Source organism: Adiantum capillus-veneris, chromosome 6, assembly GCF_014529385.1.
Source record: "Adiantum capillus-veneris isolate H3 chromosome 6, ASM1452938v2, whole genome shotgun sequence".
NCBI classification, from domain to species: Eukaryota; Viridiplantae; Streptophyta; class Polypodiopsida; order Polypodiales; family Pteridaceae; genus Adiantum; species Adiantum capillus-veneris.
In genome coordinates, this window is record NC_140936.1 from 61776247 (window position 1) to 61848335 (window position 72089).

General features: G+C 41.7%; 1 protein-coding gene across 1 annotated transcript; it reads right to left on the reverse strand.

Moving 5' to 3' along the window:
• Positions 1-30701: 30701 nt before the first annotated feature.
• LOC147455599 (plastocyanin-like) lies at positions 30702-31491 on the reverse strand. Its single transcript, XM_086514342.1, has one exon. It carries the CDS (start codon positions 31336-31338, stop codon positions 30811-30813), a length of 528 nt encoding a protein of 175 aa, XP_086370468.1. The 5' UTR covers positions 31339-31491; the 3' UTR covers positions 30702-30810.
• Positions 31492-72089: the final 40598 nt, after the last annotated feature.

Genomic DNA, 72089 nt, shown 5'->3' on the forward strand with positions numbered 1-72089 from the left:
CTAGATGAGATGATTCGCCCACTTCATATAGGCCACAAAGTTGAACACAAGGCTTGATTTCAGCGGGACTTGGATCGTTAGTAGCAGTAAGAGTTATATTCTCAACTGGGTTTGGAGGATTGTTTCTTGTAGTGGGAGGGGAGTATCAGTGGACAAAAGCTCAATATGAAGAGGTCTAGTCTCGTTCAGCACATGAGGTGGAATAGGCATTTCAATATATGCTACCTTTTTTACAACATTAATGGGCTCCTTCATGGCTTCCTTGGCTACATAATGCAAAAGATACCAATATAATAAAACACCTCTACAAAATCATCAAATGGATCTCAGACAAGTAACGTGCAGAGTCCACCAAATTGTTCAAATGAAACAATGCGCATACAACCCCCTTGTGAGGCGTATGAAGTTGTTGCTTTGATCTTTTCCGAGGAGGAAATGACGTGCATGCAATTGGGGACCCGCTAATATAGATGTCAAAAAATGATAGGTACTCAAATGTGGGATCGTCAAACTTCCTTACAAGGTGTTTCATTGTCCACCACAATCACATTGGCCTGTGGACAGCTAGGTTTTCTCCCTCCTTGCAAGCAAAGCAGAGTAGGGAGGTTCAAAGGCTTGTGTTGTGTGACAGAGATGGGTTCTCTCTTTCGACAACTCCATGTGGTGGGGGCATGTAGAGGCCCTTGGTGGTTCGAGCTACGGGGATGTCCCCTAGCAGGGGACCCCTAGTTGTGTCTCTCTCTATTACACCCTAGCCCCTCCTATCGCTCCTCGATTTTTGGAAGTGGGAGAGGACTTTCTCCCCGCTCTTTTCCAAGAGGGTTTTGAGATGAGTGTTCCTCTTTATTTTTAGTATAAAGAAATATATCTTAAATTTAGATAGAGAGAGAGGGAAAAAGGGAAAGATGGTGCTATTTTTATTAGTCTCTCTTTAGATATATTAAAATTTGCTAATTAGATAAATAGAGATATGTAGGGGGGAGAGATTCAGGTGGTATGTGGCCTCGATTCTGTAAATAGAGAGGGGAAAGAGAGATCTAGATAAATGTAGAGAGATACATTAATAAAAGTTGAACACTTCAATATTTAATCAAACATCTCAATGCTTTTGTTAGTGCATAGTTTCAATACATCCAAGATTATGTATAGCTCTAAAGCCTTAAATATCTTACTAGAATCCTATTATGTGGTCCGTGTACTTTGGGTCGGCAAGAATTGAAATTCAAGTCAATGAAGAAGCTATCGAAATTGTCTTATACTAATTGTATATGTAAAATAGTGGAGTCATGTTTTTATAACAAAATTTGTATCAAAGGGTTTAGGTTATCACTTCAAAGGGTTTAAGTTATTACTTCAATCATTGTAGATGAGAGGTGAATTGTATTGTACAAATTGTATATAGAGGTTTTTTATTAAATAGTTACATGCAGTGGCATCCCTTCATAACTATTAGTGAAATCCTCAGGTGCAATATGAGTATGATTCTATTGTGAAGAAGGAAACATAGTCTCTGTGATACTTGCCTCTTGGAAAAGAGGTTATTGGTACCAAGAGGGTATACTCAAGAGGGGGACATTGATTTTGATGAGAATTTTGTTGTACTTATTGTCTGCCTACCATTCTTAGCACTTATGCACTAGTAGCTTATAATGGTTGGAATGTACATCAATTGAACTAAAAACGGTGTTTTTGAATGGTGATTTGTATGAAAAAGTGTATGTATTGTAGCCTCAATGTTTTGTTTTAAAAGGGTAGAACAACAAGTTGTGCAAGCTTAAAGAGAAATTGTATAATTTGAATCAAGCTCCATGTGCTTGATATGAAAAAATTCATGTTACTTTGCTTTTAAAATACGCAATGTCTTCCTCTAAATTAAAAAATGAGTGATCTCTATTCACGCAAACATAAAAGAGAGAATCATGATAAGAAATTTTGCAATCTGATACAAAGATTGGTGCTCTTTTGAATTTTGAGCCATATATAACGTTTGTGTTTTCACAATTGATGCAAAATCCTTCAACCCTTTTTTAATCATGCATGCTCTCCCTCCTTGCTTTCTTTGTTACTTGAGTTTGTAACCACATCAATGAATTTATATTAGTATTTCTCTAGCTCATTAATTCTTTATGCGTCATGCTCTTAAGTTTCACTAAGAAATACAACATTGGTTTTGCTAGTTAGTTCATCTAGCCAACTTCCGTTTTCCATGTATTTCCATTGTAATTCCAAAAGTACACTTTTAATTGTAACTCAGCCTCATAGGTAACGCGTTCTTTATTTTCTTGATGGACTTGTCTTCTCCTTGAACATGTTTTTTACATGAGAGATTCCCTTGTTTTTCTTATTCATATCCCCAAAAAGCTTGCAATGTGCGCATAATAGTGCAATCTTCACATACAAAACATATTGTACTTTTGCAACAATTCTCAAAGATAATATTTTGCTTTGTCTCATCCGGCATAGTGCATATGATTGGCCTTTCTTTCGAGTTGTAGCTCTTATCACTCTATGTGTCTCATAAATTGTAACTATTCACAAGTCTCAAACAAGAGAAAGAGGTTTTGAATTGTCAATTCCATTTTCTCAACTCCTCCATACTTATAGTCTTAACATTCTTTGTTTGGGCCATAACTTGCACGAGAGAGGAATCCAAAACCACATTGCTACTACATACATCAACTCACAACTTGGTTGTATATACATTTTTAATTTCATTTACATCACAACTCATGGTGTCAAACTTTTCCTCTTTCAATGCATAGTCATGCTCCGCTTTGCTCATGTGTTCCTTCAAAGCATTCAAGTCCACAAGAGAGTGTCTATATTTTTTGACTTCCTCTTTGAGTTACATCAGATGTGTTGTTTGCGTATCAAGTGTTCTTTCAAAATTTTCACTCTCAAAACAACAAGAATTTTAGCATGTCATTCTTTATTGTAAGCACCTGTAAGTCTTCACCTTGCTTGTTTATGGTCTCTTGCAACAATACCAAGTATGTTATCATCATGTTTTTGATATCATTAATGGAAATATTGTGTTGCTATCCCCATCCTTAGGAGATCTGGGATTGTTTTTAACAATGCTTGTGGATCTTGTTGAAGAAGAAGAATCCTTACTAGTTGTAGAAGAGATTGTGTGCAAAACAAGACATGAGAATCAATAGTTCACTTGAGGAATGCTACCCCAGTAAAGATTTCTCCAAAATTTTATGTCTTTACATCAGTGCGTAGATGTTTTCATGCTCTTTGATTGAAGCCAGAGATTACCCAAATCAAAGTTTGGACAAAGAAGTTATGATCAAAGTATAGAGAGAGAGGGGGAGGGGGGGGGGGGGGGGGTGGAAGATAGAGAGATTTCATTATGACCCTTGAAGGACAAACATGACCTATGGGATCGAAAGAGACATATCATGTGGGGTGTGTGCATTTGAAAAGTGACTCTTGATGCTCAAGAATTGTGGAAATGAAAATGTGGAGAAAGAAAGCTCTAATGTAATAAAAATATGAGCATTCAAGTAGGTTCTGATGCTCAAACTCGTGCACTATACAAGGGCTTAAAGTATAGAGTTGATGATACTCTTCATTGGTGCCCCAATGCTCTATCTCTCATTGTAGAGGATGAGAATTGAGTTGGATGGAGCCTATGGTGCGGGTCACACTCAAGAGGAGTGGGTTGAGCATATAAGGGTGAGGGACAATATATGTGGTGCAATAATGGTATGAAGTGTGACCTCCCAAATGTCTCCCAAACATTAATACATTGGCATTGTAGAAAAGCATCATTCAAATTGGAGTCCATGAAGGCATCAGGAAGCAAGTGTAGTGCATCCCATATTTTAAGCCACTTATGGATGTCTTGCATCCATCTCAAACTTAAGATTTTCCTTTTGTGCATATTTTGGACTTTTTTAATTCGTCCCATGCAATTCTTCTTGGGCAAACTCAAATGCGAGGGAGCGCCATGCGAGGTGGTGACAATCACGAGTCTGGAGCGGGAGAAGATGGACCTAATCCCGCCATTTTTATCCTCTTTGTTGCACCTCCATCTTCCTCACTGTGTACCTCTTCAATGTGCAAGCCCCTCAAAGGAACACTCTTTCTATTGATGACAGCATCCCCGCAGGCATCAAGCATCTTCTTTCCCTTAAAAATAGCCTTTTGTTGTATGATCTATGCTCTCTGGGTATTCGACTCCTGCCATCAAAGCATGAGCTGTATAGGACATGAAATAGGGGGCTCTGAGTGGTTGGAACCCATACCTGATGCCAACGACACATAGAGCAAACTATTTCTCTATCAAAATTAGCCTTTCTGCATTCAGTGGCACGGGATACCCACCACACAATCTTGTAATAACTTTCATTGTTGCAAACAATGGGAACTTTGCATTGTCATCGGAGTATTCCTTGTGGTATATTATGATCTACAAAACAATATTACAACATTCATGCCCATTCATGGGTCATAAGTGGCTCTGTGTACAATAGAGTCAAGTACTTGAATTGTTTCTACAAACCTTTTTGTGGTTGACACACCCGATCTTGTGAGACAACGTTGCATCCTTGCCTTGTACTCCACTGACAATCCCTTGCCTTAATCCTCCTGCTCTTCTAAGGAAATTATTATCATACATAAGCACCTGTCAACCTTCAAATTTATCTCAATATTCCATCATTGGGCCATGTCTAAAACCATATGAATGCCTAAAGAAAATTACCATCAGATTCTCATCTATTTCCAACATGGACCTTCTCCACAAGTGAATAGAGTTACTATTCGCTACCAGGGCTATAGGTGCCACAAGGATACCCATGTTTTCCAAGCCAAGTTGTCTTGTGGTCGATTGGAAGTGCTCCTCTATTAGAAATTTGGCTTCTCCGGACTTTGCCTCATTGAATGTATCTTTGATAAGTTGTCCCCCTAAAGTGAACTGTGTTGTGGACATTTGTGTCAGCAAGGAGATGTTAGTCCATACCATCATGCCTCACAAAAATTTGCAATTGCAACTAGGAAGTAGTCCTCCCGTATATTCAACTCATGCATAATATCCTAGAGGAGAATGTAGTGAATGTTGTCCACCATAACAAAGCTAGGAGCACAATTCAAAGGCAAAGACCCACCCTCATTTGGGTTTTCTTGCTTGCTTCCTAATGTTGCATTCACAAGAGAAGTAAGAGTTAACCTTGCATCAAATGTTTCCTTTAATACCTCTACCCGCTCTTCTTCTAGGTCAAATTGTACCTCAACATCCTCTACCTCTTTCTTCGTTGCCAATGGGCAACTACCAAAATTTGATGATTGGGAAGCCTCTTACTCACCATCCGTCAGCACGTACAAGTAACAGACAAACCATGGTTGAATTCACTAAGAAAAAAATTTTAGAGTGCCTAAGAATCTAACTTGCACAAGCACTGCATTGGAGGGACACTTTTCTAGACAGCGATTCAATCTCCTTGCCGCACGCTTCTCAAGGTCAAGACCAATTGGACGGACGCTTTTCTAGACAGTGATTCATATCCTTGCGGCATGCTTTGCAAGGTCAAGATCGGTTGGAGGGAAACTTTTCTAGATAGCAATTCAATCTCCTTGCCGTTCGCTTCTAAGGGTCGAGATCGGTTGGGTGTACATATGCATGCCATCAATTGTCAGAGAATTGTCACAAATGACTGCTTCATACTCTTGCAAATGCATTTGTAGGTGCTCAATTGAGCAATCAATGTTCCACTAGATAGAAGACTACATATATCTAAGCTCACTCACTCACTATGCCCAAACATAGCATTAAATGAACAAGGAGTCTTTATTCCATCTATGCCTTGAACCGCACAACTATGCATGGAGAATCTCAACCAATTGTTACGATTTGTAACTAATATATTCAGATTTTGGCGTCACGTGACCACAACATTACTACTCCCATTGTGCCCTAAACATGTGACGCAATGGCTTCGGTGCGCATAGAGATGAAACACAAGCAGAGGAGAGCTAGCTGGAGAGGGAGAGAGAGAGAGAGAGAGAGAGAGAGAGAGAGAGAGAGAGAGAGAGAGAGAGAGAGAGAGAGTCTGCAACATCCAATGGCACCGAGGTGGATGGTGATGCGCCAGGTAACAGACTCAAAGCTTTGGAGGTTGCTGAGAGCAAGATCTTGAAAAGGAAAAGAAAAGGGCGATAGCGACGCGGTAGTAATAGACTCAACGCTTTGGAGGTCGTTGAGAGCAAGATCGCAAAAAGGCAAAGGCAAGGGCAACTTGTTTCTCCTATTTGGAGATGGAGATGGAGATGGCGACTGCAACAGTGATCGATTTTTGACACCGAACGATAACTTAAAAAGGGCATGTGGTTTGTCCTTCACAAGGATAACCTTTGTAAATGCAATGAGCAAACTCATATTCTCATGTAGTACGATCGACCAATCACCATCAAATTAGAAATGATGCTCATTAAAGAGAGGTATGCTCCAAAGTTTAGAGGTAGTTTTAACCCCACCTCGCATTTTAACTCTACCCCCACCATTCCCCCGCCCCAGCTGAGCATTGACACAGTGAGAAAATAGTGAGAGGACAAGGACTCCCGCCTACAACGCTTGTGCTCCTGACCCTCTTTCTGCATCCTCTTCTGCCTCTCCACTACTCTGAATGATCTTTCCACATCCTCTTCTACCTCTGTAGTGCTCCCATCCCTCTTTTTGTGTCCTCTTCTGCCTGCTCGGGGGGTTCACTATGTGTAAAACTACCATATCACGTGCGTTCAAGACATGTTTGTAAAACCCCTTATCTGTGAATTTTGTTAAGAATGTACCCTTCTCTTTTAAAATCTGTAAGTTTTTTTCAAATTTGAAAAAATAATACCCTTCTGTATATATATTTCTGTAAGTTTCAAGAACTTTAAATACCCTTTTGTTGAACTCACGTGATAGGTTACATTTTTATAAGGTGACCTCCCCGGGTCTACCTCGCTTTGTTGACGTAGATCTCTACACACAGTGCACAAGTATGCTATTATACTTTTGTGCAATTCTAATTTGTGAGGTGAGTACCAAGCGAATAGGGGTAGGACAACTGTGTTCAGTGCTCGTATTTGCTTTGTACTGACCATCATCTTGTAGTTGTGTTTGTTGCTTGGAGCCCCTTCCGTGAAAGGGGCATTCGCTCACAAAACGTGGTGTGGTTTTTCTTATGTTGTTTGTAGAGATGGCTCGTGGAAAGGCTAGCCCTAGAAGGGCAGCAGGTGAGTCCTTGCATGCTCAAGCAACAAGATGCCGATATCAGGGGCATAGATGTGTCCTACAGGAGCTCTGAAGGATCGAAAGACACATGCAGCCGACTATCCCACGGCTTCCATTTCAACAAGTAGTGCAAGAGATATGCAAGCATTGGAAGGTGGGCATGTGATGGGCCAGCATTGCTCTTCTCTGTATGCAGGAGATTGCAAAGGACTAACTCGTTGAATTCTTTAGTGATGGATATATCTAGGCGGCCCACGCCCATCACATCATAATTATGCCCAAGGATTTTGACACCCTCTGAAGGTTGTCTTTCTGTTATGATGGGTTGCTTCAACCAATACTCTATCCAAGATAGTATAACAATGGTTATCCTTAACATTCCCCCTCTCCATCCTTGTGCGCGAGAGACAGAGCATTCAAGGGTTCAAACCAACAAAACCACCCGATCACGGCTTGAGAAGGAGGAACCTGAGCCCATCAAGGAGGAGCCTAAGCCACTTAGGGAGGAACCTGAGCCCATCAAGGAGGAGTTTGATCATGTCCATAGACCAACATCTAGCCAACACAGAGCAAGCACTTGTGCCAAAAGACTAGCATCTTGTAGAGCAAATCAACAAAGAAAATGAAGAGGAAATGCAAGTGCTGTCAAATTCAGTGCCACTACGTGCATTCATTCATATGCTCGGAAGGTCAACGGAGGACTCCGTTTTTAATCTTGGTCAACAATGAAGGGTTTGAAGCTTATGGTGGGTGCCACCTTGAGCAGGCCATGGCAAGAGAGGAGAGAGAGAGAGATTTGATACTCAGCAAAAGAAGACAAAAATAACATGCTTTATTTGATTAATAGAAACCATTACATATATAGAGTAAAAGACTGCCCATGCAAACTCAACTACAAACTGGGCTTTCCTTTGCATGCTTCAAGGAGATGTTCCCATGGGCTGACACACACGAAATTCACGCTTGAATACCCAAACCCCCCCACCCCAAGTCCAAACCACTGACTATGGACTTGATACAGACCATGGCAGAGTCCAATCACCTTGAAACCATGACTAGAAGGCCCCCCCTTGACAATAACGTAGGTGTGAGTGCACTTCCTTCAAACAACCATCAGTGTGAGACAAACCAGTACTCCACCAAACAACAAAGGGTGGTCTTACCACTTTTTTTTGTGGCAGTGTTTATAACCTTGTACAAAATGTTGATTGCATGGCAATAACTGACAAAAAATAAGGTAAAAGGAGGCTTTGACTGGAAAGTATATGACAAAACAAAACTATGACACTAAACTGGTAAAATAATTTGTGAAAACTTGTACTACAGTCTCGAAGCACATCTTCATGTGTTGCATCTGCTGATATGCCGAGTGCTTGAAGGAAATATTTGAAAGAATCTTCACTAGCTTTATTGCTAGCTTCAATTGGTCAAAAATACCTCAATTGATGTGCATATGTGTATTTCTTCTTGTGACTACTTCGTCTATGCTGTTGCCAAGTATTGTCGATGTCGACCGTTGACAAGTTTGTACACTTCTTTGTAGTGTGACTTTTGAGAAGCTTGGAAAATCCTCTACTCTACACAGCTTTTTGAAATGCATGCAAAATTCCCAAGTGGCTTCTACAAACAGCATGATGATATGCTGTAAAAACTGCCTCACTAGCAGCCTTTTGAGATGCTAGCAAAAACTGCTTCACTAGCAGCTTTTCGAGATGCTATCAAAGACACTGCCTCAGCCCTCTGCAAGAGCAGCATTTCGATATGCTTGAACTATTGTCTACTAGCAATTTTTTTTGTGCAACGTTTTGATATGCTGCTGCGACTCCCAATTTTCATTGCGCTATAGATAGTGTTTTGAGATGCAGTTCGCCTTGCCACCGCCTTGCTTGTGAGGACATCCACCTTGCCTAGGGCAGACACTGAGCATCTTGAGATGCTTCCGGTGCTCCCTGCCTGTCTGCGCCAAGAGCTCTTCTAGCCCCTGCCTAGGACTTGCCTGGGAGCTTTGATACCACCTGAAGGGTTTGAAGCTTATGGTGGGTGCCACCTTGAGAAAGCCATGGCGAGAGAGGAGGTCTCCAGAGAACGAGAGCGAGAGAGGAGAGAGAGAGAGAGAGAGATTCGATACTCAACAAAAGAAGACAAAAATAACACCCTATATTTGATTATTAGAAACCATTACATATATAGAGTAAAAGACTGCCCATGCAAACTCAACTGCAAACTGGGCTTTCCTCTACATGCTTTTAGGAGATGTTCCCATGGGCTAACACACACAAATTCGGGCTTGAATACCCAACAAACAAGACCTTCTATGTATGCGCGATTTTTCCAACACCAACGCAATGGATGCAGTCGTCAACATTGCCCTCTAGTACGTTTTAAGTTCATTATGTCAAAGCTTTGGGATCAGGACCAAGCGAATAGAGATCCTTGGAACTTCAAAGACCCCTATTTGCTTCGTTCTGACTCATGTAATTGCACTGTTGGGGTTCAGAACCAAGCGAATAGGAACCCTTGGTATCTTTTGAAGGCCCTTATTATCTTTGTTCTGACCTATATATATCCACTAACCAATCTAATTGCTAGCATTTATTTGTGTTAGGCACGCCATCTCGCTTCTGCTTGTGGACGTGCAGGACAAAATATATGTGATAGATCGCTTATCTTGCCTATGCTACAGAACAACGAAGTTTCCTTTCTAGTGCTGCTGAGTTGGTTCAGTAGAGCAAATTGGGATTTAGCGCGCTTTTTGGTCACTGCATACAATCAAAGGTGATTTACATGTTGATATGCAAAACAATGTTGGATTTAGGATCTTATTATTCCTCATACTTGATGGGTTTAGTGTTTTGAGCAAGGCAGGGGATTCCATGGGCGTGTAAAGACGTAAGGAGAATCTTTATGTGTTCACTTGTAGTATATGTTTGTAATGCCTTATTGAAGCAAGTGCTTATGTATGTAGAGCCGCCATAAAATTTGTATGCTCTGTAGAGCACATTTTGTTAGAACATGATCTAGGTTCTGCCACTCAACACCAACGGGTCAGTGTGCCCATGCAGATTGATGAATACAATTGTGGTTGATGGACGTGTATAAATGCTATGCTCCTTTTGCCAAATTTTGGATGTACCAAACGTAAGTACGCGTGTTGTTTGAATGCTTGAATCATTGCAATGTTTGTGCTAAAAGAAGTAACTTCTTTATGTACTTTCTTATTATCACGCATCTACATGACCTTGAATTACATAATTATAGCCCCTATGATATACTCAAATTTTTTGTAATATCCATTCAGCATATTAAAATTTTGGTGCACAGGCGGTCAAGAGAGGAAAGCGCCCGAGCTGAGGAGTTCGAACAAGCCCGCATTGATGAAATGACGCAGTGGTATCAGCAGACTCAAAACAAGATTCGAAACATGCAAGACGCAATCAATCAACATTATGCAAACGTCGCAAAAGTAGACGATTGGGGTACACATTAGCGGCAAGAGTGAGAATAGAGGGAAGCTTCATGGGTGCAAGATGCATGGGAAGCCATGGAGGAGGCCCATGCATTCAAGTGACGTGACAAGGAACTCGAGACCAGCGTCCCCCGAGGGAGAAGGGGCAGTAATCGTGGGAGAGGGTAGGGGAGCAGTGGTAGCAACCGGGGGAGATGGCAGGGGAGTAGTGGAAGCACCCGAGGGATAGGATAGGAGAGCAGTAGCAGGCAAAAGGAGCAGTAATTATCACCCTTTTATACACATTTTTAAAGAAAAAATTTAATGTGTAAAGTTTTGAAATAATACAAAGTGCACAAATTTGAAACAATTTTTGAGTGGCACAAAATGTATTTGTATTCGTCTTTTTGGAGTGTACATCTTGGATAAAATGGCATTAAAACTCAATGCGTGCACAATGTATGTGACCTAGCTTCCGGTGAAAGCAATCAAGTGAAGTGTATTTGAGAGGGACTCCTTGCACAATGTTGTTTTCTCCTTGCGTCTTGGAATCTGAGAATAAGAAATAGTTAGTATCTATATCTTAATGCGTTAAAGACAAATAAAATTTATCCATTTAGTACCTTTCCATTGTTGAGACTAAATGCATACACTTCTGGAAGAAGTGGAAGGTATTCATATGTAAGATCTACCATGAGTTATGCAAGAGTTGTACTTGACATTGTTTCCATCAGAGTAAGTAGGCTCTCTCAAAAGTAGATCTACATTGCTAAAGGTTTTTTCTCAGAGTTAGACTCTATATCTTGGTTGAGTGGAATAAGTTTCTCACTAAGAAGATGATATCTACAATAGAAAAATGACTTTATAAAATTTTGAGAGCTTATAATGTACTATGCAAATTATGAACTTCTTTTGCAAAATACAAATCTTTCCCTCCGATTGTTTCCTATCCCAATTATCACCTAAAATGTCCAAACAGCTCTTAGGCTTGCAAATGAACATTATTGTGGTAGTTCTTATTTTTTCATGGAAGAATAAATCTACATACACTTCAACAAGAGTGATCCTAACAATCTTTGTAGCAATAGAATACTTGAGGGACATCTGTGTATCCTAAAACAACCTAGTCATGAAGCTTTCACTAGTTTGGGAAGCTGGAAAGACCAATCCTTGTTGTCAAAGGATGGAAGTGGAAAAGGAGTTACACAACCCTAGCCAGAGGATCTTCTGGGTTCCAAATATGACATCATAAAAAGATATTCCACTATCTGCAAGCTCCTTGTGTGGTCTTCCTCGGTACAATTGCTCACCAATAAATGCATGGAAAGCATCAAAAATCCCAACTATACTCGCAAATGGTTGCCAATCCATCCTGTTCGATGGATAAATATCTGCAACATACCAAACATGATATCAATCCTAAACCTTTAAAAATAATCATGCACTAAAGGAGATATATGCGAAAGTAACCTACATTTGGGTCGATGTCGTGGAAAACTAGGAGAAGATGTTTGCAACCTTAAGTCTACATGTTGGAAAGCATGTTGTATGAGAGCCACACTTTAAACTCTTTAACTTGTCCCTTGAAAGCCTCCACAAAATCATTGTGTTGCCTCCTCTTCCTCCTTTGCGTCTGCAATAGTACCCAATTTTTAATAGTTATTCTAGATGGTATTGTAGACATGTAGTAGTGTTAGTGTGTATACGCGCTTCACCAGGGGCACTTTTCTCCCACTGGGTTTTTCCCCGTGGACATCTGGTGTGAAAGGACACCTTATCTCTTAGGGTTTCATATAAGCTTTGTAGCTCTGAGTTTGTATACTCTATTATTCTAATACAGAGAGACAGACTACAGAGATCTCATACACAAGCTCTGTGTCTTCTCCCTCTCCATCTTCTTCCTACTCTGAGTTGCTGTCTTCCTTCTGTTTCCTATTTCATCATCTTCAACAATTGGTATCAGAGCAAGGTGATTTCCAGAGCCACTACTTGCGTTTTCGCATCCGCGCGCGCAATCACAGTTTTCAGGCAGTTTTTGGAAAATTTGCTCGTGGGAGCATCCTCGACGTTCCGGGAGTATTCTGACCAGGTGACTGACAGATTTTCTTCAGGTAAACAGTTCTTTTGGGAAGCAGCTTATCTTAGCTTTGTGCTGAGATTTTGTGTAGAGTTTTGCTTGGATTGGAGAGGAGATTTGTGAATCTCTTGGAGGTTCTTTTGCTCTCTTGTGTGCATCCACAATATGGCTCAATCTACGGAGAAAGAGATTTTTGGTGCGTTTACATCCGAAGACAAATTGGATGGTACCAACTATTCTCTTTGGTCTTTTATGGCCAAAAATGTTTTGGTTGGTAAAGGATTGTGGGATTATGTATCTGGAGATGAAGTTCGTCCAGTTAGCATTGCACCTGCCACGCCTGGTCGTGGTGCAGCTGTTGGTGGAGGACCCTCACAAGTCACTCCAGAGCAAAAGAGATGGGATACTAAAGATGCACAAGCTATGGCTGTGATTGCCTTAACCATAAAGAGGAAAATCACACCACATATCAGATCTTGCAGAACTTCTAAGGATGCTTGGAACACTCTGCAAGCTATGTTTGGAGGAAGAAACGCTGCCAGAATAGAGTTTTTGAAGAAACAACTTGACAAAATACAGATGGACGAAGGTGATGATATCGTCGAGCATCTTACAAAAATCACAGATCTTAAAGAGCAATTGCTTAGCATTGATGAAGTGATTCCAGAGAAGGACTTGGTTTCCAAAACACTCAATTCACTACCACCATCTTATTTGACTTTTCAGACTTCTTTGACTCTGTCTTTGCGAGCTAATCCTCAGCCTATTCATTTTGAAGAGTTAGTGGCTTTGCTATTGCAGGAGGATCAATCACGTAAGAACAAGTCTTTACAGGTGGATGGTATGGATCATGCTCTTGTTGTACAGAACAAAAACAAGGGTAAAGAGAGTGCTCATTACTCCAAGTCTGGTGCAGGACAATCGTCAGAGAAGTCTAAAGGTGATTCCGACAAGTCCAAGAAGAAAGGTAAATGTCACTACTGCAAGAAACCTGGTCACTACATTAGTGAGTGTAAAAAGCGAATTGCTAAAGAAAAGAAGAAAGAGTCAAGTTTGGTTGTTTCACCTTCTAGTGATTCTTCTACAGCTAAAGAAGAGTCTGCAAACTTTGTGCAGGATTCTTATGCTTTTGTAGTATGTTCAAATTTTTCTGCTTACAGTGTTGACAAGACACAAATGATTTGGTACTTTGATAGTGGTGCATCCAGGCATATTACTTCAAGGAAGGATTTGTTTTGTTCATTGGATGCAGCTCCAACAGGAAAGAAGGTGACATGTGCAAATAATGCTTCTTATCCAATCAAAGGCGTTGGTAAGATTTTGATTACCATTTCAGATGGTTCAGATTTATGCTTGCCAGATGTCTTATATGTTCCAGGGATCAAGAAGAATTTGTTGGCTGTATCCTCTCTTGCAAAAAATGGTCTTCGGGTCATTTTTGAGGATGACAGATGTGTTGTACGAGATCGAGAGAATGGTTATTCTCTTATCACTACAGGTACGCTGAAAAATGGACTATTTGTGCTAGATCGTTATGAAAAGCAGATTCAGGTATGTATTGCAGAAACAAAGACTCAGGCCATGCAGGATGCTGAGTTGTGGCATGCTAGATTTGGGCATGTTAGTTATGGCAGTTTGATGACTTTACAACGTCATAATATGGTGCATGATTTGTCTTTATTGGAGATGCCACCAAGACATGTATGTGAAGGTTGCGTTCTTGGAAAGATGCACATATTTGCATTTTCGCAGGATGGTTCAGTTAGAGGGACACGAAAGTTGCAGCTTGTACACAGTGATGTATGTGGTCCTATGAGGACGCCATCTATAGGAAACAGCCTTTATTTTGTGACCTTCATTGATGACTTTTCTAGGTTTTGTTGGGTGTATCCACTCAAAGCAAAGTCAGATGTGTTTTCAATTTTTCAACATTATGTCGCCATGGTTGAAAATGAAATAGGTTGCAAAGTACAGACTCTTCGTACCGATCGAGGAGGTGAATACATGTCAGGTGCATTTAAGGATTTTTTGGGAAAGAAAGGCATTAAAGACCAATGCACTATGCCATACACACCACAACAGAATGGTGTTGCAGAAAGGAAGAACAGGTCTTTAATGGAGACGGCTAGATGTATGCTCAAGGCTAAGAGTTTGCCTCATAAGCTATGGATGGAGGCAGTTGCTTGTGCAGCACATGTTTTGAACAGGTGTCCTACTCGTGCCTTGAAGACCATTACTCCATATGAAGCTTGGTATGACAGAAAACCTTCAGTCAGTTATCTTCGTGTTTTTGGTTGTCTTGCTTATGCTCACATCCCTCAGCAGTTACGTGGGAAGCTTGATGATAAGGCAATCAAATGTATATTTGTGGGGTACAGTAGTGGAAGTAAAGGTTGTAGACTTTACAATCCTGCTACAAACAAGATTTTTGAAAGTTTTGATGTAATTTTTGCAGAAACTACTGCTCAACCTATGGTTGCTTTTGATGTACCTCATATGCAGACACATGATGTATTTGAAGGTTTGCTTCCTTCTTTTGTGGAGAAAAAACATCAAGTTTGGGTTCTGCCCAACAAAGCTTTCTTGGCACCCATTTTGAGTGAAAATTGGGTCTACCTTGCCAACCTCCCTGCCTCTACTATAGAAGACTGCAGACTTAAGATTCTAAAAGGAGGACAATTTCTGGACAAAGGGGAGCTTATCAAATCACCCTTCAATCTTAATCTCATTGACCACTCCAAGTGCCCCTCCAATACTGGCCTCTACATCTGTACCAAAGGAAACATGGAATTTGCCAAGAGTAATCCATACTTTTATACTGAATCTATCTAGAATTTCTTTTGACCTTATGTTAAATGTGCCTGCAGATTTCTTGATCCTAAAGCCTCCTGTGAATCCAGCATCATGTGGTTCGATCACACCATTTGGTTTCTTCTCAACCATCTGGACTTACTCTTCTTAGAAAAACCTGTGGATTTACACCTCTCCCTCATTTGCTCTTGGTTAGGTGGCCAAGCTAAGAAAATTGTTATTGCACAGATTGCCTTTAATATCTTCCGAGGATTAATGCTAGACATCTTGAAGGAGTTAAACTCTTATGAACCCGGAATTTACTTGACTACTTATGCTAACTTTAAAGGTGTTAAGATCATCACTAGCTTACTTAAACCTTGTACTGATGAGGATGACTCCCCTGCTCTCAAAAGATCCAGCTCTTTGATTACCCCCAACTCCTTCACTTCCTTTCTAACACCTAGCTCATCCTCTAACCGGGGAAGAGTTCATAGCTTTACAAGAGGAAGAGGCAGGTCTCCCCCCATCAGAAACTTCCCTGAATTTTAAACCTTTGTAATACTGCAGGTTACTACAAGCCCTTGCGGTAGAAGAACTCTCAACAAAGTGGAACCAGCCAAGGAATTCATCTACATACACTATCTCTTTCACAATGTACTCCTCGATTGAATTCAACCAAAAAATATTTTTTGTGAGTGCTTTGATCTATTTTTTGGCAATCACCAATTACTTGACAATATTCTCATAGGATGGAAATATCAGCATCCCATTAAGAAGTTAATTTACAGTAACGACTTTCTTCAACAAGAATCTGTTTCCCATTGTACATGCTTTTAGTGTACCACCTTTTGCAGGAATTTTGAGACTTATGGCAACCATGTATGCACCTGTGATCTTAGCATTATTGAAAATACTAAAGTACGTAGAATTTTGGCCAAAGGGCTCAATCATATACCTAACTTTCCCTATTAAACCCCTACCTTGCTCTATCAGCTATACTAAGTTGCCTCACTAACCTTGTCAGTGCTCTCCAACTGGAGATGGCATTCCTATCAGACTTAAAGGAAGTTGTGAAGGAATGCTTCCTTCAAAAAGTATCACAACTACCTTAAAGATGGATTTCTTTTGATGACTCCAGGCTTACATCTCAGCTTACTTTTGACTTTCAAAAAATCTCTGATATATGGTTTGTTGTCAGGCTTGACAAAAGCTCTAACTATCCCACTATTATATGCAAAAACCTTGCTTGGATTGCTGCTCGTAATCGTGTATCTGGTAAGAAATTCTGTAATATTAATTCTCCACTACAAACTGTCACCAATAAAATTGCTAAACACTTAGGGAATCTAGGCTACTCTGTTCTGAACACTAAGTTACCGGTCCTATTTCCCACTTGTAAATTTCATAAGCATAAGTCCAGATGGATATCAGATGCCTCCAATAGTATTTTCACTGATATCACCAAGGATATTACTTTATGCCTAGACATTGTGTTATCCGAATTTGAGCTTATTTGTGCCACTAAAAAACAAATCTGCCAAGAGTTCCTACATATCCAATACGATCCCTTTTGGCTTACAAAAAAATCTACAGAAGTCTCTCTTAATCTTCCTCAACAAATCTTCCACATTTTTACTGCTGACATTACACAATGTGAAGAAAAACTTCCCCTGGAGGGGGATCTTGGCCTTAAGACTATTCTTGCCAAAGTGATTAAAAGACTTTCTCCAATGCTAGAAATAAGAAACTTTTTTACATCTCTCTATCCAATAAACCCAGGTGGATTAAATTATCTCACTCCGTACACTCCTTACACTTTAGTGAAGCTAAGCTTTGCTGTTACATCTCCTGGCTGCTGAATAATTGCACTATTGTTTCATGCGGTTTATGCTTTAACCAATGCTTAGGCATCCCCACGGGATTCTCATGCTCTCCACTTATGTGTAATATTTACCTTGCCTTTCTTGAATACAAGTGGTGTCTCAAAACAATGGAGTCTTACAAAAATAAGCTTTCACAGTCAGACATACCTATAGATATATGGATGACTTACTTAGTGTCAACAATAGAGATTTCCTCAAAGAAATTTATCTAATTTATCCTCACTGCCTTAAAATTGAACCTACCTCTCTCCATGAGATCATCACACCCATTGGAGCTGTTTGTACAGCTGTCCAATTCTTTAACCTTTCGGTTTCCCTTCATACCCCAGCTGTCGGTGGATATGACCTAAGTTTTGTTTGGAAAAGGGACCTCTTGAAACTACCACTTGTAGAATTCATAAAAAGAATAGCAACAGGCCTCAAAAGGTTGTTATTAGCTCTTGCATCAGCCTGCTACACTTAATCTGCTATTATTCCTGCAACTCTTCTCTAGCCTGGGAGGAGGTCTATCAACTAATCAATAAGTATTGCCTTAACGGGTTTAATAGAAACTAGATCTGTAACACTATTACACAAGCTCTCACCCAGCATAGATGGCCTGGGTTACACTTTAATCAAGAGAATCTCATTTCTCTAATTAGGTAGTAGGCCCATACACAATGGGCCTACTACCAACCCATTGTGTATGGCGCCTGGGTTAGGGCGGGTACACACACACACACACACACACACACACACACACACACACACACACACACACACACACACACATTGTGCTACTTTATTACTCTTAGTTTTTTTTTTTAAAAGGGAGGGGGACCACACATAAACCTAGCCCTTGGATCGAGACCTGTTGAGATTGATCTCTTTGATAAATACACACATACACACACTGGGCAGCTTTACTAATTCTTGATATTTTTTTCTCTTATCAAAAGAGAGCTTCAGAATATTCTTTAAGTCTCCTCTATGGGAATTCTTTCAAAAAATAAAAAACCCCCCTTGTTTTTAAAGGAGCCTGAGAAGGCAATGGCTAGAAAGGAATACACCTACTACACCTACTTGAGGGAGTACCTGAGCTCACTTACCTCCTAGGTTTTGCTAACCACCTCCTATGGGTACTACTACCGGGTTTTAGCCCGTCACAACACTTGAGTACTTTCTATCTTGGGTACCTCCTCATGGCACTGTGCAGGTGGCTTCATTTGCTCTACTGGAGATTCTCCCAAACGCCTGGGTTTCTGCACAATCCGGAGTTATGGAAACCTCCCTCCCTGATCTATTTAAAGATGAGGGCACATCTCTACCCCTCACTTAGTTTTGGTTGTGGTTGTTGGCTTGAAACTTGCTACTGCGTTTCTGTTACAAAGTATAGAGCTCTCTACTCAAGTTACTCAGGGCGGTCCCTGCTATTTTTTGCTTTACTTATTGCATACTTAAGTGTCCTTCCACTTGAAAGGAGGATGTTGAATTTGATATTATTGGTGGTCTCCTTCTGCAAATTTTTATAAAAAACCAGGCATAGGGTTTTTTTAGTGTTGTTTGCTTACCAAATGTTGCATTAAAATTACTGTGTATGGTTTTTTCCACCCTATGACCGGTGGCCATTGCATATGGATGATTAAGTGTGCCTTTTTTGCCCTGGTAACTAGAACAATTTGGGTTTTTTCTGCTTACTAATCTCTACTGCAGGATGGCGGGGTTTGGTGCGCTGATTGAGTAACTATGACTCTATGCCGGGTCTGTATATATTTTTTGACTGAGAAAAAGAAGGGGTGTGGGGTGCTCTACCCTCTGCACAATAGCCTTTTTTCTGGTTCTGCCGATCTAATTACTGTCACAGTGTTGGTACTGCTGATGCTTCATTACAATGGTTATGGCTCGATAACTGGTTGCTCATTAATGGTAAGAATGGAGAATTAGAAAAAGGGGGGTCTGCTTTACGTTTACATTGGCTCTTGAAAGAGGTATTTTTCTCTGCCGCTTTACTGAGCCTGGCAATTACTCAATTGGCTGAGGCTGAAAGTGCCTTGAGGGATCACTGAGCATTTAAAATGCTGCATACTTTTTACAGTTTTTTTCATACTTTTTTAGAGTACCATCAAAATGTTGCCTTGTCTGGCCTTGACTATTGGGTTGCCACGGATACTTACATGGTTGGAAGTCTTTTACTACGCACTCATTATGATTGGGTTGTTACACATATGGATGGTGATATTTCTTGTTTTGGGCAACGCACTGTTTTAGTGTGTTTGTTTAAAAAAATACACATGGGACACTAAGGAGTGTGTGTCCGGCTATACATGTTGGATACTCTTGATCTCTACATTGGTAAGATGAGGTTTTACATTACAACTTTTTTGCATTTACTCGGGAAGATGTTGCTCCCATTATAGCCATGGATACTGGCACTTTAAAACTTGGTATATCCTGTCTTGGTTAAAAGAAAAGCCTGGCCTTTTTGCATAGATCCTTGTTTCTTGGATTACTTAGAGAATTACATGATATATGATATAGCAAATTGAGGGATGAATTGTAGTCCATTCACAAAGATAGATAGCTAATCTTAAAAACAAGCCTTATAGCTTGTTACTTTAAAAACCATAAATGTTATTTCTTTTCTAAGAAAAATGATACTTTCAAGGTTGAAAGGAAAGGGTGTTTCAGACACTTGGATTAGAAAGGGTGATGACCTTGTAATCCATTTGATTTTTTAATAAAAAAACATTGGAATAAAGAAATAAATTTCTTCAAAAAATATTATAGGCTTAGCTTGTAAAGGCAAAAAAAATTTTGTAAGGTGGACATGGATAACAACTGGTATGGTCCATTGATATCTGTAATACACATCCAAGGCTAACTGAATTGTTGTCTTGTTTGAATGGATGCAGGTAAGGACTCTATCTTATCTTGGAAAGTTTTTTTGGACTTTGGCAAGCTATCCTACACTGGATGAGACACTCACCTATGATTTGGGAAGTTCTTTTACTATCTTCATACTGAAAGAGGATCTTTTTCCTACAAACATTGTACTTAAATAATTCCAAAACTGAATTGTTTTTGTACTTATCTATTTTTTGTTCCATTGCCAGTTGTCTTTTGAATGTAAAAGTTCAATTATGTCATACTATCTAAGATTTAACAGCTACACACACACACACACAGACATCCATACGTGCATATGTACAAATACAAACGATTAAAGACACACACCTCATTTACCATAGTGATAGACAATCATGTTGATGTAGTGGTCCAAAAGAGATAGACATTGACATGATATTTATGGAGACACATCCTCCTAATCAAGATTTATTTCTAGTGCTCCATAATATAATGCAAACAAACTTAAGTTATGAATCATTTAGGCTTACCATGTCAAAATGCCTATTTGAAAACTATCTAACAAAATTGTCACATAGTCTTCATTGTTCTTTGCATTACGCTTGGATTCGAAATCACTCATAGTATAATGCTTTATACAAAACTTGCAAGACATATATGAGTCTCACAATGGAGTTCAATAATATTTTTGCTTACAAATTTGAAAAAATCCTTGTCATATTATGCTTTTATGAGTTTGCAATCTTCTCGTAAGCATGTCCGTTGGATATCCAAAGAATGTGATGCATTATCCTACTTGTGGAGAGAGAACATGAATAAACCAACTACTCAATTTGTGGATCTACTCATTGAAAAGTAACCGCTTTGTGTCCATACACACTCTACAATCACAACAAAATTAAAACGACTAAGAAATACAAAATCGACAGAAATTGCATCATTGAAGCAACATCCTCCTATTCATCTACATTAGAGATCCAAGGTTGTAGGAGCAAGTAGCAGTAGTGCAAGGAGAAAATTGATGCAATCAATTGAGTCAAAGGAAATCGAGTCCAAGCTTGTGAAATAAGGGGGGAAATTTGCAAGCTTAAGCTTGAAGCATCAGCATTGGCCTTTTGGAGCCTTTCGGCAACAGAAAAAGCGGGCAGCATGGCTCGAAGGAAGGTAGCGCTATGACAATACAGAGGATAAGCTTGCTAATGTGGCGGGGAATGATAGTAGGGAAGAGGAAGAATAATCACCAATAGAAAGAAATAGTTCCTCACTTATCATCACTCTTCTTGCTTAGCATAGCATAATAGCATAGTAATGAAGATGAAGAAGTTGGCAAGCTTAAGCATTGAAGCATGGCTCTTGGTTGGATTTGCATTCCATAGCCAAGAGTGTTGGTGTAGGCTCTCCACTTCTCATCAGAATGATATTTGGGTATCAAGGATCAAGCCTATAAAATTTGGTGGATTTTGAAGTCCGTTTGATATTCTTCCCGCGGAAAATGCCAGTGGAGGGTCAAAATTGGGGCTAAAAAGGCCAAAAAATGCCAAAAATGGTGTGAAAAGGCTTCAAATTTCCACATCAGTCACGGTGCCATGAGTGTTTGGATTGAGGGAGTACTTTTGAAGCCAAGAATCAGCACTTTCACCCCTCTATGTGTGGGAGGAAGAAGGGTTCCTACAGGTGGTCTAGTTGCAGTCCCGTCACGTTCACGTCCTGTTTTCGAGTGTGTGGAGGAGTGAATGAGAGCTTTATCTTTTCAATTTTGCACTTGGGAGAGTCTATGGAAGTTTTGAGGTTTCCATGGATGTGTGTTTGTGAGGAATTGAGGGAAGAAGAGACGGATTTCTGCAAGGCTATGTGACCCTATATCGGTGCCACTAGGGTTGAGGTTACTCCAAATAGTCCAACATAGTGGAGTTTGGTGAAGCCTTGGCAATGGTTTGAGAGAGGCATTTTGTGGCTGGAGTTTTTGATGGTTTTTCTTGTATATTTTGGTCACCATCAAGTGTGCTTTCAAGGTTGATCAACTCGACTCACCTTGTAGTGTCTGCGGCAAGCAAGGGCTTGTAGGTCGAGGTGTTTGGAGTATGAAATGAGCTTGTGGGTAGTATTTTCATTGAGATTTTGAGTGGTGGTGAGTGAGGTGAGAAAATTAGGGGAATACCTTGTGTTGTGTTAAGGTTTCTGGGTGTGTGCACGACGCCTTTTGCTCCATTAGCGTTTTCCTCGGCTTCAAGCATAGGCGGCCACAGCATTTGCGCTTGCGCTCGACGGTGGAAGACGACATCAATGAAATACTCCTTGGGTTCAACTTAGCGAGAGAAATAGGCTCTCCTCCTGCATAGCCTCGCCATCGGCTTTCCCTCCCATGCTCGTTTCGAAGAATATTTGGCTCCGATGCACATTCTTAGCATCCCGACATCCCGACCTCGACTGGCGAGGGAGAGTGGCATCATCTCTCCTCTAGCCCCCATCCAAAGTGTCCCAACTTTGACATACTCTCTACGGCATTTCAACTTTGATGATTCTCTAGTTTTTGGCTTTGATGGCACACATCGACACATACAACTCCGACGGTCCATTCTGGAGTGGGGTTTCCCTCGAGCCCGCTCAACTCTTGGACGATATTTTCATTTGACGAGTTTACCGATCGATGAGGTAGTGTGTGATAGTTTCCCAGCAGCTATGCTCATAGGTTTCATAGTCTTTCCAACACAGCTGACGCAGCACATGTAGTGCTCATGTATGATTGTGTGGAGCATTCGAGAGAGTTTTTTTACACGGTCTTGTGCAGTTTTTTGCTATGTATGCATTATGTGGATACAATTTGAGATAGCTATAGCTCGCAGGTACCATGTTTACAGGTTTACATGTGTTTTTTGGACAAAGATACGTCCATAGAGTCACTCATTCAGGAGTGAGCTAGTTTGCCAACGTATTGGCAGTGCATGTATGCCATTTGTGGATCTGTTTACTGAGACACTGAGTGTCTCTTTTGGTTTATTTTTTTGGTGATATTTTTCTCAAAATACAAGGGAAGTTCTGTCCGTTTGTCCACAGATTCTCGCCATGTTTTGCACATATTTGCAGTTTACTCTCTGATGGTTTAGTGGTCGAGTTTACTCCCACTTTAGCAATTATCTGTATTTTTCTGGCTTGCGGTTTGCGTTGAGTTTTGGCTCATTTTGCAAAGGAAACACTGTTCATTTTTCCCCGTCTTCTCGCCATAAAAGTTTGCAGTGTTATGCCATCTTGTATAGTGATCAATATATTCCCACTTTGACAGTGATCCATAAAAGTTTGTAGTGTTATGCCATCTTGTATAATGGTCAATATATTCCCACTTTGACAGTGATCGAGTGTTTACTCTCACTTTGATAGGTTTTGTCAGCTTGGACACAGTTTGGTATTCTTGTACCCGCTCTCACAGGAGTGAGGATTAGTGTATGGTTGCATGGCTACAGACAGACAGTCACACACATTTCATAGTTTTTTGCAGTTTTTTGTAGGCAGTTTCTCTAGTGGGATGCATTTTGAGCTACTTTGCTCTCTACTTGCATATATGGTTATGCGCTTTACGCTCCGTTGAACAGTTTGTCCCATACTATATGCTTGCAGATAGCAGATTGTGGAGCTATTTTATGCATATGCAAGCATCGATTTTGATGCTATTGGTCATGATTTTCATGATTGTGTAGTGATTGAGTGATCTCCCACTTTGTTGCCATTTTGACATTCACTTACGGTAACAGACATGTGTGATAGTGAGAGACGTCGGTGTTGTTCTTGCAGATACGTACGATATTGGCATTTTGGTCACACATAACACATTAGGCACCGTTGTTTCAGATGTATGAGACAACAACGGAGATGTATACGTGATGAAGATATGACTTTGACACATGTTAGATAGGCACTTACAGTGGTAGTCTATGCCGGTGATGTCATGATTGCCTTGAGTGCACCTGTTTTGTAGATATGTCTATGGAATTTCTTCACAATGGTTACTAGATAGCGATGTTGCTTTCCATGTCACACCGCATCGTGATTGGTTTAGCACCTTTTCTAGTGGGAGTTTTGGCTGTGTACACTTGACCAATGGTTCGGCGTTTGCCATAGAGGGTGCATGAGATGTTTGTTTGTCATTGCCCAGTGGTGCGTCATACACGCTACGACATGTGCGCTATGTTCCTCAGTTGAAACAGAGCTTGATCTCACTGAGACATTTAATAGAATTTGGTTATTAGATACTGCTTAGAGAGCAGTCCACATGCATTGTGGTTCATTAGTAATTGTCAGAGGAGGCAATAGCGGCTTGGTATATCCTATGCATGTATCTAAGGTTCGAGATGACATAGTCTCGGTTTTGTTACTGGCATGCTTTGAGCAAGAGACAAGACATGTCTCCTTCGCAGGTGAGCTCCACCATGCTCACGAGACAGAGCATTTAGCTATGCACGACATGCTAGTCGACTCTGTAGAGACAGAGGTAGAGCGGCAATGCTCTAGTGAGACACATTAGGTGATGTCAGAGTTTGTGCAGGCAGAGATAGAGCAGGTCTACTCCCTAGAGACACAAACAAAGATGATAGACATGGAGTTATTAGATATGCTCATGCTAGAGGCTGATGAGTTGATACCAAGGCACACAGTTTTGCCTATGGGTGAGAAGGACGTAGCCACCCCAGTATCGACGTTGACACATCCATACGTGATGAGTAATCTTCATGATGCAGTGTATGCAGATAGTGCATGAGAGGCTAGGAGAGCCATGTTTGCGCAGATTTTATGAGAGTTCGGACGTCTCACGTACGACCTACTAGTGTCGAGGCTCGACCTAGCAGCTGCAGTGGGAGCATTTGCAGCAGGGATTGTCAGTTGTACGATGACACACACTAGCATGATGCTTCGTGAAGTTTTGCATACCATACAGAGTTGTCTATGAGATTTAGATGTAGGCTCTAGCGTGGCTACGTACGCTCTCTTATCACTAGAGCCGATACAACTGTGTGTAGATCGACAAAGTGAGCCAGTGTGCATAGGTTGAGAGAGTCTCTCACTTAGTTTCTTGTACATACTAGTAGTTTAGCCAGTAGGTCTCACTTATCGGTGCATCGCCTTTAAGTGGGAGTTTGTTGGTGTAGAGACGCTGCGTCTTTGTCCGGGGCCGGAAGTCCGGTGTTTCGCCGCCCATCCATCGTGTGTACACACCCTTATTCTTTGTATATGAAGAATGAGGAGCTCGTCACTCGTATAGTTCTTGAGATTGCTCCACCCACACTCTGCACTGTACACCATGTACGCACGCATCCGTGCACATGCATCCTCACATTAAAGTCACCTGCCATGTGTCATTCGACTGTATAGTCACCAAATCCTTCCGCTGAAAGCACACCTCCGTTTCTTTGTTCACTGATGATAGAAGGAATTTGGGTTTGACTAAAAACCCTATGGAGGATTCAAAATCTTCTTTATCAACCTGTACTTAAACATAATAATGTAAAACCAAGAACCATACATGTAACATTTTTGTTATTGTAGATTGAACTAAGTATACCTCAAATGATTCTAATGTCAGAATATGTTTTCGGATTACACGTTGAAGTATCGTGGGTCCTGTTTTGTTATTGATGGATCCAAAGCTCTGTTCATGAGGGTAATGGTGACTCTTTCCAGCTTTGTGTTCTTCAAGACCTCACACTCGTTGAGCTTCAAAGAAAACTTGATAACCCTATCGCACTCCTCTCGACTTATATCAAAGAAGTGATCTGCATACCTTGCAATGCTTCAAGATCAACAAAAAGATTGTTATGCTCGTTATACTATACCTCTCTACCCCGCTTGCCTGAGAATGTTGCTTCAATATGGAATGGTGATCCAAGTTTCTCAAATATCTCATCGTTTATGTGTCGACGTGTAGCCTTAACATGTGATGGCTTTGGAAGCAATGATCCTCTTTGTAATTTATTTTGAGAATTTTTAGCTAATGCTTTAAAGAGTGCCGTGTATTCCATTTGCAAGGTGCCACTCTCATCAAGTATTTCTTGCACTTCCATTGGTTCCAGGTGGTTCTTCTTCATGAAGTAGGTAAGGAGCCTCCCTTTCAATTTCTAAATTTTTTTTTGACCTATCATCTCTTTATCTGTTTGTTTTGGAACTAGATGGCTGTAATGTACTCCGACATTGGAACCTACTCTGTTCGAATTTGGATGTAGCAAAGACCTGCAAAGATAGCACCATGCATCATGATCAATAATAAGAAAGTGTAAAACATATACATAAGATATAAAAGCACAAACAAACTTCGAGTTACCTTAAAACTCGTATTCATTTTTTCAGGCCACCACTATCAATCTTCATATTCTCTATGTTGTAAAGATCTCGTTTTCTTTCCGACTTCCAAACATGGTGTCTTTCTCACGCAAACTTGTGATCTTCTCCTCAAGGATTTGGATTGTCTCTCTGTTCGATAAAATCTTTTGAACGCATGCCTCGTTAAGTTTCTTCAGCTGCATGTTCTCCATCGCTAGGAAGTCTCTTTGCTTTTCTGCATTCAATCATCGCGAGTTAGGTCTTCGAGCGAGTTCAACGGAGCGAGCTTTGGAGCGAGCTTTTTTTTTTTTTTTTGGAGTGCTGCTCTCTCTACCTCCCCTTCCTCCTCTTGCCGCCCATGTGCTTCCTCCTCTTCCCTTCCTCCTCCTCCTCAGCCTCCTCCTCCAAAATTTTTCCTCTCCTCCACCTCCTCTCTCCATCTACTCCTCTAACCACCTTCCCTTCTTCCAGCTCCTCCTCTAGAAACCACCATCCCTTCCCTAAAAACCTCTTATTTCCTAATCCCTTCTTCCTCTCTCTTTTCTTAGTCGCTCTATAACCCCTCTCCTTATCCCTCTCTCTCTCTCTCTCTCTCTCTCTCTCTCTCTCTCTCTCTCTCTCACACACACACACACACACACACACTAGGAAGAGAGGGAAGGGTAGACTCTCTCTCTCTCTCTGTCTCTCTCTCTCTCTCTCTCTCTCTGTGACACACACACATACTAGGACGAGAGGAAAGGGTGGCAAGGGTAGAGAGAGAGAGAGAGAGAGAGAGAGAGAGAGAGAGAGAGCTATTTTTAAAAAAACAAAGCAGTAGCAGTATCTCTAGTGCCTCCGTTTTTTGGTAAAAGAGGGAGAGAGGGGGAGAGAAAGAGAGAGTGATAGAGGGAGGGGGAGCATTGGGAGGGAGAGAGAGATCAAGAGAAGAGGGGTGGCAGGTGGACAGAGAGTAGGAGACTGGGAGGGAGAAAGAAAGCAAGAGCGGGGGGGGGGGGGGTTGTACAGGGTGAGCCCGTCTTTCTTTAAAAAAAAAACAATACACTTCACCTCTCTCCCTCAGAATTTTGTCGCCCCCTTCTCTCTCTCTCTCTCTCTCCCCCCCCCCCCCCCCCCCCCCCCCCCCCCCCTTATCGATCGATCTCTCTCCCACTGCATCTTCCTTTTTTGTTTCTCTGTCTCCTGTCACATTGTCGCTTTTTGAGTCCTTCCAATCCTAATGACAAATGAAATGAAATGCTATGTTAACTGTCATCAAAAGGCCAAAATGACCCATGCGACCAAAATGATACATTCTTGGTGGATCTAATACAATGTCTGGGTACAAAATAAAATGAGAAAGAAGGGGAGAGAGAGAGAGAGGGAGAGAGAGAGAAATGAAATGAAATGAAATGTTATATTAACGTCTTCAAAAGGCCAGAATGACCTATGAGACCGAACCGATACAAAAGTGGTGAATCTATTACAATGTCTAGGTACCTTAGTACCAAAGTACTAAGTGTCAAAAGTGTGAAAGTGTGAAAATAAATGTGAAAAAAGAAATACAAAGTATTAAATAAACTTCTTAGGAGCATTCTGGGTGTCTGGCTAGAATGCTTCTAATCCTTTGTTGTAGTCTCCTCCGGTAAAGTGTGCTTCTGCATCTCGGTCGTGGTCGTCTCGATTTCCTAAGCTCAATCACCCTATCAATGAGGGTGTCTTTGGTATGAATGTGGGTACTCCTTTGTGCTGGCTGCTGGCCTCTTGCTTCTCCTTCCACTCCTGCTTCTCTCGATCCGAAGAAATATGTGATGTGCCTCTGAGGCTGTAGTGTTCTTTGTCTTCTCATTAGATTATCCCTGTGCCGATGTAGTTCCAGTAGGTACAAGCCTAAGCATATTTGATCTTGGTATTGCATGACTCTATCTAGAGGTCCAAAGCCTTCTTTAAATATGCAATGGAAACGCCCACGTATCTCATAGTATACGATGCAATGGCATATGTAGTGTAATTCTGTCTCCGACTCCATCCCGCATAACTTGCAAATTCTGTTCTCAGGTGGGATTCCCCTAAATCTGCCAAATTCAATTTCGAGTTGGTGTGAGGATGTACGAATCTGACCAATAGCACATCTCAAACCATGAGACAGGTGGGTATCCATGTAGCTCGGGCGAATCACAAATCCATCTTCAAATAGTTGTAGGAAGTTTTCTTTGTAGTCGGCCATCTTCGTGCCCAATTCTTGTGTAGGGTCTACCCATGTCCTCTTAGTATCCAACTGTATAAGATCCTGACGGATAATTTTATTAATCTCTGTTCGTGTAATTGCCAGTGATGGAGCCGCAAGAGAGTATTGGAAGAGAGAGAGAGAGAGAGAGAGAGAGAGAGAGAGAGAGAGAGAGAAGGGGGACGAGGGGTCCGCAAAGGAAGGGAAGGTTTGGGCACACGGGGGGGGGGGCGGGGGGATTGTGAGAGGGGGGGAGTGGAGTGTAGTTTTTTTTTAAAAGGGAAAGAAATGGAGAGAGAGGAGTGCTTAGCAAAAGGAGGCGACGCATTTGTTGTAGGATCCTTTGGGTAAATAGACCCATCGGTCCACAAATCCAAATGATGTTGTTTGTTTGCCCTTCTAAATTCTTTCTCCCGTAGAGATAAAAAAGACTCCCTCCTATGTTTTTGCAATGGTGCGTACTCTTGAAATATATCAATATGAAGATGGTGTGTGTTCTTTCTTTGGGTAAGTGTTCAAGACGAAGGGGTTGAGGATTGCAAAAGTTCAAATTGGTGTTTTCATTAAAAAAAAAGCGTTCACTATTTTTAGAGTTGATAAAGAGACAGGCAGACCTTCGAAACTGATGAAATATCTCAAGTTTTGGGAGGAAAGATTGTAGTTTCATGTTTACAGTTGATAGAGTTCCTGTGGCTTAAGTTTTTGGAGAGAGTACTTGTAAGTTTGTATTTCAAATCAATAGTCATACGAATAGTTACATTCTTGACAAGAGAACAAAAATTTAGAATGATAAAGACGACGGCTACTTACCAAAGAATGTCATTTTGACTTTTTGTCGACGAAAAAAAATATCACGTAGAATGTATTATTTAACATTTTCATATTTTCTCTCTAAAAACATTGAAATGAGTCCAACTTTCTCCTAATGTTAGCCATAGTTGCCATTTTTAACGATGTATGGATAAGGGCTCCCTATAGAGCTCGGGAGTTTGTGGTGTTATGTTTCATTTGATTCTAGGACCATATTAGCTCATTTGTAATTCTTTTTGGCTCCATGCTCCATGTAAGCATGTTGATTTGCAGGAATGTTTGTGTTGAATTTATCATAACGCACTCATCCAAGGCTGCTCACGACGCAACTCCCTCAACATTTGACTGCCCTCCCTCAACCTCTACATCCTTCGGGGTCTTTTTCCTTTGTACACACGCGTTTCTCTTCGTGCTACTTGCATGAGCCTGCAATCAAGTCCTTCCCCAATGTCTCCCAATACCTACACCTCAGAAACATCCCCGTCGCACATAGAGGCCACCCTATGTGTGTGTGAGAGAGAGAGAGAGAGGGAGCCTCCTTCAACTACCTACCTCCACCTCCCTCCTGCAACCTCGCGGACATGCTCCGAGAGAGTGAGAACCAAAAGCTTTTTAGCCCCCCCTTCCCCGCCTCCCTCCCCTTTTTACACTGATTTCCTACTTGAATATTCTTGAAACTGAACATTCATATTGCTTTAGAGAACCCTGCTAAGTCTTCTAGTTCAACAATTGGTTGAGCTTAAGGTTTCTTCTGAATCCGGAGGAGGATGGCAAGAAGGCAATACTTTTTTAAAATTCTTGGTAAGTTTAATGACAGTTACATATTTTATGATAGAAAAAAGTTAATCTCAAGATTGACAATAAACACAGCACTAATTAAATCAAACAGAGTTAACAAGTCAAAATTTTAAAAAGCTGTTACATAATTTTGCACGAGTCAAGATTACTGCCAAAACATCATGAAATTGATTACAATTTCCAAGAAACACTGATTTACACTACCATTGGGCACTCAAACCACTTTAATAAACCATCCACAGCAAAATGAGGAAGTATCTAGTCACAAATTTCATTCTGCCAAAAGCTACTAGCACATGCAATGCAGAAGACTAGCAGAAGAGAATTGAACGAATTTAGTTCAATATATGGGCGCAAGAGTACAATGGGGGGCTCATCTACAAAACACAGAAGAGGGGGATTTGTGTATGAGGTGGGTCATGTAATTCACTTGACAATGATGGTACCAACCATGTTAGCAGACTTGTGAGGGGTGCAGTAGTAGGTGTAGGTGCCAGGGGTGGAGACCTTGGCGGTGAAGGTTGGCTCATCCTCTGTCAAAAGGTCATTCTCATCCATGGAAGCAGCCTTGAGCTCACTCGCCACCGTTGCCGGTGCACCAGCAGGGATGTCGAACACCACATTGTGTCCAGTCTCACCCACCAGAGCGAACTCGATGGCCTCGCCTGCTGACACCGTCACTGTGGATGGCGTGAATTTAAAGCTGCCCACTTCATCTCCAACCTCGATCTTGGCCGCCATTGCAGATCCGGCCATCAGAGCTGCGGCAGTGGTGGCCACAAGCGCTACAGACGAAACCTTCGCAGCCACATCGGAGAACGATGCAGAGATTGCGAGAGAAGGGCGCACTGGGGCCGCAAGCGCAACGGCGCAGCTTGCCTTACTCGTCGCCTCTGTTGCCCTCAACCCGCAGAAGGAGGGGACGGCGACTGTGGCTGCTGTGAGGGACGCCATCGCTAGAAACTGCTTCTTCTCCTTGTCTTCTCGACTTGCGTACACAGAAGCTTTCCTTACTTCCCTCGCAGCTCTGAGTACAGAAGATGAGGTTTTGGGAGATGGGCGCACTTCTTATCCTTATCGCGATTGGCCCTGCAGGCTCTGGCCTACTTGTCGCTCCCTTGCACCACTCATCTCCTGCTTTATCCAGCTGAGAAAAAGGGCGGCTTTACATTTCTGATAGGTTGGCCTAAAGGCCCATGCCACACACACGCCCGGACATGGCTCGCTTTGGGGGGCCTTGTGTCTCACACATACCATCCCATCGATGAAGTATGCTGCAAAGCTTAGTTGAAAGAGCTTTGTGATCTTCACACCATTCTTATTTTTGCATATCCATATAACAAGCTAATGACGGGTGCCTATATGTACGGGATATGTGCTTGTGCATATTGTGGTCAGGGTTCGCAAAAAACATGTAAAATTTTACAAAATTAGAAGGTTCTCCAAAACGTGAAGAAACGAGATCACCACTGTCACTAAAAATTAGAGGGTCTATGTGTGTGAGAACAATAGTTTCAAAGGTTTACCACATGTAAAAACTAGTATTTCAATTTTTATACAAGGTTTAAAACTTTAAGATATCAAAGTAGAACCACTCATATGGCCAATGATGGATTATCCCTATGTGGTCCAATGTTGGATTGTAACCTGTGTGCCAGGTGCGTGATAGCATAAAAAGGTGGTTAGTTTTTGAGGAAAAACTGGTGGATCACTTTGGTACTTTCATGTTGGGTGAGGGTCTATATTAACTTGATTAAGTGTACCAAGATTTAGGAGGTTCATTTCAAGAATTCATCATTTTTTGAAATGCAAGCATACTGGCACTTGGGAAGTCCAGTGACCATCGAGGATCCTTCCATGCAAAGAGGCCCGTGAGCTTCGTACGACTTGTTGGAGCAAATTCAGCGCTACTCTCTGCTGTGCGACACTGCCACGATCTCCTTCATCCAGCAGGCAAGCCATTTACTACTCAAGGCTGGTCAGAAGTGTGTGTGTGTGTGTGTGTGTGTGTGTGAGAGAGAGAGAGAGAGAGAGAGAGAGAGAGAGAGAGAGAGAGAGAGAGAGAGAGAGAGAGAGATGCTGCTTGATGGTTGCCCAGGTTTCTTTGTGCATGCCTCTCTCCCTAGTCCTTGTGTATGAGTGTGTGTGTGTGTGTGTGTGTGTGTGTGTGTGTGTGAGAGAGAGAGAGAGAGAGAGAGAGAGAGAGAGAGAGAGAGAGAGAAATGTTGCTTGTCAACTGCCCAATGCTGGGCCATATTTCTCTCTGTGTGTGTGTGTGAAATGTTGCTTGATGGTTGCCTAGGTTTCTATGCGCATGCCTCTCTCCCTCCCTGTGTGTGTGTGTGTGTGTGTGTGTGTGTGTGTGAGAGAGAGAGAGAGAGAGAGAGAGAGAGAGAGAGAGAGAGAGAGAGAGAGAGAGAGAGAGATATGTTGCCTGTCAGCTGCAACAATGCTGCGTCATGTCTTTGCAAATTATGCTCTCTCTCTCTCTCTCTCTCTCTCTCTCTCTCTCTCTCTCTCGAATGGTGTTGCATACATTTTTGAAGATTTGATGTTTTTAAATGGGTACACCAAAAATGAAGACTCCCCCATGAAAGTGCACCTTACCAAACAAATCGCCCGCTGAGGTGTCATCCGCCAGCTTGCATTCTAGCAGCAGCAAGCCCAAGAGTGGGGCAAGTATGTCGTCAAAGGACACCTTTCTTGTCTCTGATAAGAGCAATGGTAATCACCCGTTTCCTTCTCATAAATGGCTCCCCCTATCATGATAGTACTTTGTGGTAAAAGTTGTGCCTAGTTGTTTTACATGCACGTTTGCTGTTTTTCTAATCCAATGGTAGCATCTCGGAAGGCAAAATATCCCAAGCAGACCAGATTCTGCTTTACACGACATGACCTACATGAGGAGCAAGGTTTGAGCTTGGAAGGCATGCTATACCAGCATTTGTTTGATGAGGATGTGAGAGATGGTTTCTCATACTGATAGACTATTGCCAGTGAAGAACGGGTATTTCTCGCTTGGAATACGCTCTGTAAATTGTGTTGATAGTTTACTTTTGAGGGGGAGGGGGACGTGTGTGTGTGTGTGTGTGTGTGTGTGTGTTGGGGGGGGGGGGGGGGGGGGGGGGGGGGGGGCAAAATTAACCCCAAGGTGTTAAAAACCTTAAAAAATAATGGTCGCATAAGTGTGAAAGTGGCAAAAGGCCCTTAATATACAGAAACGTAAAATGAGCCTCCAGCACTCCTTGCCATCTGGAGCCAAATTGACCCCATCTCTTGCTACCATGGGAGGATGACAGGGAAAGGCTCTATTTCTTGCAGTTTGGTCCCTCAGTCTAATATGAATTGCACCTTTGTTTGAAGGAGTACGAGCGGAAGTGCGATGCGAGAGAGAGTGCGAGAAGAAGAGCACGACGATATGGTGAACTCGCTCTACTGTAATGTGTAGAGCATAGTGATTTCTTATTAGGTTTTTACAAAAGAATATGTGTACATACCTGGCGGCCCGCCCACTTACCTGGGCGACCACACTGGGCTTTATACCCCAACAACCTCCCACTTAAAGTCGAATGTGGTACTTTAAGTGTGAGAGAAGCTACTATACAAGCTAATGTACAAGAGATGTAGAGAAGTGATGTACTACCCTACACCTAACTGCTTGCGAAAATGCGCAAAGCTCTCTGAGGGAAGTCCTTTTGTAAGTAGATCAGCAGGATTTTCTGTGGTGTGAACTTTGACAAGCTGAAGTTGCTTATCCTCGAGCATTTCCCTGATGAAATGATACTTCACGTCCACATGCTTTGTCTTTGAGTGATAAACTGGATTGCAAGCCAATTGTATAGCACTTTGACTATCACAATATAACACAGGCATCTCTTCTTTGATTCCCAAATCTGTTACTAGTCGATTAAGCCAAATTGATTATTTGCATGCCTCTGATGCTGCAACATATTCAGCCTCTGTAGTAGAGTGAGTAACACAATCTTGTAATCTAGAACGCCATGATACTGCTCCACCAGCCAATGTAAAGACATACCCTGACGTAGACCTTCGGTTGTCTAAGTCACCTACATAATCTGAGTCTGTAAAACCCTTTACACTTAGCTCCTGACTCCCATAGCATATACGCATACTCTTTGTAGCTTTCAGGTATCTCAATATTCCTTTCACTGCCTCCCAATGTTTCTTGCCTGGGTTTGACATGTATCGACTTACTACTCCCACTGCAAATGCAATGTCTGGGCGAGTAGCAATCATTGCATACATCAAACTACCCACTGCAGACGCATATGGAATCTTATCCATTTTAGCCTGTTCTTCCTCAGACACAGGACAATCTTGTTTGCTAAGTTTCACATATGGTGGCAATGGAACACTCAGTGCCTTTCCCTTCTCCATATTGAAACGTTGCAAAACCTTGTCAATATACTCTGTTTGAGATAACCAAATCAACTTCTTTGATCTGTCTCTCTCAATGCGCATACCAAGTATATGACTTGCCTCACCCATGTATTTCATGTCAAACGATTTTGCCATCTTTGACTTCAAAGCTGAAATTTCTTCCAAGTGCTTGCCAGCAATTAACATGTCATACACATACAAAATAAGGATTAGCCAACTACCATCCTTAGCCTTCTTTGTATATAGACAGTGATCGAACTCACTACGTTTGTAGCCTTGAGAAAGCATAAACTTGTGGAATTTATGGTACCATGCCCTCGGTGATTTTTTTAAGCCATAAAGACTCTTTAACAACTGGCATACCCAATCTTCCTTGCCTTTCTCAACAAACCCTTCTGGCTGCTGCATGTAAATTTCCACATCTAAATCACCATGCAAGAACGTTGTCTTGACATCCATTTGGTGCAACACCAAATCTAATATGGCAACCAATGCAAGAAAGCATCTCAATGTAGTCATCTTGACCACCGGAGAGAAGACTTCATCAAAGTCAATGCCTTGTTCTTGCTTAAAGCCCTTGGCAACAAGCCTTGCTTTGTACTTTGGCTGACTATCATGAGCGGTGATCTTATACCTGTAAACCCATTTACAAGGTAGAGCCTTTTTGCCCTGTGGTAATTTAACTAGCTTCCATGTCTGGTTTTTATGCAGAGCTGTCATCTCTGACTGCATGGCCAATTGCCAATTCCCGAAGTCCTTCATTTGCACTGCTTCCTTGTAACATGAAGGCTCATTGCAATCAGTCAACATGACATAGTTGATAGATGGAACAAACCTATCAGGAGGTTGCGTGACACGTCCAGATCTACGCACAATAGGTGGCTCAGGCTCAGCCACAACCTGTCGTTCCACTCTATCCTGTCCTTGCTCCTCTTGAGCCCTGAAGTTTTGTCTTGCACGTGCAGGTCCATCTTCTTGGAAGACAACTCTTCTAATCTCCTCAACCCTCTCTGGTTTAGAATGATATTTGGATTCATTAAAGTGAACATCATTGCTGCGGACAACCTTTCTGGATTCGGGATCCCAAAGTCTGTACCCCATCTCACCAGAATTACCATAGCCTAGAAAGATGCACTTTCTACTCTTTGGCTCAAGTTTGTTCCTAAATTCCTTTGTAACGTGAGTATATGCCTCACAGCCAAAGACTCTGAGATGCTTGTATGAGGGCATTTTGCCTGAACATACCATCTCTAGTACTGAATCCTTCTGCAAAACCTTGCTAGGAGATCTATTTACAAGATGAACAGCTGTTGATACAGCTTTAGCCCAAAACCCATTTGGCAGCTGTGCATTAGACAACATACTTCTGACCTTCTCTTGTATGGTCCTATTCATCCTCTCAGCAACACCATTTTGAGGAGGATTGTAAGGAGTAGTAAGTTCATGTTTTATACCTTTTGACTCACAAAAGTCCTGAAAGGCCTTTGAAACATACTCTCCACCATTGTCAATTCGTAAGCATTTAAGCTTCTTGCCACTCTGATTCTCCACAAGTGTCACAAACGTTTTGAAAACACTAAACGCTTCATCCTTGTGCTTGAGAAAGTAAACCCATACTTTCCTCGAGTAATCATCTATAAATGTCATAAAGTAAGAAGCTCCCCCTAGAGATAGGTTAGGCATAGGTCCACACAAATCACTATGAACAAGTGCCAACTGTGTATCTCTTCTACTGATTCTATGCTTATGTGGTTGTTGTGTTTGCTTACCATACAGACAATGTTCACAAAATTCAAAATCATTAAATGAAAAGCCAGGCAAATAACCATCCATTCCCTTCTTGGACATATGTCCTAACCGGCTATGCCACAAAGAAACGTTCGGCTGCTCGGTTACATTGATTACATTTTTAGAGACATTTGATACATAAATCATGTAAAGTCCTCCAGACTTTACTCCATGTGCTACTGTCATAGAACCCTTGGATATCTTCCACATGTTCTGTCCAAAAGTGGTGACGTAGCCAGCATCATCAAGTAAGCCTGTGCTGATCAAGCTCTTTGTAATTGCGAGAACATGTCTCACATTCTTCAGCGTGAAAGAAGAGCCATTCTGAAACTTCAATTGAACATCTCCAACACCTAAGATCTCACATGTCTGCCCATTGCCTAGCCGAACATGATCTTTAGTGGTCACATAAGAGGTAAACCACTCCTTGTTTGGAGACACATGAAGTGATGCCCCTGAGTCTATAATCCAGTCACTCAGTGCATTTCCATCAGATGCTGTAAGAAGAGCTGAGTCCATTGTATTCTTCAAGAAGTAGATGTCTCCTGACACTAGACTGTCATCCTCTGCAACAGTGTTTGTCACATTTATTGCTTGAATCTTCATTGAGGACTTGTTCTTCTCACCATGGTCTTCAGCTTTCTCTTTGCCTTTTTCTGCTTTCCATTCTCTGCAGTCTCTTTTCATGTGACCCTTCTTGCCACAATGGTAGCATTCTATGTCACTCTTGCCTTTAGCACTGTGGGACTTGCTACGAGACTGATTCCTCTTTCCACCTTTGTACTTTTCTTTGGTCCTTCCCCTGACAACTAAGGATGTTCCTTTGCCTTTGTCCATTGTCTTTCTATTGGTTTCTTCAGTAAGGAGACTTCCTTCTACACCTGCTATGTTCAAACCATCTGAAGGTGCAAAATTACTCAAAGTTGTGCGAAAAGTGTCCCAACTTTCCGGCAATGTGATCAACAGGAACATAGCTCTAACAGGTTCATCAAACTTGACACCTTGAGCTGACAACTGACGATAGATTGTGTTGAATTCATTCAGATGATTGGACATAAGTGTCCCTTCTTTCATCTTCAAGTCAACAAGCTTCTTAAGCCAGTATACCTGTGAAGCTGCACTCTGCTTCTCATAAAGATCACTCAGCTTTAACCATGCTTGATAAGCCGACATCTCGTTTGCTACATTGAAGTAAACGCTTTCTGTCAAAGTCAGCATAATGGTAGAAAGTGCCAATTCATCCATTTCGCTCCATTCATCTTCGTCCATATCTTTTGGTTTTATCCCCTTGAGCTTTATAGGTTTTATTTGCTTCTTTTGTACCAACACGTGCCAAATCTGCTGCTTCCACAATGGGAAATTGGTTCCATCCAGCTTCTTGATATTGTAAAGAGCAGTGTCCTGTGATCCAGCCATAGCTACGCTTCATAGTAGTTTACTTTCCTGGGTAAACTGACCTCTGAACCAATATCAACCTGTCAAATGAACCAAGAAAGCTTCAGATTCTGCATAAATTTCGGCAGAGTCTCCTTTGTAAAATGGCTCTGGTGTACTCAAAAACAGACCAAAAAACAGCTCAAAAAACACTGTCTCTCTGACACTGTAAGCTGCGGGTAAACCTGTCCTGCACATGTACTGTCTCTCACTGTCCTGTCACTGTCCTGTAAGCATAGACTGTGACAATGCCTCAACGGCAGTAAAGCAAAGATGCAATCCCAACTGTCTAACTCACAGTCAATACATCCTAGCTGCCTATCTAAGGGTGCTCGAGGGATCGCTCCAAGACCTGTATCACCGAAAGGATCTCAACATTCGAGAATCCCCCAGCTCAATAAAACCTCACTCGACCCTCAACAAAGGCTGCAGTAAATCTGACAGTACATAGACTTCCCACAAAGTCATACATCCACAAATTTCCCACTGTATACTGTAACCGCTGCGGTGGTTGTTTGCTGCGTGACTCACAGCCAGCAAACCCTCAACAGACATACATCATCTCTGACGATACATCCCATGTGGAAGTACCTGCAATGTCAGGATGAAATCTGGAATATCAAGCAGCAAACACAAGCTACCTGATGAACTAGTGGATGTCGCCTATAGTCTGTGTGTAGATGCGCCCTTGTCGTATGTGACACGCCTCCAAGAACTGTGAGCCGTCCTTTGATGTGTAGACAGCCACAAATCAACACTCTGGGAGTGTCGATATCCTCAGCACCTGCAGTCGTAGGCCGAAAAACCCCAAATTTGCAGAGTCGGATCTGCACCCACTTGGACCACGTAGTCGAAAATGGCCTGCGCAAAACTTTGTCGAAGCCGAACGGTGACCGAGATGACCTCAGAATGAAATTCTGAGCACACCAGGCCCTACGGGTTTCTCCCACAAGATTTGGGGCCGTGTCTTCGTCTGTCGAATTTCACTCCAATCTGAGCTGGTGACTCTAGCGTCCTGCAGTGCTGCCCCGTGCCTCGATCTAAGCTCTGATACCAGTTGAAGGAGTACGAGCGGAAGTGCGACGCGAGAGAGAGTGCGAGAAGAAGAGCACGGTGATATGGTGAACTCGCTCTACTGTAATTTGTAGAGCATAGTGAGTTCTTATTAGGTTTTTACAAAAGAATATGTGTACATACCTGGCGGCCCGCCCACTTACCTGGGCGACTACATTGGGATTTATACCCCAACATTGTTAACCTCCAGATTTTGGCAGAAGTGGAGCAAATGTTGGCTGCAAGAAAGAAAAAACTAGAGTGTGTGAAAAGCACAATAGGTGCAGCCCAAGTCCAACTACAAGAGAAAAGCCAAAGCATGTGGAAGATAGAGGGAACATCATCAGTTGCAGCCGTGCTTCAAGGGCAATCGAGTGAGCTGCAAACACTACAGGCCAGCATGAAGGGAGCAGGTGGTAACACCGATTCTGAAGTTTTGGTGCTTGATGCAAAGATTGTTGCTCTCTCAAGTGCGTTGACTGCCCTTGGGGCTGTTGCAAGCCACTCCCAGATTAGAGCCGATGTTGATCGTATAGAGGTACGCGTCAAGACTGATACATTGTGTATTAAAAGTAAACCTTGTATTTAGGTTTTACATTATGTCTAAGCACCATAGGTATTTTAAAGGATAGTGTAAGTACCATGTTGACAAGATCAACTCTCAATATTCACCACTTGACTGGGATTTTGTTTCACATGGTACTTTCTACAAGTGCCAATGGAGTCTTATTGGTACTTAACAAGGCACTGTAAGTAGATAGAACTACTTAAACTCCACCATTTCACAAGGGTTAAATATGACATGGTACTTTATATAAGTACCAATGGATCCTTATAGATGTTTCACTCAAGCTTAGGGATTGTAGAAACGAGGTAGAACTGTCAAAATTGCACCGCGTGAATGCGATAATATACACCGTGGTACTTTTTGTAGTACCCAATGAGACATTATTGGTGCTTTGTAGAGCTTAGGTGCGGTAGCAAATAGGTCATGCTTTGAAAATTTTCCATTTTGACAATGATTGAATAGATCATGGTACTTTTTGTATGCACCAATGGAAGTTTACTGTCCACTGCTTCACAAAGCTGATGGATATTGGTGGAAATCACAAAGTGCATGTATGTGACTATGATTTAAGGTACTTTTTGGAGCTAATTAATACGGAAGCTTTTTGTATGGTAGTTCAACTTGAAGGTGCAACCATGAGTATCACATAGGCACTTGTACATATTGTTGTATTACTTGGTAGAATTTACAGTACCTGTCATAGGTTTATTTAATAAATCATATGCATTTATCTTTCAAAGTACATATTTCTTGGGCCCAAAGTACACATGCCTCTTTTTCAAAGTACCATGCATTTGTTTGTACATTGTGAAATTACATATGCCTTTTTTCAAAGTACCATCCATGTGTCTGTACATTGTGAAAGTACATATATGCCTTTTTGCAAAGCACCATGCATGTGTTTGTACACTGTCAAAGTACCTATTCCTTTTTTGCAAGTTCCATGAGTTCCTCATAGGTTCTTTGTACATATTCTTGTATTACTTGGTAGATTTTAAAGTACTTATCATAGTTTTATTGATAAATCATATGCATTTATCTTTCAAAGTACATATTTCTTGTTTCCAAAGTACCGTACATGTGGTTGTACATTGTGAAAGTACATATGCCTTTTTCCAAAGTACCATGCATGTTTTTGTACATTGTGAAAGTACATATGCCTTTTTTCCAAAGTACCATGCACGTGTTTGTACATTGTAAAAGTACATATTTGCCTTTTTTTGCAAAGCACCATGCATGTGTTTGTACATTGTGAAAGTACCTATTACTTTTTTGCAAAGTACCTTCAATGGTAAGTTCTTTTGATTGGTACTCTGAGCCTATCCTTGGTACTGTCATAAGTCCCTACAGTGTATCCTTGCTACTTTTTTTACAATACTTGCAATTGGTGGTTTCAACATACCCTTGCTATCCCTTGGTACTGTATGTATAAGTAATCATGATAGTTCATTTAATCTTGGACAGATGGACTAATATTTACTTCCCCTTTGTGGTGCAGAGAGAACTGCTTCACCTGGTAGCATCAAAAGCTACATGTGCTACTCAAGTCAAATTTTGTGAGAGCTTGCTAGTGGAAGTGAAGAGAGGTGATTCAATGTTGCTATGTCCCACAACTGGCGAGCATGGGAGTCAATTGCAGGCCAAAGTGACTGTTCCACGAGTTGTGTTGCATGTGGTTTAGGTTTTGTGGGTTACGACGTCGTATGTGTGTATACACTAGCATGTGGTGATACATACCATGCTTTATGTTTTGTTGGATGGGCTGCGTCAGAGAAAGTATGTGCCAGCCCATCCTGTAAGCAGAGTGTTCCGGAATCGGCAAAGTCAATGCTTGTGCATAATGGTTGGTTTTTTATTCTCCATGTCTACCTTGATTACTAGAGTTTGTTAAGAATGCTTTTAACTTATTTTGCACACTTTTGTGGTGCGGTGGTAGGTTCCAGTCATATGCCTTATGCAACAACATTACCAGCTGAGGTGCCAATACGGAATGTTGATGCAACTCCCGACGCCCCCACTGTGGACACAGACATGCAGTCTGTTGATCAGTCAACTCTAGCTGGTAGGGAAGGATCATCCTTGGCAGGTGACAAAACTCTGGCTGGCGAGGAAGGCTCGCATGTGGCAGGTGACAAGACTCGGGGGATATTTCCAGGCGAGTACTTTTTGGCGAGCGCTTTTTAGGAATCAGGTGAGCAGATTCCTAAAAAGATTCTATCTTCCTCCTTGTGGACTATCTCTATCTCTCTCTCAGAGAGAGAGAGAGAGAGAGAGAGAGAGAGAGAGAGAGAGAGAGAGAGAGAGAGAGAGAGAGAGAGAGAGAGAGAGAGAGCCACATAGAGAGAGAGAGAGAGTTGAGACACAGTCAAAGATATGGAAGCTAAACAAATTGTTTCAAAAAAAATAGAGACAAGGGTACTTAAAACAAGAACACCCATTAATAATAAAAAAGTTACATTTTATTAAACTTGCATTACATAAGCAAGAAGTGTTCATCTTCTGGAAGGCCTGGTTTTAGGAGTTGATGTGCTCCCTTCGATTGGCATATTAAGATTCACCACGTTGCTTAGCTGTTGCCTCATTTCCTCCTCATCCTCCTCTGTGATGAGCCCAATCTTCTTCCAGCAAGAGAAAGCAAATTGTCCCCGTCTCGTTCAAATTGATTAAGCTCCGCATATTGAGTTCCTTGCGGCATTGATAGAGGCGATACACGTTGATGGTTGCCTTTAGAGCCTACATAAACCAGTCGGCTCCATACAATGCCTCTTCGTTTGGAATGGCTTCCATGGAATCCCACGTAGACTTGATTTTACTCTCAAGATCGTCGGACATCGTGAAAGAAAGAGAGGTGTGCGAGGAAGCTAGTGGACGCTTTCACAAAAATAACTCAAGCTATGGCAATTTATAGCCACTGTGGTAATATTATATTTTTTTTAAACACGATTTGACACATAAACAACCAGTACTCAAATATGAAAAATAGATGCAAATGAATGTATCCAAATGTGGCCATCCTAAGATTAAATTAGAAAGTAGTACAGTTGTCTAGGTAAAGCATACTAAGAAAAAGTAAGCATTGACAAATGCTATGCATCCATGCTTGGATAAGTGCGACTTCGACTCAGTGCCCTGAAGATATCAACATTTGTTAGGAATGGTTGATGGATAAACATGTTCTCATTTTGGCTTAGCTCTAGCACATGCAAATAAATAAAATACAAATGTTTACTCGCAAGATATGGTTTTTGCTTTGACACCCGTTCCATGAAGTCTGGACATGTGCACGATGGCTGGTTGCTAATACAAACTTTGTACATCCCGACATGACCATCTTCACTTTTCGTCTCTACTTTGAAGACCTCACTAACACCATCTGCTGCACATATCTCTTCTACGACCTTCGCTCTCAGGGCTAGTGCTAGACTGATCTTGCGAGCAGCATCCTCGAAAATGGAAGTCCGATACCGTACACACAGACCATCTCGCACTGTGGCTCTTGCATTGCCTTCAGGACTGGATGTATCTTTTGACTTGAAAGGAGAGTTTGTCATATTTTGTTCTTGAGAAACTGGAGTTACATTAGATACTCCTTCTTTGCTTACCTCCACTTGATACCCCCCTTCATGCAATATTTGCACCTCATCCTCCGATAGGTTGGTGCCCACATGCACGGGCCAAGTGTGTGGTGGATGCTTAGGCTGCGGCTGCGGCTCAATGTTCTGGTCTACTATATGGCAATGCAATACATGATCGGAAAAAACCAAAATCATTGACGCACCACACCATTTGGATGTTTTTGATATCCTTCAAACGATGGGGCTGGTATACCAAGGCTAGAACCTGCTATACTGCATCAACACCTGCGTCCTCCTCTTGGCGTGCCGCTACATGTGACCCTACTACATTGTGGAGTTCGACGTATGGCCCACATTGCCTCATTGACCTTGTGCTCAACTACATACTGCCCACCAGAACCTATACTTTGTTTTGGGGTTTGTGATATCCCTTCTTCTACAAAGTTGATGTTACGTGGTCTTCCACACTTCTTGCGATATTTGGTGACCCAGTTGTACTCAAGCCTATGTGATGCATCATCTTCCACGTTGATAACCTCATTTGGCTTTCGTTTTTGCCTTGATGTCTCCTTATCTCCTGTTAATGGAGTTGGTTGTTTATACATCGGAGTGCCCTTAGTAGCCGCATTCACTGCTCTTTATCACTTGGCTAGGACGTTTTTCATGGCGTTCCGTAAGCTTTTGTATTGATGGACCCTTCCCAATGTGTTTTCCATGGCTGTATGAAATGGCCTTTGTGCTCTGTAAGATGGAATTTGCAAGGTCGGTTGTACATGCATCATATAATGAAATGCGTTTACGGAAACCCTCCCCTGCTAGCTTGCTGCCATGCTTGCTCTCTGCAAGGTTAGTGCGTGGAGTGTTTGGTCCATCAGAGCTACTTTCTATGCATGTCATAATGCCACCCCAATGTGCAATACGAATTTCCCACCAACTGAGCCATGAATCCATGTATGGAATGTTACAGTCTATGCAATGACTGTTATGCCACCATTGGCGTATCAGACGAGCCTCTGCTGGTGCAGCCTCTTTTGTTGGTGCTTGCCTCTACTTCTCACACATTTCTTTGTGTGTGTGTTGAGAAGCTTGCACCACATACTTAATTGTGTGTTGATTCAAGCTTTGCTTCCAATGGAAAAGACAAGAACGCTCTCGGCCGCTCATTGTATTGGTCTTGTCACCACCATTGAAAACAATTCGAACTGCATTCCAATTTGCTTGAGCTTCATCAGCCATGTAGCCAAAGAAATTAGCTTTGTCACACCCACATGATATCATTACATCATTGAGGCACTCCCAAAACAAACATTGCGTTTCCATGTCTTCCTGTTTCATTTCACAAGTTGCAATAGTCAAAAGGTCCTGCATGCTGCAAACAAATTGTTTTAGAGAGAGTAAAAGGCAAGCCACAAAGCTCTTAAGGTGCGCCATGTACCTTGGATCATAGACATGATAGGCCATAGTCACCGAATCGTTAACACGTCTGGTGTGATCAAACTGGATCCACGCACGTCGAAGATTGCCATCCCGATCTTGTCTCATTTGGTTCACTAGGTCCACACCGGATGCTGGACCAATTGTGGACATTTTGAAGACATAACATTTCTCCCCCTCCATACCTTGACCAGGAAACCGTCTTCCATGGAAAAACTCATATGTGCAGTCTCTCTTCAGTTTTAGGAGTGCATCAATGCCAAAAGATTCTTTGTCAACCCCTCTATGTAAAATAGATACTGACCTCCGAAACCTGTCAATGTTAAAAGTGTTTAGATAAAAAAATAATTTAGCATAGAGTTTAGCATCGAAATAAGAATCTAGGAAATGCTCATACCAGTTAGCTTGCACCAATGGCCCCAACTCCTCAACGATTGCAAATAGCTGTTGCTCGCCTAAAATACCTTCGTTGGTGTTGTTGCGAAGAAGTGTTGTACTTATAATTTCTTTTGCCAAACACATTTGAACCTTCCTCGCTCCTGCGTGTGGGTCAACAATCAAAATCCTTTGCACCATCAGCTTGGTGTTGTCCATTAGTGTTTTGGATGTGCCGCTGCGCACATCGTGTCGATGTGTGCCACGATGAATCATGACTCTAGTGGCAGTCTCATCGGATGGCATGACATAATATACTACACAATGACATGTTGCAATACAGAAAGCAATTGCCTTACAAAAGTGGCCTGTAAGGCTCTTATCTCCAATCTTACAGTATTCCCCAGGTCTAGTTGCCTTTTGTATGTACCCGTTGAAATGACTTGTATTGGGAATATGATAATTAACCAAGCGGACACATTGTTCATTCATGCATTTGAGAGATCCTATGCAATGACTAAGACGCACTACACCTGGAAAAACAATATTGTATGTAGTAGGCTTTGACCACAAATGAGGATCATACTTATGCTCCATCGCATCCATATGGTGCAACTTTCCCATGGTAGGTGGAAATTCTAAAACGAGATCTCCATTGTAAGACCTTGGAATCTCTGTAACTTGTTCCACTTCTTTTATTTGCATTAACAACTTTGTCAATGTGCCCTTCTTTTCGGCTTGTAGAGTTTTTGTCTTGTACTCCTTTTGAAGCTGTTTGAGGGAAAAACTCGAGGGGGGGTACATAGATCTATTAACTCCTTTTGACCGAATTGCATCTTTGACGGACTATCCACAATGGCAATGGGAATCATGCTAGGTGAGCCGACATACTGTGTTTGATGGGATACGTTGACTTTGTATTTATGTGAAAGCTGCTCATCCAGTACATAGATGAATTCACCCAAATTGTTGAGAGTCCTCTCAAGAGGCAAATTCATTTCAATATCACCTACTTCGATAACAACATCTAAAGTTGCAAATTGCATTGGAGAAATTAATTCTAAAAGAAATGATTCAGATATTATAAATTTACCAGATATTATAAATTTACCATTGTAAAAAGGATAAGAAAACTCTTTACCCAAGAAAAATAAAGAGCAAGCCATAATAATATGCTAAGCAAATAATTAAGCATAAGATCACATTGTATAAACTAAAACAAATTGTTTATATACTCACGTCTAATAAGTAGTCGTTATAAATTTAAAATTAATATTATTTTATTAATTTGAAAAATTAATGTAAAAAAATACCAAATATTTTGTATTAAAAAAATTGTTACAAAATATTTGTTTGTGACTGTGTGATCACGTGAATTTATTTATTTTAATTTCTTTTTTTAATGTTTGTGTAAAAGAGATGTGTGAATAATCGGATGTACTAAGGATAGAGGAGCGCTATCTATCGGGGGGGGGGGGGAAGGGGGAGGCGGGGCAAGGGGCACGGAGGCGAGCAGGCGGGCTGGGCCAGAGCGTTTTGCATGGGCGGGAGCGGGGCACTAACGCAAGGGGGGTGGAGGGGGGGGGAAGGCGGGGCATTGGCAATGGGCGGCCAAGCGCCCATGGGCGGGCACACGCTCCCACACGAGGCCGGGTGGGTTTTGCGTGCAGGGCCGCCAGTTGGGGCAGAGGCGGAGGTTGGGTGGGGGCGGAGGAGCGCTATCTATCGGGGGGGGGGGGGGGGGGGGGGGCGACGGGGCAAGGGGGCGGAGGAGCGGAGGCGTGGACGGGGGCAGAGGCGGAGGAGCGCTATCTAACGGGGGCTGAGGGGGGGGGCAGGGGAGGCAAGGGACGCGGAGGCGAGCGGGCGGGCCGGGCCGGAGCGTTTTGCATGGGCGGGGCTAACGCAAGGGGGGCGGCGGTCGGGACATTGGTAGTGGGCGGTCAAGCGCCCATGGCGAGTGCGGTTGCCATGCGCGGACACACGCTCCCACACGGGGGCGTATGTCCGCCCATGGCCAACGCGCTGGCCATGGGTGCATGTGTGTACTCTGCCTCTGGCCACACGTTGGCCAGAGGAAGAGTCCACACACACGCCCATGGCCGTGGTAGTCCACGTGGACACGCCGGCCCACGTGTCCACGTGGACTCGCCATGTGTACCGTCGCTCACCCCACACACGCAGGTATACACACACAAAAGCACACACACAAACGCACACACACACACACACAAAAGTACACACACACAGGCGCACGCGTGTGTGTGTACACACACACACACACACAAAAGCACACACATGCAGGCGCGCACGTGTGTGTGTACACACACACATGCTGGCGTGTGTGTGTGTGTGCACCACACACACGCGCTTGCGTGCAGTGTGTGTGTGTGCACACACACACAAACGGCAGTGCCTGCGTGTGTGTGTGTACACACACGCACACGCACACGCACAGGAGTGCACGCATACACCCGCATGCACATGCAAAAGCGTGCACGCGTACACACACGCGTGGACGCGCACACGCACACACACATGCACACACACACACGCCACCACACACGCGCACGGACGCGCACGCACACACACACACATGCACACACACATACACGTACATGGCAACACACACACACACACACACACACACACACTCCTCTCTCTCTCTCTCACACACACAAGGACAAAATAAAATAATTAAAAAATTAAAATTAATAAAAAAATATGAAAGCTTTATAAAGTGCATTGATCTTCTCTTCTTCACTTTCTTCTTCTCTATTTTCTTTTGTTGCACAGATCTCTTTCTTTCTCTCTGTCAAGTTTCCTTTTGTTCACATCTCAAACTCTAACCTACAAATTCTCATAAATCACCCTATATCTATTTCTCATAAATTATCCTGTATCTATCTTCTTTATCGCAAGCATGAGAACAAGAAATCAAACAAAAAATACTAGTGCTGTGGATGAGGTTGATGTTACTACGTCACAAGAAGTACCTCCGTTATGCACACAGGATACCCAACAATCTCAAGCCTTGAGTTCTTTAGATCGCATTGTGTCCATTGTAACTGGAGTGGATGGAACATCACAATCAAGCGCTGGACCCAGTCATCGTTTGGAAACAGGTACTGCCATTGAAGATGTAAGAGATGAAGCGTTTGGAAACGTTGTTGACGACAAGCACATTTCATTGGGTTGGGTGGATTCTCATAGAGTACCATACGATGGCAAACTTCCACGATTGCCTCTATGTCGACTTCTCTCAAACCCCGCCATCCGCACGCATGATGACCATGTGGCCGATTTGCAACTCTACATTGCAAACAAAAGCTACCAACCAACCATGGCAAGATTTATTGTTAGTAAACGGATTCCTGGGGAGGATCACAAACAATTTACTCGTCGTGGTCACGCTACGAGGGATCTTGCAATGTCATATGATTTGGATGAGGAGGTTCGCCAAATCCCCGAGCTTAGTCACATGGTCGAGAGGTACTTTGTGGTTTGGGATGGTAATCACCGATTGGAGGCATGGATGCAGTGGATGAACGAGAATGACATTCCAATTGAGAAGGCACCAAAGGTGGAGTGCGTTCTAGTTGACTTTCAGCCCCATGAGACAGCGGAGTTTCTATTGGTTTTGGGTATTATCAATAGGTGAGCCCTTGTTTTTGTGAATATAAATGCATCTTATTTTTAAACTATATAAATTACAATCGATTGTTAAACAGGGCCACGAGGGTTTCAGTGCCTCACACAATTGCTCATGATATTTTCATGATGAGAAAGCTAGGGTTGGCGGACCCTACTTCACTTTTGCAAAAATTCCCCGAAAGAGCGCGTTTGGCAGCAGAAAGGGCTTTGAATTTTAGAGGTCCAAACAAGTCAAAGTGGCTAAAATTGCAAATGGTTGTCCTTGCGCAACTACTTTGGAAGGTATGCTTTAAACCAATTGTAAATGAGAATATGTTTTGATTGCGAAATCGTATTATGTGTATTTTGATTGAGTCCTTGGAAAATGATAGGAAGAGTTCGATCATATGTTTAGTAGTAAAACGGAAGGGCTGCCATCAAAAGGGAGTTTTGACTACGAGTTGGCACCTGACGCATACGAGGAAAGCATCAATCTAGCGCTAGCTCAAACGGAGCAATACTTTACGCGCAAAGGGCTTGAGATAGCCACCATTGCAAATCCAGAGAATTGCAGCGATTTTTCCCAAAAATGTGTATCATTTACAGGTTGGGGCGAGAAGACCACGAAAATGACACCCTCGAGAGTGGCAGAGGTTGCACGTGCACGCATTAGCCCGACAGAGTAAGTAAAAGTCATTTAAATCATTGGATATATTTCTCTTTTTATTATGTAGCAATAAAAAATAAGTCTCGCTTTTCCTGTGATAGGAAGTGCCGCTTGCTTGATTTGCTCCAAGGCGGTGATGCATCCTTGAAGGAGAAGGGCATCGGTTTGACGGAGAAGGCTTGGATCCAGTGGCTTCGATATCACGTGTACTGGTGGCAATTGGAAAGGTTAGATTTAGTGAACATCTGCACCAGCTAGCAATTTGTTGATAATGTAACTTGTGACTTATTATTTGTTGCTGCAGGAGAGTGCTTGAGATGGCCGAGAAAATGGAGGCCAAGAATCATGATGTTGCTATCCAACATGAGAAGGCTGAAGGTAGGCATGGTTGCACACTTGCCCACACATTATTGACATATAGACGAAAGCACTTTGAGAAGGCCTTCAAGAAGTGGAGTGCTCGGATCAAGTCCACACAAGAACCCGAAGAGCAACCCCATTTTGCTTATACGGCACGACGCTTGTTGTACAGGTTTGACATCTTTAATTGAAAAATTAAGAATGTATTAGGACACACTAATCTTGTTCTATGCAAATGAAAACATTGTGGTCTGTCTTGTAGATGGTGGAGAGATGCTCTTGTCTTTCCCATTCCCGAGCACCCCAGTGATGCATGGTGCAGGTCGGAGAGAGAGGAGAAGGGCTTATCTTGACGAGTGGATAGACGACTTGCGACCAAAGGGAGCGTGGCTCAAGTGTCCTTGGTGGCTGGACTACCCGGACAAGGAGTACCCACCCGAAGAGGAAGAGCTATACATAGGTATGCCTCTATATAGTTTTTACCTTTGCCATGAAGCAATAGAATATGGGCTCAATAACTCTTCTTCTTTTAATTAATAGCGGAGCATAGTGCGTCACGGAAGAAAGCGGTTGTGATAGAGGATGCTCTATCTCCAAACACATCAAAGAAACCGGAGAAGAAGAAACAGACCTCAAGGAAAGACTCGTAAGCACAACCGGCTGACAAGCAGCGTGGGAAGAGAAAGAAGAGGGCTATAGTTTCCAGTGACAGTGAGAGCGAGCATGTGGTTACGGAGTATTCTATAAAAGTCAGTGATAGTGCTCATAGCCTTGGTGCTATGAGCCACAGTGTACCGACACTATCCTTCACTCCAAGACCAGTGGAGGGCATCCAAGAGTCCCCTCCATGTTCACCATCACATGGTAGGGCTGCAGAGGACCTATTAGACATGGCCAGAGTTGCGGGAGATAACCATCCAGGTACGTGCAAATGCTTAATGTTGTGTTGTTCTCTTTAGCATTGCTTGAAAGATATATTTCATCTTATGTTGCTACATACAGATATGCATGTAGAGCCACGCCACCTTGCAGTGCATGCTAGTGCCAAAGAGTTGGAAAAAGCTATTCTAGATGTGTTGTGCAATGACACGTAAGCCACACTTATTTACAATCATAGTTATGTGCACAATTTTAGTGCTAACAAAGATTGCATGCAGTTCTATGCAGTCACTACGTAGATTCTTGGGCTCTCTATCAGGAACAGGGCAGATGAACCCCAGCTTGAGATTGGGTGGCGTACGTTTGGTATACATGGCCTTTCCCTTACACAGTAGGGCACATGCAGCTAGCACGGGTGGGGTTCCTTTATGGAACCAATGGGATAGTGACCTTGTGGATGCTGCATTCCTTTACATGCATGGTTATAAAGGACCTATGAGTTCACAAAGGTTGTTTTAAACTAACTACCATTGAATGTACATTGGTCATCCAAAAGTACCCAAATAGGACTTATGAGTTTACATTGGTGCTTTTGAGCACCAACCCCTGTGACAGGAAAGTATTACTACCATCTACATGTAGGTACTCAAGGTAATCTTCAAGCTAATATACACCTAGAAAGTAACATATAGAAAATTTGGTAGTATTGAAGAGTCTATGCAGCTTGCCCCAAAGCACCTTTGATTGCTTTTATGTATACTTGAGGTACTTGACTCCCCTCATGAATGCTAGTCCTCCAGAAGTACCAAAAGATTACCTTTTGGAGCCTACACACCTCTTGGGCTTGATAGACAACATTATACTTGATGTAATATTACCTATATGTAGTTACTACCTATGTACGCATGGTACCTATACTATTGTATACAAGAGAACAAAATAAATCAAGCATTTTCAGAGCATACCTGTGACTTCTCAAGCAATGTATTGGATGCTTAATGTAAGATTTTTGTTCGAGACGTTTTCGGCACACATCCTTTTTGTTTGGTAACACTCGCGTCTCCGTTTGCCAAAAAGCAAAAACATTGTCTCTTATCTCCTGTGTGATGCAATGGCTTTGAGGCTGTTGGCGTCGGCATAATTGCAATGGAAATGCTCCCGCCTCAGCCTGTTTTAATCGTTCATTAGCTGTTGCAAAATTTCGTCATCTCCGAATTGCTTATAGACCTTGATGGATCCCCTTCGCTATTCACCAGCATCATGCATAAAGCCCTTTTAAGTTTCAGCTCCTCTTCAGAAAATGATGCTTTGACTTTGGTGATTGTACCCTGTATGTTGGAGAGTACAAATTTCTCTACTCCATGGTGTAACCGTTGAAAAGATGGCTTCTGTAAAAGCAATCAAAAGGTGGCTTTCTTAGCTTCACAATTCATGCCTTTTGTAGCTTCTTGCCAGCAAAGCACCATTGTTGTGCAAACTGTACTCATATCTTCCGGTGTTGACAAGCATGATGCATCACGTTCTCTTTTCCTTTGATGGCTCTCTCGTTTTGTCATGGCCCAATATTGTCACATCCTGCATGTGGCTTCTTGGCGAATTGAAGTTGAGTACTCGGTGCGGCCATGAGGGGGTAGCCCATCATGTATTGGATTGTCTTCTACATGATCTTCAGATCAGTGAGACCACTCCATTGGATTTGAAGCTTGCTCATTGCAACCAAACTCATTGTCTCCAATCATGGGCTGCCATCCAATGTGATCCACATTTGGATGTTGTTGGTGTCCAATTGCTACCTCCGTAGATGTGGGATGCATTGCAAGTTACAAATTGTGTAGATAATCATTCTGGTGAACACTCCCCTCTTCCAAACTGTTCACACCTACACACATGGGCTGGTGCTGAATTTCTTCTCCCAACCTATCGGTGTGTGTATTTGTGTGGGGTTGCCAGTGCCTCCGGTGCAACATCCCCTCCTCTTCCAAGCTATTCTCACCCTCACAAACATGTTGCTGTTGAATTTACTCTCCCAGCCTGCTGATGCATCTATTCATGGGCTGCCATCCACATTGAGAGTAGAGAGAAGGCTGCTGTTGTTCAAATTCTTGCTGACACATCTGATCAGCCACACCAATACCCTGCTGCAGATTCTCTCTAGCCATGATTCTCTCCAGCCACACCAATACCTGTCAACTGTAATATGGATTACATCAAGCCAGGTAGACATTAATGAGGTAGAGGGCCACACAAGCCATGCTTGCTTGCTTCAAGAGAAGGCTCACGAGAGATGGAGGCAGATTATGGAGGCAGATTGTTGCATGGCATGTAAGCAGAGATAGAGAAAGAGAGCTCAGACTCCATGGAGAGGGAAAAAGAGCTCAGACTCCAGAGAGAGGCGCTCAGCTACAGCAGCATGCGTCAAAGACAGACGGACAGACAAAAGCCAAGAAATTGTTAAAGTCGTTGGCGGCAAAGTTTTAAAAAACTTAAAATTATTAGTCTTCACAAGAACCTAAAAAAAGTGTGCTAAAGCACCATCCATAAGTGCCACACAAGAAGTGTCAAGGACACTACTTTTTGCATCATCTTTTCATGCTGTCACCCTCATGTCGTTCATCCTTTTTAGCATATCTTCTATGGTTGAGAGTGGTGCTGCAGCATCCGTTCCCACTTGTGCTGGTTTTGTGGATGCTGTTTTCTCGCAATTATCTCCTAGGTCAATCGCATCAGACACACATGCTTCTAGGGTTGTATGCTTTTTACTATAGAGTATAGCATGAAGTTCTTTGTTTAGCAGTCCGTCCGGAAACAAAGATACAAGTCATTCTTCTGCAGGTATCCCCATCTCTGGGCATCTGGCAATGTATTGTTTCATTTGAGTTGCACAATCCCTAACAGACTCACCATGTTTCTGTTTAAAGTTGTAGATTTGAACTATCGTATTATGTTTAATCTCCGTTTTGGAACAAGCAGCTACAAATCCTTAAGCTAATGTCTTCAAGTCCATGATTGACCTTGGTGGAATGTTTTGGAAGCATGTCAATGCTTTTCCTTCTAATGTCATTCCAAACCCCTCGAATTGAGTATGGAAATCGAATATTGACCCATTTTTGAAAATCAGCTGGTCTGACACGTCTGTTTGGTTCAACTCCATGTCTTCTAGGAGTTGGTCCTGTTCCGAGTCCTTCAAACCAGTCTGTTGGAAATAGTGACTCATGTAGCCCTGGACTGGCCTTAGTGTCACCTGGTTTTCTACGTGATGAGGTGGTTTCTGGTTTCTTCACATTACTCTCAGATGATTTCTCACGGTGTTCATCTCTTGGAATTATTTATGGTCCTTGCCCCAATATCCAATCCCGTATGGAAGACCCTTCGGTATTTGGTTTGTTCTACCTCCTCAGCAGTCATCATAACAAAGTTGTTATAACAATCCCTAAATAGGTAGGTTGGTAGGTCTGCTGATCCTTTATCTTTGATCTTGAAGATATAGATGATCTTCATTGCCGTTAATTTGGAGCTCAAAATCTCAAAATTCCCTTATATCTATTGTTTCAAAGAACGGAAAGCCTGAATATGGTACCCCGTGCATCTGATTTCGAGAATCTGGCCTAAGTCTCACTTTTTGGATCCAAATTTCACCAAAATTGATTTGTGAGGTCTACTTGATGTGTTTGACCTTGTCGTATACTCAAACTTGCAAAATCATCAATTTTTTAAGCAGATATAAATAATCGCGATTATTTACTCTAGCTATATTTTTGTAAGTTTTTGTCCCAACTTTGACACAGATCTGTTAAGCACCTTAAGTTAAGGTCCTTGGGCAAGTTTGAACAAGTTTGGACAATTTTTCGTCAAATGGTCATCAATTATCTGTCAGTAGACTAACTTTGCAATTTTAGTCACAAATTTCACTCCAGTGGTCCAAATCTTACCAAATTTGGTTTGTGGGATTATTACAACATGATGAAGCTAGTGATATGAAGATTTGGTCAAAAAAGTTTAAAAATAGGATAGATGTAAATAATCACGATTATTTACTTCTGACAAATTTTTACAAATTTTTGGTCAACGGAGCATATATACATGTTTATCACATCAACATAAGCCTATGAAACAAATTTTAACAAGTTTGGATAAATTTTTTCTAAATTTATACTCAAGATTCAAAAATTGAGTACAAACTTTAGTTTTTACCCAATTTTTTGCCAGTTTAGTGATCCAAATCTTTTGGGCCTTTACAAAAATTGTTTGTACACATGCAATGAGTCAATGGTATGAACCTTGGCCAATTTAAAGCAGAAAGTTAATAATCGTGATTATTAACTTTAGGCTTGAAATGAGCACTTTTTTGCAATTTTCTCAAAGACAGTCTTTTTATGATGTTTTTAAAGCCTATGAATCAAGTCAAAACTTAATTTGGCCTAAAATATCAAGAAAAAGTAAATAATCTGAGTTTTGGTCAACTCTTGAAATTTTTACCTCAAAGTGTCTTTGAGCTTACCCACTCGTTCGGACAACTCTTAGGCTTACTTTCAAGTCGGATTGAGTGGATTTGAGTCTTTTCAAGCTTTTTTTAGCCTTACATCTAAAATTCTGCAACTTCCAATAACAACTCACACTTGATTCTTTCAGAGAGAGCAATGTTCTGAAATCCACCTCGGATCCTACTTTCCCTTCTCCTAGATTCTCATGCAATGGGGTTGTGGAAAGTGTTCACAAACACTCGTTTTCTTGTGTTTTTTATGTTTTTCAGAGTCTTGATCTTAAGACTTGTCTTGTCTACCAATCATTCTCCAAATCCTAATCTAAATCTACAACCTATAGTCCTAAAGGTACTCAACAAGTACGATTACTTCCAAGCTACCTCTACACAGCAAAAGACGACAATCTTAAGCTATGCGGTTTCTAAAAAAAAGTTTTGAACTCTAGGCAAAACTAAAGGAAGTTAAAGGACAACTACACAAGACGCTCGTGGTTTTTCCTAGTTTAGGTCTCTTCGATCCCCGACAGCGGCGCCAAATGTGGGACGCATGTCTAACCTCACAATCCTATCTTATTGCAGTATTAGCGAGAACCACGATTAATTTGTCAAACCATGGGACGAAGTTGACTAGACTAGTGCATAGAGGCTACAAGCGGTTGTCAATCTCTCGGAAAACAACTAATAACTCACATCTAACTCAAGCTACACTCAAATGACTGAAATCACCAAAAGCCAATCACTCATCGGCAAGCAAATCACATCCGTTACAGCATCAAATGACATCCAAACATAACGAAACTTCTAGGACAAGTTTATAAGACCTAAGCACACATGCCTATAGCCTCAAACCCCACTTTAAATCAAGTTCCAAAATCGCAATTATTAACAGTAGTGGATTTTTGACCTAGTCATTTTTGACCCAGAATGCATCTAAATGCTTAGCAATGATGCCCCAATACCCTGCCTATGCTTAGTTCTCGATTTAAAAGTGTAAATTCCTAGTTATAATGAAATTAGGCCGCTGGTCGGCGATGCCAAAAGCTACGAAATATTGTGAATGGCTTACGTCAATGCGTAGAGCTCTTACCTGCAGTTGTAATGCAACAAACCCATTTGCAATGTGACAACCAGAGAGGGAATAGGAAGCGCGAGAAGGAGAGAAGTGAGCGCCATTAGCTCACGCTATGTATTTCTTATCCAAAAAACTTACAAAAATTGGCTTTTATACCTTAGACAATGTTTTTGGGTGGTCAAAAACTAATAATCTGGAGTTCTACCAAAGCTGGGAAATGACTGGCTGATACAATCTGGAAGCTTGCAACCCCGGCTCATTAATTACAAAGTTTATCTGAGAAAATAGGAGTTACAATATTCTCGATTTATCAAAATAATAATTGTTTTACAAGGAGAACTCCAAAAAATGGTGTCCGTGTTAGCTTGCTGCTAACAACTCTCGTCAACAAGAAAGGCTATGGACTCTAAAGGATTGATAGACATATTGTCTATGCCTATGACTGGCACTATTACGCTAGCAAAGGTTCTCCAAATAAGACCAAACATGTGGGCTACAATTGGAAAATGTCCAGAAAATTTTGGGGTAAAAGATCCAACATCACAGATACAAGAAGGAATCCGAGAGCTGGAAAAATCTCAATTGAACACGAACTGTACCATTAAACAAGGTAGGAGAGTATTGCAAAGGTGAAGATGGAAATACTACACCTCTAGTAGAATTCCAAAGTGTGACAACCATGGCCATTCTTGATAGTGGAGTTGGTGTAGCCATTGTAACCAAAGAGATATGGAAAAAATGAAAAAAATCTTCCTTGAGGGCTACCATGATGAAATTGTAACTAGAAGATGGGTATATGGAGAAACCCCTAGGGCTTCTAGAGAAAGTGATTGTTACTTGTTGCGGCATTGAGTATGTTCATGTTAAGTATTGAGCCTGATTTACCCTTGTAATTTTCTGTGGTAAAAGCGCACATTTGTAAGGCCCCCATTATGAGGAGAAGCCATCGTGCGTGAAGGAAAATCACTCACCGGAAACCAAAATTTTCACGGACAAGAATCAGGGGTAACTTTCATCGGAATATTCTTTTTCGCCGGAATATTATGGCCGGACGGCGGCCGGAAAGTGGTCGGAAAACAACCGGTCGGTTGGCCGGTGGTCGGTAGTCAATGGCCGATGGCCGGTGGTCGAAAGTCAATGGCCGGTGGCCAGTGGCCGAATTCAATGGGCGGTGGCCGTATTCAAAAGCGGACTTGTCTTCTCAAGGGCGGCCACACATGGGCGGATTGGAGGGTCCGATTTGGACTTATTCGCACAAGGGCGGCTACACATGGCTGTCTCTCATAAGAGAGGGCAGCCCTTTTGGCCTATAAAAGGAGGCCATTTCTACACACATTTCATAGTGTGAAGTTGATGCAACAAGGTGAGTGTGAGGTGGTGAGAGTGAAGCAAGGCGGGAGCTCCATTAAGGGTATAATCCCTTTGTAAACTACTTCTTGTTTTGAAGTACTAAAGCCATTGAGTGGCTGCTTTCCCGTGGACGTAGCCCACATTGGGTGAACCACGTATATCGTGTGTACTCTCTCTCTCTCTCTACTCTATAATCTCGTGTATATAAATCTGTCTCTCTCCATTAAGTAATCTACTCAATTATCTATTTAGCTACGTCTTATTTCCTAACAACTGGTATCAGAGCAAGGTTTGCTCGTAGCTAAATTATCTCAAGGAAAGGATTCCTTGAATTGAGTGGGAGTTATGGCGGAGGAAGGAAAGCTCAAGATTGAGAAGTTCAACGGCAAAAACTACCAACATTGGAAGATGCAGATTGAAGACTATCTCTACCAGAAGGACCTCTATTTGCCACTAGGTGGTCTTGCGAAGAAGCCCGCAACAATGGCAGATGAAGCATGGATTGTCCTTGATCGAAAGGCACTGGGAACAATCCGGTTAAGCTTGGCGTCAACGGTGGCCTTCAATGTTTCCGAGATGAAGACCACGGAGGACTTGATGAAGTCACTTGACGACTTCTACGAGAAACCATCGGCATCCAATAAAGTATTTCTTATGAAGCGCTTGTTCAATCTAAAGATGGCAGAGAATGGTTCAGTTGCAGAACACCTAAATGACTTTAACACAAACATAAGTCAACTTCGATTAGTGAAAATCAATTTTGATGACGAAGTGCGAGCTCTCCTTATACTATCATCTCTACCGGATAGTTGGGACAGCCTTGTGATGGCTGTAAGTAATTCTATCTCTGGCACAAATACTCTTAAGTTTGATGATGTTGTGGGTGTTCTCCTAAGCGACGAAATGCGAAGGAGAAGCATAGGAGAATCATCAAGTGCTGCACTATCAGTGGAAACAAGAGGAAGGCTTAAGGAGAGGTTCAAAAACCAAAAGGGTCGTGATCGCTCAAGGCGGAGCAAGTCACGCACAAAGTCAGTTCTTGAATGTTGGAACTGCGGCAAGAAGGGCCACGTCAAGAAGGATTGCTGGTCCAAGAAGAAGAAGGAGACAGAGTCTCAAGACAACAAGCAAACATCGGAGGCCAATGTGGCAGGTAAAGTAGAGCAAGATGCTCTAATTCTCTCATTAGACAATGTGTCTAATTCCTGGATAGTAGATTCCGGGGCTTCATTCCACGCGACACCACACAAGCAACATTTCCAAGACTACACCAAAGGTAATTTTGGGTATGTATACTTGGGAGATGATGAAGCTTGTGAGATTGTCGGCAAAGGTACAGTTTCTGTCAAAACTGCTAACGGAAATGAATGGAAGCTTAAAGATGTTAGGCATGTTCCTTCTCTTCGCAAAAATTTGATCTCTACAGGACAATTGGACGATGAAGGTCACAACATTGCATTCGGAAACAAACGGTGGAAGATCTCAAAGGGATCTTTGGTGGTTGCCAAGGGTGAAAAAGTCGGTACACTTTACTTGTGTACTGTTAGCACGCAACCTTCAGCTTGTGCAGCAACTACAGAAGTTGACAGTACGGTGTGGCACTACCGACTTGGGCATATGAGTGCCAAAGGAATGCAAATCCTTCAAACAAAGAAGCTTCTACCAGGTTTGAAAGAAGTGGACTTAGAGTTCTGTGAAGATTGTGTTTATGGTAAACAAAAGAGGGTAAAATTTCAAAAATCAGGAAATGAAAGAAAAAATAAAAAACTTGAGTTGGTTCATTCTGATGTTTGGGGTCCTGCAAGTACGCCATCACTTGGTGGCTCATTGTACTATGTAACATTCATAGACGATGCGACTAGAAAAACATGGGTTTATGTCATGAAGAATAAATCCGATGTATTTTCTATATTTCAAAGGTGGAAAGCCTTTGTGGAGAATGAAACAGGTACCAAGGTTAAATGCCTCAGATCCGACTAGCCAAGCTTTTGAAAGCTTTTGTGCTAGCAATGGCATTCGGAGGCAAAGGACAACCCCAAGGACACCTCACCAAAATGGGATTTCGGAAAGGATGAACAGGACGATCATGGAACGAGCACGAAGCATGCGACTACGTGCAGGCCTACCGCTTGAGCTTTGGGCGGAAGCTGTAAGTACGTCTGTGTACTTAATCAATCGGTCACCCTCAACGGCATTGGATGGGGGAGTTCCAGAAGAGGCATGGACAGGTAAACCGGTGAATTATGCATTTCTCAAAGTGTTTGGGTGTGAGGCTTTCATGCACATAGATAGAAGCCTAAGATCAAAGTTAGATGCAAAGTCCAAAAAGTGTTTCTTCATTGGCTATGGAGAAGGAGACTTTGGGTATCGCCTATGGAATCCTGAAGATGGTAAAATCTTAAGGAGTAGGGATGTAATTTTTAACAAACAAAATATGTACAAAGATTACTTGGAAAGAAAACAAACAAAAGAAACAGGTGATGAGTACATGGAGCTTGAGGACGGTGAAGACTCAAGGAGTGCAAACGGTGACAATGTGCAACAACGTCAACCAAATGAGGAGCCTCAACCTATTCCCCGAAGATCTACAAGAGCAAGTAGACCTCCAGAAAGGTTTGTTCCTTCCTTCAACCATCTCTTGATCTCAGATTCTGGAGAGCCGGAATCATATGAAGAAGCTATGCAACATGAATCCAAAGAAGAATGGACGAAGAGCATGCAAGTGGAGATGGACTCACTACATCGCAACCAAACATGGGAGTTGGTTGACTTGCCTAAAGGTAAGCGGGCACTTCAAAACAAATGGGTGTACAAGCTAAAGGAAGAAGAAGGTGGGAAGAAAAGGTACAAGTCTAGGCTTGTGGTAAAAGGTTTTTCTCAAAAGAAAGGTATTGACTTCAATGAAATATTTTCTCCTGTTGTAAAAATGAACTCAATTAGGCTTGTCTTAAGCCTTGTGGCTGCTCATGATCTAAATCTCGAGCAAATGGATGTAAATACGGCATTCCCTCACGGTGACTTAGAGGAGGAAATCTACATGCTTCAACCAAAGGGGTATGAAGTAAAAGGTAAGGAGAAAATGGTTTGCAGATTAAAGAAGAGCTTGTATGGTTTAAAGCAAGCATCAAGACAATGGTACTTGAAGTTTGATCGATGGATGTTGGATCATGGATTCACAAGATGCAACTCGGATCACTGCATCTACACGGAGAATTTGGGAGATGGGAAATTCATCATCCTAATGTTGTATGTTGATGACATGTTGATTGCAAGTGCTAACATGCAGGACATCAAAGACCTAAAAGAGGAGCTGTCCAAATCTTTTTCAATGAAAGATTTAGGTGCTGCAAAGAGGATACTTGGTATGAAAATATCAAGGGACAGGACGAAGAAGACAATAAAGATATCTCAAGAAGATTACATCAAGAAGGTACTAGAAAGGTTTGCAATGCAAAATGCAAAACCAGTTTCTACACCTTTGGCTGGTCATTTTAAACTAACGAAGGATATGTGTCCAAAGACACAAGAGGAGATAGCCTATATGTCTAAAGTTCCATATGCTGCAGTGGTAGGTTCTCTAATGTATGCTATGGTCTGGACAAGGCCAGACATTGCACATGCAGTGGGAGTTGTGAGTAGGTTCATGGACAACCCAGGTAAAGAGCATTGGCAAGCTGTGAAGTGGATACTTAGGTATCTAAAAGGGACAACAACAAATGCTTTGTATTTTGGAGGAACTGATATTTTTTTAGAAGGGTATGCTGATGCAGATATGGCAGGTGACAAAGATACTCGAAGGAGCACTACTGACTATGTGTTCACGGTTGGAGGCACAGCAGTAAGCTGGGCTTCAAAGCTACAGAAAGTGGTTTCACTTTCTACCACAGAAGCAGAGTATGTAGCAATGACGGAGGCAAGCAAAGAAATTTTGTGGCTTCACAGATTCTTAGAAGAGCTTGGATTCAAACAAGACAATTGTGTCTTGTATAGTGATAGCCAAAGCGCTATCCATCTTGCGAAGAACTCAACCTTTCATTCAAGGACAAAGCACATTGAGGTGAGATATCACTTCATACGCACTCTTTTGGAAGAGGGACAACTAAAGCTAGGAAAGGTGCATACAAGTGAAAATCCTGCAGACATGTTTACAAAGGTGGTCAACAAGGAGAAGTTGAGCTTTTGCTCATCTTCAATGGCATTCAAGGATAAGAAGCCAGAATGGAAAGCAGTCACAGGTTTGGTTTGGAGATCAGTCTCCAAGTGGGAGATTGTTAAGTATGGAGCCTGATTTACCCTTGTAATTTTCTGTGGTAAAAGCGCACATTTGTAAGGCCCCCATTATGAGGAGAAGCCATCGTGCGTGAAGGAAAATCACTCACCGGAAACCAAAATTTTCACGGACAAGAATAAGGGGCAACTTTAAAGGCCTCGGGGGCGGAGGCCCCTGAGACTTTTTTTTCGCCGGAATATTCTTTTTCACCGGAATATTATGGCCGAACGGCGGCCGGAAAGTGGTCGGAAAACAACCGGTCGGTTGGCCGGTGGTCGGTAGTCAATGGCGGATGGCCGGTGGTCGAAAGTCAATGGCCGGTGGCCGGTGGCCGAATTCAATGGGCGGTGGCCGTATTCAAAAGCGGACTTGTCTTCTCAAGGGCGGCCACACATGGGCGGATTGGAGGGTCCGATTTGGACTTATTCGCACAAGGGCGGCTACACATGGCTGTCTCTCATAAGAGAGGGCAGCCCTTTTGGCCTATAAAAGGAGGCCATTTCTACACACATTTCATAGTGTGAAGTTGATGCAACAAGGTGAGTGTGAGGTGGTGAGAGTGAAGCAAGGTGGGAGCTCCATTAAGGGTATAATCCCTTTGTAAACTACTTCTTGTTTTGAAGTACTAAAACCATTGAGTGGCTGCTTTCCCGTGGACGTAGCCCACATTGGGTGAACCACGTATATCGTGTGTACTCTCTCTCTCTCTCTCTCTCTACTCTATAATCTCGTGTATATAAATCTGTCTCTTTCCATTAAGTAATCTACTCAATTATCTATTTAGCTACGTCTTATTTCCTAACAGTTCATACCTTTGCTATAATGGATTTTGACAAGAGGAACAACTACGACATAATACTTAGACGGCCATTCATGCGACAATTGAAGATGGTTCAAGATAGGGATATGATCATATATATACCTTAGACACATGGAAATCATGACACAACATAAACCTTAAAGTCCATAGTTACAAAGACGTGAATCGGATCCCAATTGAGGACTTTGATTCAGCTACACTAGCAAGATCCAAGCTTCCATCTTGGTTAGGCAAGTCGAAGGAGGTATGGAGGTGCGGAGCCTCTCATTGTGGAGTCTTGAAACGAGAAGAGTGTATTCTAGAAAGGGCGCTTAAAGATAAATAATACCTTCCTTAACCCTTTCTTAAAGAAGCTCTATAGCCATTGGAATGGACTTATATTCTAGGAGCCCTAGATGTGTGTGCTATTTTGGATAACAAAATTTTGTGACAAGGATGGTTATGCGTGGTTCCATACTATATGGTCAATATAGTAAATGTCAATGATGATAAATTAGCCCTGGAAAAACTCAGAGATGATCAACTGGTGAGTGCCAAAGAAGAGCAGAAATTTTATGACTCCCCCGAGCATTTTGAGAGAGTAGATGATGCAAAAATGCTTAGACAACCCAAGTGAACAGGAAGAAATGATAGAAGATGTCTGGTTTTACGATTTTCCAAATAAAAAACTTAAACATCAAGAGTGCTACAAGAAAAAGAGAACTGAGAACAAACCAAGAGAGAACCCTATGCCTAGAATAAGGAATAAAACATAGTTTTTGATGCTTGTAAAGGCTGAAGATTGTGTCAAGTACAAGACATCTGGAAGGTTCTCTAAAGCTCAATATCAAAAAAAAAAGAGCACAAGAGACTTGAGAAAACAAGCCAAAAATTTAGAATCTAAAACAAAACCCAAAGAAACAAAAGAATCAAGATTAAACAAGTTTGGAGAAACTAAATGTACCAAGGTGGAGAGAAAGAAGAAGTACCACGAACTTAAGAAAACTCTCAGGGAAGTATGGATAGTGAAAGTAGAAATTGGGGAAGGAGAAGACTAAAACAATGCGGACAAAATGAGTGTGCCATCCTACTACAAAAAGATCACTATCCAAGATCGAAAAGTAGTGATGACCCCACCTCTACAAGAGCAAAAGGACAAGGAGCCCTACGATGGTCTTGAGTATGCAAAGAAGATAGACTTGGAGGACCCAAAGAAGAGTCACGGCCACCCTACATAGCAACATATCTAAATCCAAAAGAGGAGGAGAATCTCATAAGTCTGTCCCAACAATATTTCAAAGATTGATGGCACATACCTTTAAGGAATACTTGAGGATATTCTTAGAAATATACAAGGATGATTTATGTGTGCACTCTCTCTTGAGAGAAGAATACACAGAGCACCTCAAAAAACTATTTGAGAAGTGCAAAACTTATAGGACCTATCTTAACCCCCAAAAGTGTATAATTATGGTTAGACAAGGCAGGATCCTAGGACATATTGTCTTGGAGAACGGCATATCTACCAATTTAGACAAGATAAAAGTAATTGTAGAGATGCCTAGACCAAACAATGGAAAGCAAGTACAATGCTTTATGGGACATTGTGGTTACTACAAGAGGTTTATACACATGTATGCAATCATTTCTCAACCCTTGTATAGACTTATAGTAGCATTTGTATGGACAAATGAGTGTGAGGAATCAGTTGAAAAATTGAATAAATCACTTATGTCTGCTCCAGTATTGAAAGCACCAAATTGGGAGAAGATCTTTCATATTCATATCTAGATGCTTTGGCATTTGCTATTGGATGCATCTTGGCTCAACCAGGAGAAGAAAGGACTAGGAATTATATATGCTACATAATCACAAAGAGAGAAGGACTAGGAATTATATATGTTGTTAAGGAATTTTGGCATTATCTCCTTGCAAACAAGTTTGTTTTTTTCATCAATTATCAAGCCCTCTTATACCTCGTAAACAAACCGTGCAATATTGGAAGAGTTGTACAATGGTTTATCATATTGCTAGAGTTTGCTTTTACTATCATGGTTAAAAAAGAGAAGACCCATCTATGAGCATATTACCTTTCTAGATTTCCAAACAAAGAAGGTCCAGAAGGGGTAGACAATGAAATCTCTAACGCATATCGTTTTAACATTGAAATGATACCAAAATGGTCTCAATTTACTATCCTATTGAGGAGAGTTTGATAGAATGGGGCAAGAAAGTAAAAGAAAAATGCTTCAACAATCAAGGTATTTCCAATTACTTGGTGGACGTTTGTATCATTTAGACTCAAACAACATTTTGTGATTATGCATAAGTCCGGAGGAGTACAACTACTATCTTCTAGAAGCACATGTTTGCAAACAAAACATACTAGCACTTGAAATAGATAGGAGTTTATTGGCCAACCATCGTTTATGAGTATGTTGCTAATGGTGCAACGTGCAGGTCTAAAGCACTGATAGAGCATGCAACACTGTTTCAGGTAACAATTGCACCAAAATGGAGCTAATATATAATTGACTACCTAGCAACAAGGAAGTTTCTTGAAAATATCTCTAGAGCACAGCAAAGGGCCACAAAAATAGAGATTCAAGATTTTGCACTAATTAAAAATCAATTGTAAAAGAGAGAAAAGGAAAATTATCTCAGGATATGTGTGATCAAAAGCGTGTATTTGTCATTCCTAGAGCAGGTACATGAAGGACTCAATGGATGCCATTTTTCAAGGGATAAGACTGCAAAAATTGTCTTAATCATTGGGATATGGTGGCCTACATTACACATGGATGCTGAAAAATACGTTAAGAGATGTGATGTGTGTCAACGTACCAAAGTTCTAATAAGGAGAGATGAGGTTCCCTTAAGGCCAATGATGGGAACCAGAGCATTTGCTAAGTGGGCTATAGATTTTGTTGGACCGATTTCACCCGCCTCTTACAGAACTCACACCCAATATATCATTGTGGCTACAGACTATCTCACAAAGTGGGTTGAAGCTAAGGCCACACAAAAAGCACATGCAAGGACAACTACACAGTTTCTACATGAAAATATCTTTGTTAGATATGGTCTACCCATAGAAATTGTCAGTGATTGTGGCACACATTTTATTAATGAAGTTATTGAAAATATTTTAGATGAATTCATGGTAGTTCACAGGGAATCTTCTCCATACCATCCACATGCTAATAGACAGTTTAAAGCTACAAATAAGACTCTATGCACTGTCTTGACCAAACATTATCAAATTCAAGAGAAGATTGGGACCAACAGTTACACTCTAAATTGTGGTCTTATAGGGTAGCCTACAAAACATCTATTTGGAAAAAACCAGACAATATGGTGTTTAGTATTAATGTGATCTTGCCTATGGAGTTCCTGATTCCAACACTACGAGTAGTTAAACAACTCGAGTGGACAAGCCATGAATTGTCTTCAAGAGTCAATGACGTAGAGAAACTAGATGAGCTTTTCTTGAAAGCTGTAGCTTCTATCTACACTCTGAAAACAAGACAAAAGACATTTTTTGATAAGCATGTACGCTCAAAAGAGTTTAAAACGGGAGACTATGTCCTCGTTTATACGTTGAAACAACATGCAAAAAAACTTCAAAAGCGAGGGATGGGACCCTTTATGATCAAAGATTTATCACCAAGTGGGACTGTCAAGCTTGCTACATTGGTTGGTGAAGAAATGTCTAACTAGATTAGTGGTTTTCGACTTAAAAAATATCGGTTACCACTAATTCAGGACATGATTCAACAAATCCATGTGGAAAAGAAACGGTCTCAAGAAAAAAAACGTAAAGGCAAAGAAGCTCAAGACAAAGCCCAAGAGTGTATGGCAAAAAGGAAGCCTACGAGAACAGCAGCAGACAGGACCACCACTATGAATCAATGTAACTAAAGTGACAGGTTTTGAAAAGGATCATATGGTGGATCCAACAATAAAAGTCAAGCTTGGAGGCAATCAAGTGGAGGTCAGTGCAATCTTAGATTCCGGAGCTCAAGAAAATCTTATTTCCTACTGCCTTACAAGCAACTAACACTTGAGGAAGAACCTCAACCAACACAATGGGACATTCAAAGTTATGTGAAGCATTCAATCAAGGCAATCGGGTGGATGGTGATACATGTGCAGATTAACTAATATCTCTATCCGCATAAGTTTTACGTGGTAGAGGATAAGCCATTGCAGTATCCATTATTGCTCGATTAGCCATGGAAAAGAAAATGCAATGTACAGATCGATTGGAGCTCGGATACAGTCAACATTCATCATGCAAAAGAAAACCAAGTGGTTTCATTTGTGGCAAAACAAAACAACAAACCATTGGTAATGGACTTAAAAGCTAAGGGCAAACAACCCTTCCTTTTACAACAGATCAACAATGGATTCCAAAGAGCAAAACAAAGGATATCACTATTGCAGAGCCGAGCACCAAGAATAGTCCAAGGGATCTATCCGGCGAACCCACCAAGAACAGCCACCACTGCAATCACAAATAGCACCTAAGCAAGTCTGGTTTAAGAAGGCAGACGTTGCACAATTTAACCAAACCAAGCTTACAGCTACCGTAATAAAGACAAATGGTAAACCCCGGGAACAAACCCAACGGTACAATCAGATATGGGTACCGAAGAAGTTGATCTCTACACAAGGGAATCAAGCGTAAATTTGAATTCCAAAGTGACGTGACGAGAAACGCCCTTACGATACAAACCCCTCAGATCCAACCAAAACCAAAGCCATATCACCCAGGAAAACATGTGAAGCACATTTGGGTACACAAGCAATTATGGTAAGCTTCAAAAGACCAAACTCGATTCAAGCAAGTATGCCACCACAAGCGGCAACATGGACCAGAAGTACAAGGGCATTCCTTATCAATCAAACAATGAGCGGCACAATTAGAACGATCATTATTTCACCGTTCTCCTATTACAGGAAACCTCAACATCGAATGCCAATAAAAAATTTGCTTATACCCTCCTCTCGTACAACATTAATTTTTTCCACGCATTAATCGAGAATGCATATAGGGCCGCATTACATGGCCTGCATTAGCACACCATTAGAACCTATGCACAACACAAGCCCTAGGGAAATACACCATCGTCCGGGAGGACACCGACTAGGAGGAGGGGAGGCATTCTGTACGCAAACCCGACAGACTAAGAAAGTACTAAAAGGGCAATGTTTTCTTTGTTTTTGGGTTTTGTTGCGTTTGATTGTAGAATTTTTTTGGTAAAACCAACTATATATGCCCTTATCTAATGTGATTCTAGAGAGATATGAGGACAAACGCCAGAAATGAACCTCTAGGTGTGTGTATATATGTAAAAATAGTAGTTTTTATGCAAAAAATAAAAACAAAGCAATTCGTCCAAAAATATCACAAATGACTGTACATAGTGGTTTATTGTGTTGTTCTTTATTTATTTTGATAAATTGATATTTTTTGAGTTATTTTAGTTATTTTTCTTTTATTTTTGTTAATTATCTAGAGAAAAACAAAGAAAAACAAAAAAATTAAGTGAGATGGAGACGGAATGACAAAAGAAAAATACAAGAGTGATCAGCAAGTCAAGGGTAACATATGGTGAAGTCTGAGTGCAAATATGGAAAAAATTGCAGAAAGCCCGATTCGGCCAGTTTTTGGACGAAATGACAAATTTTCCAAAAAGGGGCAAACGGAGTCCAAATGGAGAAATTTTTTAGCATAAATTGCATTTCATGACGAGATAGAAGTACACTTAGAGGGAGCTTGAGAGACCTAGAGCGCACAAATCTTCTACAGATTCATACGACACACACAAGACACCGTTAGGTGCCATACATGAGAGGTAGGCTCATTACCATGTACTCTTCTTGTTCTATGCTAACTTCAACGCAAAAAGCTCACAAAGGGGGCAATGTGGCATCACGGGGAAGAGACCGAAACGGCATCGTAACTCAACAACCACTAACCCAATAGCTACAAGGCTTGATAGGGGGATAACCCTAGGCTAGATGAGCATGTCTATGTCCTCCTATGTTGGTTTAGGTTAGCTAGAAAAACCCTAACTTCTCAGAGCCTACAGAAGTCAATCTGGAACAAGTCGCCAGATTGGCACCAAACTTCATGAGTAGGCACTCCTTGAGGTTATCTACAATCCCATGTAATTGTCTCCACAGTCAAACAATCAAGCTTGGCTTCGGACATGCAAAGTGTCATTTGGCTCCCACGGCCAAACGGTGCGTGTGTTTGCCACCAAACTTCACGGGCATGATCGTCATACCATCGACAACCAAAACATATGGTCAAACATCGAGGAAAATCATTGCCGACCATCCCCTCACAAAAAGATGCAATTTGAGCAACAAATCACTAAAAGTGGCATCCTTACAGCCAAAGGCTACCACAAAGCCATGGAAAGGTGCCCTACTACATCCACAAACTTGGGTGATCGAGCTCAAGAAAAATTATTGTGGAAAGTCGTCTTTAAATGCAAAAATCCATTTCAAAGATTGAAATACCAAAGAGGAAGTTCCATGCTAATTATCTAAATTTTTAAATTGAAAACTAGCAATTAGGGCTTAGGGCACTGACACACATCTTCCCCATGCATCAAAACCTAAAGTTTTCATTCTAGACATCATACGTGTATGATGTCTAGCTAGCACTTTTATGCATGCAGATGTTTTTTTTTCCACACCAACCTCTTCACCATTCATCATATAGCTCACCTACCAAGTCTCATGCAAATTGGACCACATCAAGCCACCATTCAACCAAAAACCTCTAAGTTGGAGTCCTTGGGCAATATATGGACCTATCCATTGGAAAAATGCTCCAAACTCAGAGAAACCTGACACAAGGTATGCACCTAGCATATACATCTTATCCCCATGCTCACATGTCAATTTTACAAGAAAAGACATCATACACGTATGATGTGTAAACCTATCATGGAGAGCTACCGTCAGCATTTTGATTATCTAGGTTTCATTATCATGTCATGTATAGACTCTACTCCAAATTTGGGCTTGTTTGAACATGTATTGGTCATTATACACCCCATTTTTCCAATTGAAGTGTCTGAAACACCTCCTATGGCCTTGGCCACATAAACACTTGTCCAAATTCATATTTTACACACATCAAAGTAATGTAAACATGATAAGCAAGCTATACATCAAGTTTGAGCCAAAAAAGCCAACCTAGACATCATACGTGTATGATGTCTAGACCCCTTAAATTGACATGTTGCTATGTTTTTGACAACCCCAACACTTTTACCACACCATTATTATCTTGCCAGTAAATTTTCATCACATTTGGACTATATTTACCTACAAGGTGGGAATAGATGCACAAACCCCATTCATGGCTTTTGACATCCATTTTCAAGCTTAATTTCAAATATGAGGCTATACACACCATGCAAATGCTATGAACATCTTATCCCATAAGTTTCAAGAAATTTTGCATTAGTAGACATCATATCTACTAACATAATATGGCGGAAGGGCTCCCCTTTACACGTGTCGCAATCTGCGACCTGAAGGCTAAAGTCCAAAACGAAAAAACGCCCAATTGCACACGATAAAGAGGGAGAGAGGGGGAGAGAGAGAGAGGCCACCGAAGGCAGCCGGCCGTACTAGTATGTATGATGTCTCAAGGTGTTAAATTTTCCATATGAGGAGGTTTTAGCCTACCCAATGTTCTTTCCATATGCCCATGAGCCTATCTACCAAGTTTCATCCGTTTGAACCTCACTTGGTCAAAACTGAGTTGGAATCCAAATTCAAGGCCTGAAAGGATTTCTAATGGTCACGTCTTTCCCAAACGACATCCAAATTGAAATCCAAGCATTTACCCATGATGTACATGCTATGAGCTATGCACATATGAAAAATCACCTCATTTTGAGCACTTGAACATCATACACATATGATGTCTCACATCGTAAATCTGCACTCAAAATGCACTTTTCTCAAGTTGAATAGCACCCTTAGGCCCTAATTAGCTTATGTTTCAATTTTGAATTCATTTGGATAGCTAGAAACAAAGAAAATGCTAAATTTTGTAGACAATGCTATCTTTTGCACTTGGAGTGCACGCAGGATCAATGGAAGCATGCAAGTCACTTGTAAAGAGGAAAAGGCCTACCCTAAAGGATATCATGGCAATAGCAGATCCTTTTACATCCCAAAGAAACACTAAAGCCAACTAAATCTTGGATGGATTAAGCCACATTCAAAGGAGAAGGCATAAGGCTATATGAGGGAACATTCAGAGACCCACAGGGAAATACGATGGACGTGCCAATGATTCCAAGAGAGGTAAGTGAGTATGCCATCAAAGAGGTCCTTCTCAACCACCTAGAAAGAGTGGACCTGCATAGATTCTTCACATCAGAGCCAGTTGGTATTGATATCCAAAGAGTTTATGAGATGACAACCACCATCAAGGAAGATGGCACGGCAACTCTCACTACACTTAAAGGGGAAAGCAAAGAAGTTTCCATTACACCTCAAATCATTGTTGATGCCTTGGGATTGCACAATGATGGTAGCTTTGTCCGTGAAAGAAGAGACGAAGTGAAAGTTTATTCTCAAAAAAAGAGCAATCCCACCTTTGAAGACCTAGTGGATCTAAGAGAAAATAGGATATGTAAGTTGTTCAACCAATTTATTCATGTCTGCAATAAACGGCCACAAAAGTGCACAACCCCACCACACACCATTTCCACAAAAATTACTTGGGCACTGGGTAGCAACATACCAAAAGACATGATCTATGCCCATTACATACATGAGCAAGTGATGGGCTTGGGGACAGACAAGCCGTGATACATAGGTGGTGCAGAAATTCTAATAGAAATTGCATACGAAGCAATCAAAGCTACGGGACAATGGCCAGACCCACCCACACAAAACGAGTGCTTGCGACTGAAAGAGGATGTAGAAGATGAACCACTAGTGGCATCGCCTGTGTCGGCAAGGCTTAGAAGGAAGTTAGGGCCACTTCAAGAAGAAAAGAAGAAAGAGCCTCCAAAAAAGAAAGGAACGACCATGATGGCCAAAGAAGAGAAACCAAAAGAGACAACAAGTCAAAAGGTGGCTCGCATTGAGAGGCTAATAGAACAGCTTAGGGTTGAGAGAGCTCTAAAAGGTGACTTTGAGGAGTACTAGGTACCAGATTCAACAAAGATGGGTGGCATCTCCTCAAGGCCATTAGAAGACCAATTTAATCACTACAATAGGGCATATGAAGAGTTGGAAAGAACTATAGAACAAAAAAATATAGAGCTTTTCACAGATGAAAAAGTACAAGACATAAAGAGAAAGCTACAAGAACAGCCAAAAGAGCAAGGAGAGCAAGAAACAGGGTCATAGACAGAAGGTGGTGGCAAAACAACCCCACCCTCTTCCCTGAGATACACCCAACCTCCAAGACCAAAACCCCCAACATCTCAATCGAAGGATTTGCCTAAGAATAAATCAAAGACCAAACCAATGCCGGAGGAAAAAGAAAAGGCCAAAAGATGCACCTGTGACAACCTC

Excerpts from the sequence above, each read along its gene's own strand:
- LOC147455599 (XM_086514342.1), bottom strand. The coding sequence starts at position 31,338 with ATGGCGTCCCTCACAGCAGCCACAGTCGCCGTCCCCTCCTTCTGCGGG.